This window comes from Aethina tumida, chromosome 1 (assembly GCF_024364675.1).
Source record: "Aethina tumida isolate Nest 87 chromosome 1, icAetTumi1.1, whole genome shotgun sequence".
Lineage (NCBI taxonomy): Eukaryota > Metazoa > Arthropoda > Insecta > Coleoptera > Nitidulidae > Aethina > Aethina tumida.
The window spans coordinates 27697799-27769887 of NC_065435.1; the positions used below are offsets into that span (position 1 = coordinate 27697799).

At 32.8% G+C, this 72089-nt stretch overlaps 2 protein-coding genes across 2 annotated transcripts; both read right to left on the reverse strand.

The window, feature by feature from the left end:
* Window positions 1–13568: 13568 nt before the first annotated feature.
* On the reverse strand, window positions 13569–20040 carry LOC126264364 (uncharacterized). The gene is made up of 5 exons (XM_049962033.1): window positions 20026–20040; window positions 14160–14336; window positions 13820–14101; window positions 13652–13755; window positions 13569–13584 (listed from the first exon to the last, which is right to left on the reverse strand). Exons 1-5 carry the CDS (start codon window positions 20038–20040, stop codon window positions 13569–13571), a joined length of 594 nt encoding a protein of 197 aa, XP_049817990.1.
* A 21561-nt stretch (window positions 20041–41601) lies between these two features.
* LOC126264365 (uncharacterized) lies at window positions 41602–42440 on the reverse strand. Its single transcript, XM_049962034.1, has 5 exons — window positions 42417–42440; window positions 42193–42369; window positions 41853–42134; window positions 41685–41788; window positions 41602–41617 (listed from the first exon to the last, which is right to left on the reverse strand). Exons 1-5 carry the CDS (start codon window positions 42438–42440, stop codon window positions 41602–41604), a joined length of 603 nt encoding a protein of 200 aa, XP_049817991.1.
* Window positions 42441–72089: the final 29649 nt, after the last annotated feature.

Genomic DNA, 72089 nt, shown 5'->3' on the forward strand with positions numbered 1-72089 from the left:
TATTTGATAATTTTATGTCGCAAATTATTTAGATTTTTCATGTCTGGATGACAAGTTCAAATAATGTTATCACAATTTATAAACCAAATCATGAAATAGTAATTCACACTATTTCACAATTTTCTGGGAGCCTTGTATCCTATTAAGCAGTATTCTTCTAAAATATCTGTAATAAGGTATATCATAATTGAAATGAAAGTTTATGCTCTTATAGACATTCAAGAAGTGAGACACAATTTACTTGCTTTATCTGTATGCTCCATACTTGCTTCAAAAATATGTTAATATCGTGGTGGTAACTCTACATATGCGTTGGGATGTAGATGGAGTTCTTAAGATACTTTATTTAAATTTGCAATCTGTAAAAAGAAATAATTTTTGAGGGTATTGCAAAAATTATCTTCAAAAATTGATTGAATAAATCATATTGTAGAAGAGAATGAAAAACACAGTGACCAAAGATTTTTTTGAAAGAAGTAAAATAACGGAGCGATTTTTAATTAGGGATGTCTCAATTTGATTATACGGCGTTGTAGTGCGTTGATTCAGTCAACCAAAGGGGCGGTATATATAACACGATATTTTACACTAAATACTCTCTGTACTCTGTAATATTGTATAACTTTGGTTAACTTTTGATATATATACAAATCGGGATTCTTTTTTACAGTTTCTAAGACATTTTGGTGTTTTGTTAATATATCTTATCTCCTAACTTTATTTAAGTGAACTTTAAATATAATTTTTAATATTTTGATACATCAAAATTAAAGCCCACGGGAAATTTTCATGTGGCTTGATTTCCGAGAGTTTCATGATTAATTAACTCTATTTGAAATCAGGGCTCTAAAATAGATATATTTCGTTATTAATGTAATTGTTACAATATTCCGCCTTGATTAACTGCAATAAATATGTATCTAAGGGAATCCAAATTTAAAAAACAATAGAACACCTGTTGTAACCTAGCAACTGTTATTTACAACTGTTCCCAAAACTTAATTTAAAATATTAACAATTTCAACATTCAAGAGATGCTGTGAAACTTTAGAACAGTAGGTGTCTCACCATTCAAAAAATCAACAACTACATACACGCCATTAATTTATTTCAGATGTAATTCATAAGGAATAACACATAATGTCTAAGGAAAGTCAAATTTGATGATTAACATCAGTGAATCAAATTTAAATGGAAAATGTGTGTGGTTTAAATTAATGGTTAAGACTTGAATAATACTATATGGAATAAATAATGAAATTATTTATTAACAATTTCTTAAAACGAGAGAATAAGTTTTTGAGAACTCTGGTTCTGTACGTGTGTTTTGACAACTAACTGTCAACTGATGTTGGATTTATTTCATTTTGCTTGTTGGCCGATTTTATAAAGGCCTTACCAAGTATACAAAGTTGTTATTATAAATTGTCGAGATGATTCTAAATAAATGATTCTGAACACAGGATCCTATAATAATAATCGAGGAGCTATTTTCCTGTCACAGTTCTGCTGATATAATTTAATTTACAATGCGAAAAAATATCTTATTCTTGAAAATAAAGCTTACGCTATAACAGAGTCAAGAATTGAGACGCAATTTACTTGGAAAATCATTTATTTAGAATACCGATCAGACATGTAGTAGATGTTAAGATTCTGCATAAAGCATATAGGTAAACCAAGTAAATTGTGTGTCACATCTTGAATGTTTATCTTTCTTTTCAGTTATGTTATACCTTATTGCACGGTAAAGTAGTTTTTTTAGAAAAATACTACTTAAAATGATCCCAGGTTCCTATAATCGCGATTATAAGATTAGCAACTAAGCAGAATGAAAATACCCCAACATGCCCAAGTTGTCTAATTTATCAGCAAGTTGTCAAAACGTGCGTGGTGGTTACTAGCTCTCAAGAAAACGTTGAGACACTTAAAATATATATGCACTAAAGTAGATGAAAATTTCATCAAAATTACAAATGATACAGCTAGATTGCAAGTTTTTACACAGAAAATTGTCACTTGAATTTGTTTATAAATTGTGTTGTCATTATTTGAACTTGTCATCTAGACATGAGGAATCAGAATAAATTTTGACATAAAATTAGCAAAATTAGAACGATTGGTATCTTAGTGTTGTTTGAGGGTGATAATCCAACCAAACGTGAAAGAGAGAAATTCAGTACCTAGTTGAAATTTGCCGCTCACTAATTCTTGCTTAAAAAATCAACAACGTGAATTATTTTTTGATTTAAAAAGGTGACATGTTTAAACAGTTACAATAATAGCAACCTACTGTACGAAAGTTCCGATTACGAGTCACTGAAATCAAATCAGTTGTAGATGTCTCGACGACATTTATTTTCCGTCAAAGGAATACTGCCTGTGAATCTGACAGATAATTAACATGTGAATAGAAATTGTTTTCATTAACTTTATACTTAAATGCAGAAATATATTTTGCTACTAAGAGAGGTGGGGGATGAAATTGAAAACAAGTAACTTGCCTGATGTATATACACATAAATAAAATTTTAATTAATTAGTACAAAATTAAACGAACATTTTGGAGTGAGTGTTGTATTGAGTGACATTTTGCAATCTTTCCTGTTTCAGTTGCAACGAAGGGAGATATGTTAGTCAAATAAGAGAAAATAACATTTATGTTGCTAAGATTACGTCACCTTATGATGTATGTCAGCCTGTCCAATTATAGGCAAGAGTTATGGTTAATTCAATTAAACCTAATTCAAAATATGTGGTTTGGAAACACGTTGTCTTCTTTCAAGTAAATTTGATTTGATCTTATATTGTATTAATATTACATCAAATTGTGGTTCAGTTATATTTTTTGTTATAATTCTATTTGTTTGAATCCACAGTGTCAACAAACTGACAGAGCAAAGAAATGTCGAGATGAGTTATAATAACTTTAATGATAGAACTGTACCAAATTAATTTCATCCTTATATTTCTACTTACACAAAATGACTATAAATGTGGTTCCCAAATATTTAAATATAATATAACTTTCCAAATAAAACTACTTTGTTTAAGTTTTGTGGTTAATTTAATTAATTTTAAACTCCAATTAGTTAGTGGAAAGAAGTACTTAAAAGATATATACGACATAATTTTTTAGAAAACACATTTACTGATTACAGTACAGATTAAATTTTAAGGAAGAATTACTTCGGCACTATTCTAAAATTATAATTAGAATAAAAAAGCTTAATTCTCAGATGTAGGATGAGTTTTAACGTAGGTCCATACTATCGAAACATGGGACTCGAGATGGCGATCTGTGGGACAAGAAGTGAACTTCTGTACAAAGAAAATTTCGACACGAGGCGGATTCAGGTAGAGGCGTTACTTACCAAAATCGATACCTGGGATTTCGTTAATGGTGAAGTATCAAAGCCAGTTATATGTCAGGGTGACACAAAAAGTGAATCAGCGCTTAAAACGTGGATGTAAATAAGATAAAAAGGTAAATGCGGACATGATCCTATGCATAAGCCCATCGGACCTCAAGAGTATCAAAGGATGCGAGATTTCCAAAGATGTATGGCTTAAATTGGACTAAATCCATGCTTCAAATGGACCGGCACTATTGAAACAATTATTTTATATATTTTATATATAATATTTATTTAAGTATAAATAAAATTGGATAACGATAAATTACCCACGTGGTGTGACATATATCAACGAGGTAAACAAGCAAGGACAAACTTTACTGCCAGAGAATTAAGAATTAAGCAGTTACTGAATATTGTTCATTCAGACATCTGCGGACCAATGCGAGTTAGAACCAATGGTGGATCAAGATATCTTCTAACATTTAGGTGTATTTTCTCATGTCAAAAGGAGAATTTCTTGAAATATTTATGGAGTACAAACGAACTGTCGTAAATCAAACTGGTAATGAAATTAAGAGAGAATTAGCTGAGAAATTGGAGATCAGAGAATGCTAAGTTTTTTTTGGAATAGAAATTAACCAAAGCAAGAAAGGAGTAACACTTATATATATATATATATATATATATATATATTAGAGAAATTCAGAATGGTAGATTGCAATCCAGTTAAAACACCGTATGACTACCACACAAAAGTTAACAGAGATTTAAAAATGTTCAAAGTCCCCACATGATACAGAGAATTAATTGGTACTCTAATGCAGCCGATCAAAACTGGGGCTTTACAATAATTAGCTGTGTCTTTCTGACAATCGAACCTGGATTTGAGCCGCTTTTTCAGTTTCTTATTTCACGGTTTTTGTCTCTTAATAGGAACTTCTTCTGAAATGGAACTGGCGATGTGCCGTGTGGTCCCAATAGGACTCTGAAGCACTCGAACTTCTTGCACGCTTGCTGTTTTCGCATTTCATGACCGCTAATTCAGTTATTAAATTGTTTATAGTACGGAAACCAAAACTTAATTCGGTTGTTTCTTGAATTGGAAACCAAGGTTACCAACCAAGTAAACAATTTTTTTTATTTGTCTGAATTTAGTAACTAACTAAATTCAGACAAAAGATGGACAGATTTCAGTAGTTGCTACCCAAACTTGGATAAATGACGATTGTTACCGCTGCCATTGGTAACGACAGAGAAGTCTTTTATTGTTAGCAACTTTTGTCAATTGTTCAAAGTGTGGTTAGCAACCAGGGAATATTGTTGATAGTAACAATTTTGGTGTGAGTTGATTGTCATTCTTCTGTTTGAATTTAGTTATAATAGTTACCATATTCGAAAGAGAAGAGTTGTTAATTTGGCTGGTAACATCGGTTACTAAACCAATAAACTATGTGTAGTGTCCGGAAAAGAGACAAGCTAAGTGAAAAACTCAATAAAACCCAAAAGTCTGCCGACCTTTCCAGAGGTACCCGATTTTCTTAGTGTTCAAATTTATGTATATTGAATAGTATTAAAGCATTGCATATTCTTCAGACAACAAAAGTATGTTTTGCTTTTGATTAATAAACATATCTCCTTCATTGCTGTTGGAACCTGAATATGTACAAAATGTAATTTGATTTCAAAACTGAACTTGAACAATTATTTGGTAACTTACAATTTCGTCGTTGAAAAGACGAAAACTACAAAAGAAATAAGTATTTACTTTTTACACGTGAGCCGTTTGTTTCATTTTTTAGCTTTCAATGCAAACACAAATTTAAGCAATATCGTTTTGTCATGAAAATATTTTTGTTTATATTCAAAAAATAATAATTTTTTCCAGATTGATGTTTTTAATGAACTCAGAAGTCAGATTTATCTAGTAATAGAGGTCCTTATGATATTCCTTCTACAGTATTGAATGAATTGTGGATTATCATTAACAAAGCCTCTAACCATGAAATTTAACTTGTTTTTAAAATGTGCTTTATTTCCTAATGCACAGAAAAATTCATTTATTATACGTACCTTAAAGAATGGAGATAGTTTACTTGTAACAAATTTAGGCCTGTATGAAAAATGTTCTGTATTCCATAATTGTCCAAAAAAATTCATTTCCAAAATTATTATGCCATAGTTCCAAAATATTATAAATGAGAGTCAACACGGATTTTGCAAATGTAAATCTTCTGCGACCAACCTTCTTATTTATAACAATTCGACAGTTATTATTTACAGGTTGATGTTGTTTATACAGACTTTTAAAAGGCATTTGATAGAATCTGCCATGATTTATTGTTTGCTTAACTAACTGGGCTGGAGTTGTCAAGTAAGTTTTCCACTGTAGATAATCATAACGATTGTAATGTAAAGTGATTAGTTTTTTAAAAAAAAATAAATCAACATTATTTTCGAAAGTTACACTTTACATAAAAGATTTTAATGTAATATGTTTGAAATTTAGAAATGTGTAATAGATTAGGCGGTAGTTTATCTAGAAAAGTTGGTTTGGCTCAAACTAAAATGAATTTGCGTAAATGTAAAAGAAAAGCTGGTGAATATTCTGGTGCTGAAAGAGTTCAAACACAGAGGTTCAAGAATACAGATATTATTAAAAAGCACTGATTGCAAAACAATTTTTAAATGGGATGGACAGTAATTTAGCATATAAATTCCAGCTTAAAGTATGCGTTATTGTTGAAGAAGAAATTATGAGTAGAAATATTTAATCTTTCCATTTCTCTGTTAACATCATCTATTACTGACTAGTAATTAATAAGTCAACTTAGTTGTCACGCCCTTCCAAATTCTGTCAATGTCAAAACTTTTCGGGTTATTCATCAAACTCTCTAATACCCTCAAAAAATATTTCTTTTTACAAATTGCAAATTTAAATAAAGCATCCTAAGAACTCCATTTACAATTCAACGCATATGGAGAGTTACTACCACGATTTTAACACATTTTTAAAGCAAGTATGGAACATATAAGTAAAACAAGTAATCGCGTCCCACTTCTTGAATGTCTATAATAGTGTAAGCGTTCCTTTTAATTATGTTGCCCTTGTTGCACTATAAAGTAGATATTTAGAAAAATACTAGTTAATAGGATCCCAGGCTTTGCGATGCTTTGTCGTATAAAATAACCTCTTTTTATAATCGGTATCGCGATTATAAGATCAGCAATTAACCAGAACGAAAATATTCCAACATTAGTTGACTAAGTTGTCAGAGAGTTGTCAAAACGTGCGTACTCGTTAGGAACACTCAAGAAAACGTGGAGACATTAAAAATATATATGTAACAAACCAACAAAAAATGCTATTACTTATAAATTTCTACTGTAAAAAGATTGCAAATCTTTACGCAGAAAATTGTAGAATAGATATCAATATTTCATGATTTGGTTTAAAAGTTGTGTTGACATTATTTGAACTTGTCATCCAAACATGAGGAATCTAAATAAATTTCGTCATAAAATTAGCAAATATGGAAACATTGGTATCTCAGTGTTGTGGGAGAGTGATAACCCAACCAAAAGTGAAAGAGAAAAATTCAGTGCACCGTTGAAAATTATCGCTCACTAATTAAAGAATCAACCACGTTAATGGCAAGTTTTTGTCTGAAAATTTCGATTACGAGTCCTGAAAAATCACGGAAATCACGAACTTTCAAGTTTCAGTAGCAACGAAGGAAATTTGTTTATCAAATAAAAGAAAATAACATTTATGTTGCTAAGATTACGTTTCCTTGTGACATGTGCCAGACGTTACAATATAAACAAAACGTCCAATGTCCAAATAAACCATATTCGAAATATGTAATTTAGAAAAAAGTTGTCTTCTTTCAAGTAAATTTGATTTCAGTAAGAAGAAATGCTAGTTGTGTCTATGTTGATGATAGCCTGTTATTCTCAACTGATGAATCAGAACTAAATTGATTTAAAAGAGAACTGAAAAACACATTTGAAATTAAAATAATGGAAACCCCAAGTAATTATTTGGGAATGCAAATAGAAAGTTTTAGTATTTATGTGGAACAAATTTTAAACAGATTTGAAAAGACTAATGCTAATCCTAATACTATTCCAGTCGACCCTCACATAACACAGCCTGTTCCGTCAAATTTTACTTGGCTACCACCGCAAATAATCTGCCTTAGAGACAATAAATCTGTTGCCAGTTTAGGAACATATAATACTTTCGTAAAAAGCACCTTTTTGTTTTGACCTTCATCGTCATGGTCTAACCTCACTTGTACTGAGCATTGCACAGATTATACTTTGTTGTCTGCGACTCTGATTTTATGTATGACAGGAGCCGTCATATTTTCAAGCATGTTCTTACTTACACTTGCCATGGGTCATTTTGGCTGGATGTTGCCTCAAACACAACAGCATATGATGAACTACTTGCTTTTTGTTGAACATTCTTGGTCCTGGATTTGCATTTGAGGACTTTTATGACCTTACTTATTACAAGTGTAGCACCCTTACTTACTTTGTTTCTTGTGGTTGTTCTTGTTGACTGGGAAACCTAACAACACACACAAAAATTGAAGTTACCTTCATGCCGGAGCTTTCAATAGTAATAATCATTGGTTGATAGGATTCTGGTAGACCGGAGAGTTGCACTGTAAATAGCCAATCATCGCCAACTTCGAAACCAATGTTTCTGAGCTTGTGAGCGGTACACATTATTTTGCTCACATATTTCTCTACGTTTTAACGTGCAGTAAGTGAAGTATTACAGAGATCATGCAGCAGCCCATCACAGCGTGTCAACCAAGAGTTATCAAATACTTATGAAAACGTATCCTATACTTCTTTTGCAGTACTACTCTCTTGTATGTGCACGTAATTTATTTAGTCAACTGGTAAATTTATCCTAGTTTTTGCCTTTGTGACTCATTTTGTGTCCACAATGACACATGTGGGGAGGTTTATGCAGTCCACAACTTCTCTTGCTGTAGATGTGTTTTTACAGCAAATCGCCAGGTTACGTAATTATCTCGGCCGGTTAACTTTTCAATTAATGCCAATTGATTGTTTGCTGACAATTTAAGAACCCTTATTCCAGATGTTACGAGAAATCACCTTTCAATTGTCGTATTGACGTTTTAGGTTAACTTTATTACTTTTCTCAGTAAATAAGCCTTTCTGCGCTTAAAAGAATTTATTATTTCTGAAGAAAAATTTATATTTAAGAATTTAGTGTTAAAATTACAACTTAACTGTCCACAGGCGCACAATTCAAATTACAATTTTAACAGTTTATGTGTAGTTTCAGTGCACTCCTAGCAGGTCATCGCATCAGTTATAATTGGCTTCCCAAGAGGAGATGAAACATTATTTGTTTTAAGTAGTGTCAAAATTTTTCATTCTTTATAATAGTGTAAGCTACATTGTGCTGTAAATTAGATTTTTTTAGAAGAATGCTTCAAGTAAACTAATTAGGGTTAACAAGACAGCATTAAGTTAACTAAGGAAAGCATATCATATTTTGTACGCTGGGTCAGCTCCTGGAGTAATATTTATACGATCCACATTCCGCACATTTTGGCAGATTGAAATAACCTCTTTCCGTAATTCGCCAAAGAGCATTATAGGATCGGATACAGAACAAAATAAAATTACACAAAGATCAGTTGTCAAGATTGTCAATGAGTTGTCAAAGAATACGAACCGTATTCCATATCAGTCTTCACAATTTTGCCAAACTAATTTAAGTGTTTCTTTTCTATGAAAACTTTTTTCTAAATGTTAGTGGATTTATCTTTTTGCTTTAATTCAATTCAATATACATAAATTTGAACACTGAACAATTTCTAACATTATCTCAGTCATCTAAATCTTATCAATATTAAAATTTGCCCTAATATATATTATTTATTTCCTTGAAAATTATTACTTTTTACCAGTGTGCGTGTATATTCGAATTCAAACTCAGATAAATCAAATGTATATGAAAAATTACATTCAAAATTTATAGTCAAATTATTTTATTATCATTAACCATTAGTGACAATAAAGTATGTATCTAAGGACATTTATATAATATTTAAAAAACAAAAGAAAACTTACTGCATTGTCCCGGATGTGAATCGGTACGGTCTCAGTCGGGGATCGTCGTGTCGGTACGGATATTCGAACCGGCACGACTTTAGGCGCCGTGATTGAAGGATATAACTGTACATATTATATATATATATCAGTTACTAAATCAATAAACTATGTGTAATTTGAGGAGAAATGACAAACCAAGTGAAAAACTCAATAAAACCCAAAAGTCTGCCGGCGCTTCAAGAGGTACCCGAAAACTATGCCTTAGGAATAAAATATCTGCTGTCTGCTAAACTACAGACACCTTCGGTAAATCCTGGAAATACTTCTACTTCTAACATCAATCCTTTCTCCCAACTGGCCACCCCACACCTCCAAAACGCAAAAGTTTTCCACGAAGTGGGTCACGCCTATGAAGGTGATGTCGAAATCGTCTGATGATGACGCACCCCTGCGCTCACCGAAAGGACACGAAAGTACCGGAAGTCTTTATTTCCATTAAGGTCAAAAGCCAAAAGTGAATAATTGGAACAATTTACCAGCATCTGGTTCAGTTTTTGATTCCAATCATTGTGCATCAGTGGATATATTTTTAGTAACTGGAGATTGAAATCTGCCCCGAGTGAATTGGACTAATGATGAGTATAGTGTTTTCATGAGTACTGAGGTTTACTCATTAAACTATCACTTATCATTAGTTGATTGGGATTTACTTTTTAGCAATATGGATGTTAATGATTGTGAGCACAAATCTTATGAAATTTTATACAATATGTTCCATCTTGATCTACCTGTAAAAAATAATTAAGAACTATGACATTAACAATTTGTTATTCATTTGCAAATATTTGAATTTCGTTGTCATAAACAAATTTAAATATTTTTCATAAAATCAAGTAGCCCAAAAAGATTTCTTTATTTGGTTACCACCAAACTGTAACCAGTTCATACGGAAACATACCTCTCTTATACATAATTTGTTTTCAGAATAAATTCAGATTGAAATCTGAAAGTACGATGTAAAAGGCAAATGCTGGAAAGATTCTAGTGTCCCAAGAATTGGATTTAAATGTACGTATAATTTTCATCTGTATTCAAGATTTTTATAATTAATGATATATTTTATGCTAAAACATACACAATTAAATTATTTAATTTAAATAAAAAACAAATAAACTATTTCGACGATTCGTTGGACACCAGGAGTTAGTTACACATTGACAGACTGATTACTATCATATAAATGAAGATGAAATGAGCTACGACAAAGCCACACGATATCGGGAAATATTTTCTCCGAGGCTATGAAATATGAAAAAAAAAAAAATCCAAGAAATCAGAAAAAGGTACAAGAAAAAATCCCAATAAAGAATAAATCAAGGCTGAGGACTGGAATGTTCCTGCTGGAGTTCCACATATCTGTGTGTGTATAAAGCAGGTACTTTCATTTTGTTGAAATGTTTCCACAGTATGGACCTATGTTTCAACTCATCTAACATTTGAGAATTAGGCATGTTTATAATAATTATAATTTGATAATTGTGGCGAAGAAATTTTTCCTATTGTAATCTGTACTTTATGACGGTAAATGCGTTTCCTAAATAATTATGTTGTATATATTATAAATAATTATGTTATATATAGCTGTAAATCTTGCTACTGATTAATTGGAGTTTGAAATAATCGACAATGTGTCGAAACCATTTTATAACACCAAACTAAATTATCGCCTTAAGGGCGGCGTCTCCCTGTGTTAAATTCCCTATACAAACGCCGCCGACGACTTGGAGCAAATCTCAAAAACTACGCAATCAATCTATTTGAAATTTTGGGTGTGGATTAACAAATGTTTGATCTTTGACATGACATAGTTTTAAAGCCGTAATTTTATTTAATAACAAAGTGATTGATGATCAAACTAAGGTCATTTTCTACCATTTTTGTACAGCAAATAACTCAAAAAATAAAGAATATTTTGGTAAATGAAATATGTCATGTCAAAGTTTAGATATTTAACAAGACTGTACAGTAAAAATTTTCCGAGAAAAATAATTCGTTTTTTAGATTTGCTCCAAATTAGCAAATTAATAAAATTTCATACGTAAACCGAATAATCATAGAAATCTGTAAGTATCAGTGATTGGGGAGAAGGAAGGGGGGTATGTCATGTGTTCCACTCATTATTCATAGATGGCCTATTGACTGGACGTATTCAGGGAAATTTGTACATTTTTATACGTTATTATAGTAATAAAATTTAGAAACTCTTTGATTCATAATACTACTAATTTCAGAATTACAAATTGGCCACATGTAAGAAAGCCATGTGAGCCTGTATCATACAAGAAATTCAAAAATAATATATATTTTTTTAAAAAATATTGATAATTGATTATTCATCATTAATTAAATTTATGTGATGTAAAAATATATTATAATCTCATTATTTAAATAGTTATCAAATTATTTAAATAGTAAATTTTTAACCTGGAAATCTAAAATGAAAATTCTGCTTATTGTTCAATATAATATAATACAATACAATTTTCATTATCTGATAAATTAAAATCAAAACACTTTTTATATACAATATTGTTTGGTTTATAATTACAGTAAAGTAATGCGTAAACTTTGTAATTTGAATGAAATTTATAGGAATGGAACGTAGCGAAAAAAATTATTTAAAAAATTAATGTTTTATTAAAATGTCATTTTTTTTCTTTTCTTGCGCTTCTCTGATGTAGGATGGATCTAAACATTTTAAATTTAGCCCTCTTCTATTTAAAATTATCTCTGGCCCCAGACAATTCAAAAAGAATCTTTCCAATTTTGGAAGCATTTTGTTAATCCAAAAGTCTTCATCTTTAGGAATTACTTCGACGTGAATTTTATTTTTTGGCCCTGAATATACAATAAAATAGCATCGTTTAGCTCCTATAATATTTAGTTGGCCTTGTATTTGATAGTAATATTCGTGATTTTTCCTAAGTGCTATTTTATTGTCTTTCATTGACAAATATGGTATTTGTTTTCTTATAATCCCCTCTTCTAACGAATATCCAGATTTGAAGGTCTTATAAGAACACTTGACCTCCACAATTTCGTCTTCAGATATAATTCCTGAAAATATAAAAATTTAATTATAAAAATACACAATATAATTTATAAAAATTTGATACCATCAGGTGAAGCTCTTAAATATCCATGAAGAACGTCAACAAATAAACCGGCAGGCTTTACAATTTTATTGTATTCTTCTTCAAATTTTTTTATTGCTACCGTTTCATTTATTTTCCCGTACTTTGTAGCTTCAGTAGAAAAATTATTTTTTCTTAAAATATTTTTAACTATACTATCACAAGATGTCGATTCTTTTAATTTTATAACATCTCCAAAATTGGAAGCAGTAAGCCGGTGCATTCTTTCCGTTAAATAATTTGGATTGTTAAATTGGCCAATTGTTTATTCGTTTATTTTAAACTGTTCTTCTTTAGTAATCTTTAAGAAAACTTGTTTAAAAATTATGTATATATACATAACGCATACACCACCTTCAAACGTTCGCACAAATTTTGTACTGATGAGTTGATATCACTATCTGAAACATATGTTTCCGCTATGTTAGGACCATAGTTAGAATCTCCTGAAAATTTGATCCTTTTTTTTACAGATAAGGATTTTTGCGCTTCCGCTCTTTTTCATTACCCTGAGCACTTATAAATTTTTTTAGATTTTTACCTGGACTTTCATTAAAATATGATTTCCAAGGTTTTGTATGCCAATCTGAACCATAATTGTAAGAGAGGACGCTTAAATGAGCTCGTATTTGAAATGAATTTCTTTGAATCAAGTTCAATCTTTTTCCCATATTGAAACGAGCCATTATATTCATAAAAATTTCTGCTTTATTGTTGGTTTCTTTATCAAGAAGTAAATCAGCCTTCATTAATAATTGCTCAATAGCACCAAAAAGATGGTGATGCAGGCCAGAAGATATAAGTTGAGTTGTTCGATCATTAGAAACGTCTCCAGTATTGGTGAACAAATACTGTTTGCAAGCACTGTGATTACCATAAACGTGATATATTGAATTTCTAATATCGGCTCTTAGATTTTCTGGATCCTGCGTATTTGCGTAAATTGCAGATTGAACTGATTTATTTAGTTCATTAATAGTATCGCTTTTTAACATCTTTCTGGCATCATCAGGGACCCCTTGAGTATCTTTTTTAATTTTGTAAAGGTTTTTACTGAAATTTTTTAATACATGGTTCATGCATTCAATTTTAACAACCTAAAAAGTATTGTGTAAATATTTGTAAAACTTATCTAACTATTATTTTATATTACAAGTTTACCTCGTGTCCATATGGTACCTTTTCTTTAATATTTTTAAAAACTGAGGAATCACCATCTGCAATAAATTTTAAGTATTTCAACCCATGCATTTCTATGCTGTTATTAAATCCCTCTACTATTATATCCTGTTCCATTGAAGATGATGAACCGGACCAATTTTTAAAACAAATATGTGTTTTAGCAGCTTCATTATTGTTTTCGGCTCTAGCGCAAATACAACAGTATTTATTCCTTACACCTACGAATAATACTTTTCCTGTTGTTTTCCCTATTATAACAGCCTACAAATTATAACATAAAATGTTATTTGTTACATATCCGAATATATTATAAACTTACAGCTCCAGAATTTGCATTATACGTATGTCCATAGCTTCGTTTAGACCATCCTCCATCTAAATATCCATCAGTTATATATGGAATGCCATGTGAATCTACATGTCCTTCCTTAATTGCAGCTTCACGTTCTAATTTTCCAGCTTCTTCCAAAGCAAGCCATAATGATTCTTTCCATACCTATAATATTTCATGTATAAAAACAATAAAAATTTCAGTAATGGTACTATAACACACCTGATCCAATTCATTTTGAATTTTATAATACAAATTTTTAGATAAACATGGAATATCCATTACTTTCAATAATTCCATTAAATGTGCGTAGGTGCTTCCTACTGAAAATGTTCCCCATACAGCTGCTCTATTAATTTTGGACCTTGTTTTCGGATTTTCTGTTGAAACTGATACTTCTTTGTCACAAATGTTGCATTTTAAAATAAATGTGCTTCTTAACCCACATCGCACTTCTTTTAGATAAACTAATTGTCCACCAGTGCACCTCTTGTTGTGTTGTACTTGAATTTTAGTTGTTATATTTAGGAAGTATCTGATATCTACAATTCGATAACCTGTCAATGAATTGATTTCAGGAACAACTTCTATATCCAAAGGAAAATTTTCAATTCTAAAATAATACTAATTAAGTCGTCGCCGTCAGATATGGTTTCCAAAAAAGATGAATTTTGCCAATTTGAATAAAAACGTACCGTTCATTTTCTTCATTTATTTCTGAAAACGTTTTTCTTTCACTTTTGCATGGGGTTAAATTAGACTTAGTTCTAACAGAACGTAACGGGGTTGTTGTACCACATGGACTAAGAGCTTCTTCGTTTGGACGTGAATTGAAAATATTATCTAGTATCTCATTTAAAATATATCGGGAACATTGGGTAGATTCTTTATAATTCTCAACTCGTTCTAAAAGTTTATCCACAATATATGATCCTATTTTCTCTACTTCCCTTTTTCTTTGTACATTTACTTGAACTTTTGATTTTTTTTCCACGTCTCTTAGTCCAAGAAGCAAATATACGCGTTTTCGGCACTTTCTAGAATTAATATTGCTTTTATTTTATTATTGTATACTATTATATATAAATACATTATAATATACAATGGTTCATGCTTCTTTGATTTTAAATTTCATAATTATGTGTCACTTGATATTCCAATTTTATAAAGTTAATTTAATTACATAAACTCGACCTTGGGGTGGTAATGCCATTCTGCAGCCGACTATATACTATATATGTAATAAAAATTTAAAACTATGATGTTTATATTAAATTCACTAAATTCGATTTGAAATAAACATAATACATTCTTCAAATAAATCATTCTTTATTCATAATTTCACTGGGAGAAAAACCAACAACAAACAATGAACATGGAATATAGATGCAACCAATGGAAAACCAAGGACACAAAAATATGAAATAATATCAAAATTGTGACATATACAAGTAAAAATCAATTAATTGATGACATGAATTAACAAATATATATATACTAAACAATAATACAGCAATATAAATCAAAAATTGAATAAAAAACTTACCTTTAAGAGTTTACAATAAATTACACTTTGGCTCACGACTAAAATAAGACTAATTTGTTTCTTTGTTTGAAACTGTGACTGTTTCTTCAACCACCAAAACTGAACTAAAATTTCTGGCTCGTTTTAAATGTATACTGAATCGCACCCCTCTCATTGACCACTTAACTCAAGTACTACCCGAACAGAAAAATTCCATCCGTTTTGTTGATGTTATCACATTTCACTTAAATTTCGACACAAAAATACACGCAGGTCACATGCACTGGTTTGTATCACTCCTCACTCTAAGGGTGCGAAAGTAATTTTCGTGGCGCCAAGAGTATGTACTAAATGCAAATTTAGAGATAAGGTCACTATCCTACACAATCAAAATCGAAACAATAAGAATCGATTAAAGATTAATTTTGAGATCATTTTTTTAAATTAATAATAGATTGTAAATCGACATCCGTATTTGTATATCGTATTTATTATATTTGTTTATATGATAAAATGTGATTGGTTTAGAACTAACTATACGACACAAACCCCATTAGTAACTGTATACATTATTATATTTTTCATATATATTGTATCATATACTAATTTTATATAATTTTAATTAATAAAAATATATTAAGAATTCATTACTATTATAAATTTCATAACCTATTTACAACCAATAAATTCGTTATAAATATGAGATCTCGAGTGCGGTCCTGTCCCATGCAAAAAATTGTGCCCACGAACGTTTTAAAACCGAATGTTTGTTTGATTTCGTGGCGGCACCACTTTACGGGCTATGTTTTGTTTTGCGTCCTTTTCTGACCGAAAGTGCGATTCCTTGTCTAGTAAACGCCGCTGTTAAGTTAAACTAAGCAATTTTATTTGTAAAGTTAAGTTATATTTATTTATTTGTGAATTTCATTTATAGTCTTCCAGTGTGGGTTGAAATATAAGGATGAGATTGATTCGAAACATTTCTACCATCAACAATATTATATCAAATCGAAAAATCATCACGATATTCCTTTGCTCTGTCAGTTTGCTGACACTGTGGATTAAAACGAATAGAATTATAAGAAAAAATATAACTGAACCACAATTTGGTGAAATATTTATACAATATAAGAATCAAATCAAGTTTTGCTTGGGAGAAGACAACTTTGTTCTAAATTACATAGAAACGTAATCTTAGCAACATAAATGTTATTTTATTTTTTTACAAACAATTGGTTGCTATTGAAACTTGAAATAAATGTCGACGAGAGATCTGCAACTGATTTGATTTAAGTGACTCTCAGGGCACGTAATATAAATATTCAGACAGGAAGTTGCTATTTTTGTAACTTTTTAAATATTTCACCTTTTTAAATCAACAGTAAATTCACGTAGGTGATTCTCTCAGCTTGAATAACTGAGCGACAGATTTCAACTATGCACTTTCTTTTTCACCATTGGTTATCACCCTCAAATGATATACTAATCTTTCCATATTTGATACTTTTATATCGCACATTATTTAGATTCTTCATGTCTGGATGACAAATTCAAATAATATCAACACAATTCATAAACCAAATCATAAAATAGTGATTACTATTTTACAATTTTCTGCGTAAATATTGATTTGCAATCTTAGTTCGGTTGAAACTTATAATTAATGGCTTTCAGTTCTGCTAAAATTTTCATCTACTTTGGTGCATATATATTTTTGGTGTCTCCATATTTTCTTGAGAGTATGCGTGATTTGACAACACACTGACAACATCGAGAACTAAAGATGGAATATTTTTGTTCTGCTTATTCGCTGATTATTTAATCGCGATACTGATCATAGAAGATCATTTTATACTACCACATATCGCGGAGCCTTGTATCCTATTAAGCAGTATTCTTCTAAAATATCTGTAATAATGATAATAATATCATAAATGAAAAAAAAGTTTATGCTCCTATAGACATTCAAGATAAAGTAAATTGTGTTTCACCTCTTGAAAGTTTATAAAGATTTTTTAGAAAAGTACTACTTAATAGGATCCCAGGTTCCTATAATCGCGATTATAAATCAGCAACTAAGGCCAAGTTGTCCAATTTGTCAGCTCTCAAGAAAACGTGGAGACACTTAAAATATATATGCACAAACGTAGATGAAAATTTCAGCAAAATTACATAGGATGGACCTATTAATTATAAATTTCATCTGAACAAAGATTGCAAATCAGAAAATTGTAAAGTAGAAATCACTTTTTCATGATTTTGTTAATAAAATGTGTTGACATTATTTGAAGTTGTCATCTAGAGATGAGGAATCTAATTAAATTTTGACATAAAATTAGCAAATTTGGAAAGATTGATATCTTAGTGTTGTTTGAGGGTAATAATCCAACCAAACGTGATAGAAAAAATTCAGTACCTATTTGAAATTTGCCGCTCACTAATTCTTGCTTAAAGAATCAACTACGTGAATTATATTTTGATTTAAATAGGTGAAATATTTAAACATTTACAATAATAGCAACCTACTGTCTGAAGGTTTCGATTACGAGTCACTGAAATCAAATTAGTTGCAAATCTCTCGTTGATATTTATTTTGAATCAAAAAAATACTGTCTGTAATTCTGCATATAATTAACATGTGAATAGAAATTGTTTTTGTTAACATTGTTAACTTTATACTTAAATGCCGATATATATATATTGTTGCTAAGAGAGGTGAGGGATGAAATTGAATGGAAGATAACTAGCCTGATGTATACATAAATAAAATTTTAATTAATTAGTAATTACAAAAATAAACGGACATTTGGGAGTGAGTATTGGATTGAGTAACGTTTTGCAGACTTTCATGTTTCAATAGAAACGAAGGAAGTTTGTTTGTCAAATAAAAGAAAATAACAATTATGTTGCTAAGATTACGTCACCTTATAGCATGTCACCCTGTCCAATTATAGGCAAGAGTTATGGTTAATTCAATTAAACCTAATTCGAAATATGTGGTTTGGAATCACGTTGTCTTCTTTCAAGTAAATTTGATTTGATCTTATATTGTATTACAACTTAGGAAACTTAGTTTTTAATTTTTTTTACATGTAGATAAAGTAGGAACATAATGTATAAAATTTCAGAAGACACAATCAACCAATGATAATTGATAGTTTAAAGTGTAAACCGCAGTACTCATGCAAACACTATACTTACTCATCATTGGTCCAATTCACTCGAGGCAGGTTATGTTAGAATATCTAGACATCGTGCATAACGGTTGTGATGACAACGGAGAATAAAAACAACAGAAGAGCACAGGGGTGCGTTGTCAGGATTTCGAGACCACCTCCATAGGAGTATCCCACTTTGTGGAAGACTTCTGCGTTTTGGAGGTGTGGGGTGGCTGGTCGGGAGTACAGATTGGTGTTAGGGTTAGAAGTAGGAGTACTTCCAGGATTTACCGATGGTATCTGTAGTTTAGCAGACAGCTTACTGCATTACTTACTTTCATTCGTTTTAATTCACCCTCTAGTTCCGAGATTTTAATCTTAACATCAAGTTTTCGGGTACCTCTTGGCTTATCTTTTTCGCGGACACTACACATGGTTTATTGGTTTAGTAACCGAGGTTGCCAGCCAAATTAACAACTCTTCTCTTTTGTCTGAATATGGCAACTCTTATAACTAAATTCAAACAGAAGGACGAACGTTATGTCTAACTCCATTTGGGGGTTTGATATCGGTGTAGCTCTTTGCCGAATTTTGCTGTTGTTACTTACTTTTCAGAGAATATGCAAGAAATTGCAGTAATTTATTCAATCAATTAATTGAAATACAAAGGATGAATCAACAAAAAAGACAACTACTACTGTGCTCTTGAGCTGTTTCTCTCAAACTGACTCTCACTGTTTCTTGATCACCAAGGTTACCTCGGTCGCCTTCATTTGTCAATTGTTATTGTTTTTTAACTTACTTTATTCTATTTTATTGTTTATATTAACACCGCCTCTCAATAGAATAGAATGAAGGCAATCCGAATCATAAAGACATTTCATTTATCTGTGATTGCTTTTCTTCCTCTAGGTAAGTCGCAAATAGACCTAGTATTGTTCTTTGCAAACGACTGCATCTCACAATTGATTACTTATTCCCACTCAGACCAGTCACTACGCCGTTTTGCTTCCGATATTGTGGACGGATCGTCACCAACAAATCGTTCTGCTGATAACACTAGTGATTCACCTTCGATAGATGATAGTGCCATATGCGCATCACATTCTGGTGCATAATTACCGTAACGTAGCGGTGCCTTTCTTACTCTCCCGCTCTTTCGTTGAGTTACCTCGCTGATACCCATGTTATCGAAATAAACGCTGTTACCAACACAATCCAAATTAGTACTGTGGATTTCTCCAGTTTTATCAGTACGCGACTGTTCATCATCATTTGGTTGAACTGCTTTACCGTCACACGTACTCCCACTATCTGTAACCGCCTCTGAACCGATTATCTTTACTAACTTTGATCGATTTAATACCGATGATTCATTGAATGTTACATTTCGACTAAAAATTAGCTTCTGTTGTTCAATATCCCAAAGTCAATACGTACCAAACGTCGCACCATAACCAAGCATAATACATTTTGTTGCTTTTGCTTGTAATTTCAACCGCATTTCATGTGGAATATGATTGTAATATTCAGAACCAAATATTCGAAGGTTTGACAGCTCTGGTTTCTTTCCAAACCAAATTTCTGCTGGTGTCTTGTCTTTAAACTGCTTTCCACCCGCGTTTGTTGGCGATCGATTTTTGATATAATTTGCCGACATAATTGCTTCATTCCAAAACTTATTTTCGATCCCACTGGCCAAAAGCATTATCGTAGCCTTGTGTTGCAGCGTTTCATTTAAAGGTTCAGATACTGAATTCATTTCCGGATTGTATGCAACGGTGACTAACATCTGAATACCCTTTTGTTTGCAGTATTCTTTAAATTCGTTTGACGTATATTCACCACCGCCATCATGTCTCAATTTTGACACCTTTGAGCCATGAAGTGCCTCAGCCATTGCAACAAATTCCTTGAATTTACCAAACGTTTCACTTTTTCTCTTGATGCAATAGACCATGGATGCTCTCGAATAATCATCCATGAATGTCACAAAATAACGTGACCCATCGTATGCATTCGTTGGATACGGTCCACAGACATCACTGTGAATCAATTCCAAAACTCGCAATGAACGTGTATTTGAATTTCTTGGAAACGGTGAACGAACATGTTTCCAAGTGCACACGATTCGCACAACTGTGTATCCTTTTTTTTTACATTACTCATACCAATAGCCATATAATTGGCTAACTTTTTCATGTCATTTCGGTTGAGATGACCAAGTCTAAAATGCCATAGATTCTGTGATATTGTTTTCAAATTATTCACTCCTGTAAATCCCGCAAACACATTGTTGTCAACGTACAAAGTCACTTCATACATTCTTCCATTTACGCGTCCGACAAACTTTTCGATACCATTCAGCGATACATAGGCATAATCACACTCAAACACAATTCGATATCCCTTTTGTGTTAGTCTTCGAATTGACATCAAGTTGCATTTCAAATCATTCACGAATAGAACGTCCTCCATTGTTTTTACCGATGTGTCACCATGGTGAAATGTTTTAACGAGAATGTCACCACGTTGCTTTGCAACAATGCTTTGATTTTTCTTGGCAACCGAAATGCTTATTTCGTCAATTGGTTCCAATTTATCGAAGAACATCTTCTGATTCACCATATGCTGAGTCGCTCCAGAATCTAAGACAAATTTTATTTCCGCGTAATTACCGCTATTCTGCTGCAATTGAGCGTTAAATGCCTTCGATTCTGCCAAATTCTCTTTGGTACCATCTTCAGCAATTGCATACATCGATGAACCGCTTGCTCTGTTTGCGCTTTCTCTATTTGACCTCTCTTTTTTGCTTTTATTGCGAAAATATTGAGCCTTATTGTGTCCAGATTTTTTACACATATGACATATAACTGTCTTTCTCCCAGCAAACATTGCTCCAGGCTCAATTGATTTACTCGAACCATTTTCACCAGTCCGCTTGTTGTACTCATCCATTAATCGCGTTTTAACAAATTCTACAGTTAACTTTGATTGATCCATTGTTTCCAATGCTGTCACTAGGTTATCATAACCTCATGGCATAGTAATCAACAAATGTACAATCACATCAAGCTCTTCCATTGTAGCTCCCGTTGACTTTAACACTCGAATTCTCTTATCAAATTGCAAAAGTAAACTTATCATATCATCCGACTCATTGTATTTCATTGTCAGCAATTGTTTTCGTAATAAAACTTGCGACGCCACACTTTTCCTTTCGAAAATCGTGCATAATGTGTCGAACATGTCCTTTGCCCGAGCTTTTTCGCGAATATACTCAAGTTGGATATCATGAACTGACTGTACTAATATCGAAACACATTTCTTTTCATTCAACTTAATCGTAGGATGTTTTGTCACATCTTTTTCCGCTGTAAGAATGACCACCAACGATTCCTCGATGATTCTTCTCAACTCCATTTCATCAAGCAAAATTCCCACACGATATTTCCATTTGCTAAAATTCGTGCCATCGAGTTGTTGAATTTTTAGAATGTTATTTACAGTAACGTTCGCCATCTTTGTCTGTTGCCTTCACCACAATTGACTTCCAACCTCAATTGTATAACTTTATCCTGCACGCAGTGGGCCCATAACCTCAGAGAATATGCAAGAAATTGCAGTAATTTATTCAATCAAATAATTGAAATACAAAGGATGAATCAACAAAAAAGACAGCCACTACTGAGCTCTTGAGCTGTTTCTCTTAAACTGACTCTCACTATTTCTTGATCACCAAGGTTACCTCGGTCGCCTTCATTTGTCAATTGTTATTGTTTTTTAACATACTTTATTCTATTTTATTGTTTATATTAACGTTATGTCTAACTCCATTTGGGGGTCTGATGTCGGTGTGGCACTTTGCCGAATTTTGCTGTTGTTACTTACTTTAGATAGTTAACTCTTTCGGAACTTGGAACGGAGTCGTGCTCAGGGTATACCGGGCGGTTGACCTTTCTTTCTGCCAATAGAACCTGGATTTGAACCGCCTTTTTCTTTTCTTCTTTCACGGTTTTTGCTGGCGATGTGCCGTCCGGTTCCAATATAATTCGGAACCACTCGACCTTTTGCAGGCACACTTGCTGTTTTCCCATTTCATTATCGCTAATTCGGTTATTAAACTGTTTATAGTACGAAAACAAAAATTTAATTCAGTTGTTTCTTGGATTGGTAACCAAGGTTACCAGACAAGTAAACAAATTTTTTCATTTGTCTGAATTTGGTAACTAACTAAATTCAGACAAAAGATGGACACTAAATAAACACAAAAATATCACTACAAACACTTTTGAAAACTGAGGTGTGAGTGTGATGAGAATAATAGTCGATGTTACAAGAACACTGATCGTTTATTATATTATTACAAAGTGTGCTAGAAACGTCAAAGACTAAAAACTAAGAACTAAAAACCCTTCGTAGCATGACGCTTGCGTTAGGGCATCTATGCAGAGGGATTCCAAGTATCAATGTGCAATTTCATTCCTTAACAAACACTTTTCCGTAGTTGCTACTCAAATTTGGATAAATGACGATTGTTACCGCTGCCATTGGTAACGACAGAAAGGTCTCTTATTGTTAGCGACTTTTGTCAATTGTTCAAAGTGCACCAGGAAATATTGTTGATAGTAACAATTTTTGTTTGAGTTGTTCGTCCTTCCTCTGCCTGCATTTAGTTATAATAGTTACCATAATCGAAAGAGAAGAGTTGTTAACGTTAATCCCAAATCTTTATCCCAACCAGCCACCCCCACTCCTGCAAAGTCTTCCAGCTCCAAAACGCAGGAACTCGGTCACCCGCAAGGAGGTGATGTCGAAATTGTCTAACTACGATGCACCCCACCAGTTATGATTCAGTGTTCAAATTTATGTATATCGAATTGCATTAAAGTATTTTAATCCAAGTAGACTAAGAATTAGAAGAGACTTCTCATAGAGAAGTAACTTTTATATTGGTTTGGGAAAAAACAGCGCTCATGATTAGCCGTCTCAGATCTCAGTTTCGGTTAATATTTTTTGACAGCTCATTGACAATCTTGGCAACTGATCTTTGTGTAATTTCGTTTTGTTTGGTGTCCATTCTTATAATGCTCTTTGGCGAATTACTGAGAGAGGTTATTTCAATTTGCCAAAATATGCGGAAAGTGGGAAGGTCCTAATTATGTGATGTGAATTTATAAGTTTAACAGAATTGAAAAAAAGCAGCTAAAAAAGATGTTTAAGTGTTATTATTATCTTATCAAAGAAAATATATAAAATTTTGATATTTGTTAGGAATAGCAATGTCTAATTAACAATTCACACACTTTTGTCGATGCATATTCTTCAGACAACAAAAGTATGTTTTACTTTTGATTAATAAACATATCGCCTTCATTGCTGTTGAAACCTGAATATGTACAAAATATCATTTGATTTCAAAACTGATCTTGAACAATTATTTTTTAACTTCTTACAATTTCGTCATTGAAAAGATAAAAACAACAAAAGAAATAAGTATTTACACTTCGTTAGCTGTTTGTTTCACTTTTTAGCCTTCAATGCAGACACAAATCTAATATTTTTGTTTATATTCAAAAAGTTATTATAATTTTGTCCAGATTGATGTTTTCAATGAACTCAGAAGTCTTGATTTATCCAGTAATAGAGGTCCTTATGATATTCCTTCTACAGTATTGAATGAATTGTGGATTCTCATTATCAAAGCCTCTAACAATGAAATTTAAAATGTTTTTAAAATCTACTTTATTTCCTAACGTACGTAAAAAATCGTTTGTTATACCTACCTTAAAGGATAGAGGTAGTTAACTTGTTGTTTTCCAAAATTGTCCAAAAAAATCATTTCCAAAATAATTATGCCATAGTTCCAAAATATTATAAATGAGAGTCTACATGAATTTTGCAAATATAAATCTTCTGCGACCAACCTTCTTATTTATAAACTCTCGACAGTTGGTGCTCTTTAAAATCATTTACAGGTTGATGCTGTTTATACAGACATTTAAAAGGCATTTGATAGAATCTGCCATGATTTATTGTTTGCTAAACTAAATGGGCTGGATTTGACAAGTAATTTTTCCACTGTAAATAATAATAACGATTGTAATGTAAAGTGATTAGTTTTTATAAAAAAATTAATCAACACCATATTCGCAAGTTATACTTTAGATAAAAGATATTAATGTAATGTGTTTGAAATTGAAAAATGAGTAATAGATTGGGCGGTAGTTTTTCTACAAAAGTTGGTTCGGCTCAAGCTAAAATGACTTTGGGTAAATGTAAAAGAAAAGCTGGAGCATATCTTGATGCGTTTGCCCACACATTAAAGTAGCTTTTTACACAAATACTGCTGTAGGATCCCAGGTTCTGCGATGTTTTGTCGTATAAAATAACCTCTTTCCATAATCGGTATCGCGATTATAAGTACAACAATTAAGCAGAACGAAATACTCTCACATTAGCTGTCAAAATTCCCAGAGTTGTCAAAACGTGCGGACTCCTTAGGAACTCGTTAGGAATATTTAAACAATTACAATAATGGCAACTTGATGCCATTATTGTGGAGATGTCGATTACTGTTCCTGAAAGTCACGGAAATCAAATTAGTTGCAGATCTATCGTCGACATACAAAAACTGTCTGTGATTCTGATAGATAATTAACATGTGAAAAGAAATTGTTTTTGTTAACTTTGTTAACTTTATATTTCCATTAGAATAGATTGCTGCTAAGAGAAGTTCCAACTATTATAATTTAGTTTGAATATGTGATACGGACGACGTGAGGGATGAAATTGAAAACAGGATAACTAGATGTATATACACATAAATAAAATTTTAATTAATTAGTAATTACAAAACTAAACGAACATTTGGGAGTGGGTGTTGGACTGAGTGACATTTTACGAACTTTCAAGTTTCAATAGCAACGAAGGAATTTTGTTTATCAAATAAAAGAAAATAACATTTATGTTGCTAAGATTACGATTCCTTGTGACATATGCCAGACCTTAAAATATAAATAAAACATCCAATGTCCAATTGATCCTTATTCGAAATATGTAATTTAGAAAAAAGTTGTCTTCTTTCAAGTAAGTTTGATTTGTTTCTTCCATTTCTTCTTTTATTGATGATCCTTGGTCCTGGATTTGCTTTTGAGGACTTTTATGACCTTACTTATTACAAGTGTAGCACCCTTACTTACTTTGTTTCTTGTGGTTGGTATTGTTGACTGAGAATACTGTTGAGTCACTTTCAGGTTGTTTAATATCTTGTGATAGTTTTGATTTCACAGAAATTGAAGGTATCTTCATGCCGGAGCTTTCAATAGCAATAATCATTGGTTGATAGGATTCTGGTAGACCGGAGAGCAGCACTGTAAATAGCCATTCATCGTCAACTTCGAAACCAATGTTTCTGAGCTTGGGAGCGGTACACATTATTTTACTCATATATTTCTCTACGTTTTAACATGCAGTATGTGAAGTATTACAGAGATCATGCAGCAGCCCATCACAGCGTGTCAACCAAGATTTATCCCATACTTATTTTGCAGTACTACTCTCTTGTATGTGCACGTAATTTATTGAGTCAACTAGTAAATTTATCTTAGTTTTTACTTCTTTTGCAGTACTACTCTCTTGCATGTGCACGTAATTTATTTAGACAACTAGTAAATTTATCTTAGTTTTTGCCTTTGTGTCTCGTTTTGTGTCCACAATGACACATGTGGTGGGGTCTATGGAGTTCCACAACTCCTCTTGCTGTAGGTATGTTTTTAGAGCAAATCGCCACGTTACGTAATTATCTCGGCCGGTTAACTTTTCAATTGATGCCAATTGATTGTTTGCTGACAATTTAAGAACCCTTATTCCAGATATTACGAGAAAACACTTTTCTATTGTCGTATTGACGTTTTAGGTTAACTTCATTACTTTTCTCAGTAAGTAAGCCATTCTGGGCTTCCCTGGGCTTTTCTGGCTCCATAACCTGTTAATTTTTCTTAGAAGAATTTATTATTTCAGGAGAAAAACTTATATTTAAGAATTTAGTGTTAAAATTACAACTTAACTGTCTACAGGCGCACAATTCAAATTACAATTTTAACAGTTTATGTGTAGTTTCAGTACATTCCTACAGGTCATCGCATCAGTCACAATTGGATTCCCAAGAGAAAATGAAACATTATTTGTTTTAAGTTGTGTTATAATTTTTCATTCTTTATAATAGCCCAAGCTACATTACGCTGTAAATTGAGAAGAATGTTTCAGGTAAACTACTTTGGGTTAACAAGACAGCATTAAATTAACTGAGGAATGCATATTATCGGAATTTGTAAGCTGGGTCAAATCCTTGATTAATATTTATATGATCCCATTTTTCGCACATTTTGGCAGACTTAAATATCCTCTTTCTGTAATTCGCCAAAGAGCATTATAGGATCAGACACCAAACAAAACAAAATTACACAAAGATCAGTTGTCAAGATTGTCAGTGAGTTGTCAAAAAATACGAGCCGAAACTGAGACTGAGACGACTAGCCATTAGTGCTACCAAATAATTCCATTCAATTAGAAACGTTAAATAATTACATTAATAACAAGGAGTTTATTTTCTATGAGAAGGCTCTTCTAATTCTTAGGGTACTTGGTCTAAAATACTTACGATTTCCAAGAAGTTTTCTGAGTTTTGGAGCTGGGAGACTTTGCAGGAGTAGGGGTGGCTAGTTGGGACAAAGATTTGGGATTAGCGTTAGAAGTAGGGGTACTATCAGAGTTTACCGATAGCATCCCTAGTTTAGACGACAAAGCTGTGTAAGCACTCTTTCACTCTCTGTATCTCACCTTCACTTAGCTTTTCTTTTTTCCGGACCCTACACATAGTTTATTGGTTTAGTAACCGAGGTTACAAGCCAAATTAACAACTCTTCTCTTTCGATTATGGTAACTTTTATAACTAAATTCAGACAGAAGAAGGACGAACAACTCAAACAAAAATTGTTACTATCAACAATATTCCCTGGTTGCTACCTTGCCCACACTTTGAATAATTGACAAAAGTCGCTAACAATAAGAGACTTTTCTGTAGTTATCAATGGCAGAGGTAACGATCGTCATTTAACCAAGTTTCGGTAGCAACTGCGGAAAAGTGTTGGTAGTGACATTTTCGTTTTTATTTAGTGACCCTATTAAAGTTCCTATTAAAAGACAAGAACAGTGAAATAAGAAAAGGAAAAGGAGGCTCAAATACAGGTTCTATTGGCAGAAAGGAAGGCGGTACCACATCCAATGACACAGCTAATTATTGTAAAGCCGGTTACATTAGAGTACATTAGAGTACCAATTAATTCTCTGTATCGTGTGAGGTCTTTGAATGGTTTTAAATCTCTGTTAAATTTTGAGTTGCAGTCATACAGTGTTTTAATTGGATTGCAATCCACCATTCTGAATTTCTTTAAAACATATTTTTTTTGTTTAAGTGTTACTCCTTTCTTTCTTTGGTTAATTTCTATTCTAAAGAAAAACCTAGCAATCTTTGATCTTCAATTTCTCAGCTAATTCTCTTTTAATTTCATTACCAGTTAGTTTTTTGAGAGCTCTTTTGTACTCCTTAAATTTTTCAAAAACTTCTCTCTTTGACTTAAGGAAAAAACCTGGAACCACCTATTATAATCATCTATTGATATAAGAAGATATCTTGATCCACCGCTGAATCTGACTCGCATTGGTCCGCAGATATCTGAATGAACAATATTCAGTAACTACTTACTTCTTCCTTCTCTGTCAGTAAAGGGTTTCCTTGCTTGCTTACCTCGTTGACATTGTCACACCACATGGGTAATTTATCATTATCCAATTTATTACCGTGTACCAGTCGCTTTCTGTTCAAATTCTGTACGCCTTTGCAATGTAATTACTGTAGTTGTCTATGCCACAGGAAATTAATAGTTAAATATTCTCTCTTTATTAATGAGGTTCTGTTAGAGCATTTGTCAACATTGGCAACGTCTAATGCGCAACCCCCTCCCCTTAGTTAGTTAGGGTGAATTAGCTTTAAGTTACTTACTTTTAAGTCAGCTCGAGAGCAACACACAACGTTCAGATGCTCTGAGCAATATAAACAGAAAAATCACAAACTTGGCAGTTTTACTGACTACAAAACATACAAAACATTGGTCCTTCGAGCAGAAACTATTACACATACAAAACATTGGTCCTTCGAGCCGGATTTACGTGTACAAGATTAGCAAGAAGCAAGGGCGAACGGAAAACACCTGTTCAACACACAGAAGAATACGTGGCGATAAGTTCCGTCGTACCGAAAACAGCAATTAGTTTTCAATTGGCAACGGTTCCAGTTGAAATAACCAGTGCAGGCAAGTCAAGTTTGGATTTGGCATCGATTCCAGAAGAATTCCAGCAAAAGGAAGTCTAATCAACAACCATAGCAACATCAAGGTCATTTCAAAAACATACCAGGGTTTCAAGTCAAAAGGGCCTGCATTGCACGTGTCCACAACCATTGGTTTCAAGTCGAAAGGCCTGCGTAACACGTGTCTACAACCACTTGAGTCTTTGTTTCCCATCTACTACCTGCATGCACATTTGCCAATTTAAAAAATTCTTTACATTTGAAAAACAAAACGATCACAATGTCTACTGAAAGCATTAAGAAATTACAATGTAAACGTCGTACAATCAAAGGCAAGCTGACCAGGTTGCAAAATTACGTAAACTCTATAGATACCGCAATCATTAATGACGAATTAATAGCACAATTAAGAATTCGTTTGGAAAAACATTCGTGTATATTAGATGAATTTTCTTCCATTTGTACAGAAATATACTACCTCGAAGATAATGAGGATAGTTCTGAATTGGCGGAGTTTGAAGATTCATTCTATGACGTTACAACAAAAATTACTAGATTAATCAACGATTATACCATAAATAATCAAACACAATCGAATACGTCATCATCAGATACAGTCGCGAGCAATCCAATTACAGGTATAAAATTGCCTTCAATAAATCTACCTTGTTTTAAGGGCCACTATGACGGTTGGCTAGAATTTCGCGATGCATTTAAGTCATTGATACATGCAAATCAATCTTTGCCCGACGTTCAAAAACTTTATTATTTGCGCTCGTGTCTTCAAGGGGATGCTGCTCGAGTCCATTGAAATTACTGCATATAATTATGATATTACTTGGCAATTGTTAGAAGATAGGTTCGAGAACAAGTCCCTAATAATTCACAATCATATTAAAGCCATTTTCGATCATCCAAATGTTACAAAGGAATCACATGTTCAATTGCGAGATCTCTGCGACTCTGTGACATAAACTTGCGTGCTCTAAAATCTTTGGGCGAGCCGACAGATACGTGGGATACTCTTATAATTGACATAATCGCAACCAAAATGGACGATATTACCCGACGCGAATGGGAGATCGTCAACAACAACTCACAAATTCCAAACATGGCGGATATGTATAAATTTCTAAAAGGGCGTTGTGAGCTTTTAAAGAAACTGGAACATGAAAGGTCTAAAAAGCCAAAGAACAAACCATTCAAATCAAGCGCATATGCCACTGTGTCTGTCAAGGTCAGTTGTTATTATTGTAAAAAGGATCATGCAATTTACAACTGTAATAAATTTAAAGGGCTCTCAATAAATGACCGTATCTCAGAAACTAAAAGGCTTAAGCTGTGTCTAAACTGTTTAAGGCAGGGACACAACACAAAAACATGCCATTCATTTAGTTGTCGAAAATGTGGCAAAAGGCATAATACCTTACTACATATTGAGACACATGTTGGCAGTGAAATTGTCACTGACACTGAAGTGCCAGTTACCATTGTCAATCACTCGGTGGCAAATGAACAAAGGCAAGTCTACTTGTCAACAGTCTTAATTCATGTAACAGATGCACAAGGCAACAATCAAGTTCTACGTGCACTACTTGACAACGGGTCCCAAAGTTCATTTGTGACTGAAAGGGCTGTTAAAATGTTAAATTTAAATAAACACAAAACCCAATTTAAAATTTCTGGTGTTGGTCAAACTATATCGGAGATTCAATATCAAACAATACTCGACATTTCTTCTGTTTAAGGTTCATTCAAAACATGCGTTTCATGTTTAATTATGAATAAGATCACAGAACCCATACCTTCCACTACAATGCCAAAATATAACTTTACACTTCCAAGTCGTATTACTTTGGCAGATCCTACTTTCAATATATGCAATGATATCGACATCCTATTGGGTGCCGACATATTTTGGAAGGTTGTACTGCCTGAGCGTGTTTCACTGGGAAAACATAATCCTATGCTGCAAAATACGTCCTTTGGGTGGATCGTTATAGGAGGTTGGAGTAAAGGGAATCAGAGGCATTCAGTCAATTGTTTAGTCGTAAACAAAACTGATGAAATCGTGAAGCGTTTTTGGGAAATAGAGGAAATAGGTGATTCGTATCAAATATTTAATGAAAGGGAACAGTTTTGCGAGAATCATTTTAAAGATCATTATGGGCGCGACTCGTCTGGCAGATTCATTGTACGAATCAATATTATTTACCTCATCATGCGGTTTTAAAAGAATCAAGTTTGACAACAAAAATACGTGTTGTATTTGATGCGTCGGCCAAGACAAGTAGCGGTCTTTCGCTAAATGATGTTCAATGCAGCGGCCCGACCATACAAAATGAGTTGTTTTCCATACTATTGAGATTCCGAATTAATCAATATGTTCTCACAGGAGATATATCAAAAATGTATCGTCAAGTTCTGGTTCATTTTGATGAACGATGCATGCAAAGAATATTTTGGAGATTCAACAAAAATGAAGCAGTACAAACCTATGAGCTGGCAACCGTAACTTACGGCACAGCATCAGCACCATTCTTAAGTGTTAGATGTTTGAAACAATTAGCTATGGATCACTCAACAGAGTTTCCCGAAATTAGCAGGATCATTGAGAATGATTTCTATGTAGACGATGTGATTACGGGTGCTAATTCAAAGGCAGAGTTACTGCGCATTCAGCGAGAACTGTCAAACACCTTACAACGGGGCAAGTTCGAACTGCGCAAATGGTTGTGTAATGATTCAGAATTGTTATCTAAATTTCAAGTAAATAACAATTTAAATGTTGGATTAATTCATTTGGGACCAAATGACAATAATAAGGCGCTTGGTATACTATGGAAAGCTTGTAACGACATTATTCAATTTGAAACAAGTCAGCTTAAATATTCTCAACAATTTCCAACCAAACGTTTCATTTTGTCAACAATAGGTCAAATATTTGATCCTTTGGGATTGATTGCACCTATCACAATTTTGGGAAAAATCCTTATTCAAAAATTGTGGTTACAAAAACTAGATTGGTATGATCCCATATCTGTTCATTTATCCAGTCTATGGTCAGAATTTGTAAGTAATATTCAAAATTTGAATAACTTGAAGATTGATCGGTTTGTGTTGAAGCCAGAGTACGAGGAATGTGAGCTCCACGGTTTTGCAGACGCGTCTGAAGCGGCTTACGGTGCCTGTATTTACCTACGATGTAAGGTTAAAAATCAGTACTTTGTTCAAATGCTTTGTTCCAAATCAAAGGTTGCGCCAATTAAACAGGTATCATTGTCAAGGCTTGAATTATGCGCTGCAACATTACTCGCAAAATTAACAGACAAGGTACGACGATCAATCAGACTCAACATTCAAGCACAATTATTTTGGTCAGATTCCACGATTGTTCTTTGTTGGATACGAGGTTGTCCATCGCGTTGGAAAACCTTTGTTGCAAATCGCGTGGGTGTGATTCAGTCACTTACAAAACAAGAACAATGGAATCATGTAAGGTCTCAGTCAAATCCTGCAGATTTATTATTACGAGGTACGAATGCAGATGTTTTAAAAACCTCCACGTTTTGGTCAAATGGCCCACAGTGGCTCATTAAAGATAAGTCAGAATGGCCAGAATTTACGGAATCTGAACCGAATATAATTCCAGAGCAAAAAACTGTTTGTTTGCAAACAACCATTACAGACGAATCCATCTTCATACGATATTCGTCGATAACAAAATTAAAGCGCGTTGTTGCATACATGTTAAGATTTATTTCAAATTGTAAAGAAAAAAAACTATCTGGCCCTCTGAGCTGTACCGAATTAAAAAATTCTATGGTAGTTTTGCTACGTGTAATGCAACAAACTACATTTGTTACTAAGTATAATGATTTGGTAAATAAAAGGCCAATTAATAAAAAAGCAGACTATTGTCTTTAAATCCGTTTATTGATAACGACAATTTAATACGTGTGGGTGGTCGATTAGTTAACGGTGATTATAATTTTAACAAAAAACATCCTGTCATCTTACCAAAGAGTCATGTTTTAACAGAATTGGTCCTCAGAAATGAGCATGTCAGACTGTTACATTGCGGACCTCAACAATTATTATATTCCGTACGGGATAATTATTGGCCAATCTCAGGTCGCACCGTATGTCGAGGAATAATTCGGAAATGTATTCGATGTTTTAAGGCTAAGCCAACGAATACGGAATATTTGATGGGTAATCTGCCTGAATGCCGCGTTAATCAGTTCAATCCTTTCACAAACGTTGGTTTGGATTACGCAGGACCATTTTTGTTGAAAGATAGAATAACAAGAGGTGCAAATATCATAAAGGCTTATGTTTGTGTCTTCGTTTGCATGGCTTCAAAGGCTATCCATTTAGAATTATTAATTAATTTGAGCACAGAGGCATTTTTACAAATGTTAAAAAGGTTCATCGCTAGACGAGGTTTGCCCTCCAACATATATTCCGACAATGCCACCACCTTTGTTGGTGCAGACTCCGCATTGAAAGAAGAATTTCTGTTTGTTGACACTAACGTAGATAATATTAATCAATTCTTGAATAAAGAAGGTATTACGTGGCATTTCATTCCTGTGCGATCACCTAATTTTGGAGGTATATGGGAAGCTGGTGTTAAAAGCTTTAAACATCACTTGAGGCGAATATTAGGCAATGATAAGTTTACGTTTGAAGAGTTTTATACGGTAATGTCACAGATTGAAGCAGTTTTCAACTCGCGTCCAATAAGTCCATTATCAACAAATCCAGATGATTTATCTCCGTTAACGCCGGGTCATTTTCTAATTGGCAAATGTTTAACTTCAATTCCTGAACCTGTCCTTTCCCACATTCCTGTCAACCGACTCAATAATTACCAACGACTGGATCAACTGAAACACCACTTTTGGCAACGTTGGCAAAAAGAGTACGTGTCCGAACTCCAAGCCAGGTTGAAATGGAAACAAGCGGGTCAACACATCCTCAAACCAGGACATCTTGTAATCATTAAGGACGATCAACTGCCCCCTCTACAGTGGCGTATGGGACGCATTCTTGAGTTACATCCTGGTGAAGATGGAGAAGTGCGTGTAGTGAGTGTAAAAAGCACAACCGGTGTGCTAAAACGAGCAATTTCGAAAGTGTGTGCGCTACCTTGTGATTGACATTTCTATTATGACTCCTATTCTGATTTCCAATGTATTAATTATATTCTATTTGTCTATTGAAAATTGTATTTTCAAGGCGGGCGGCATGTTAGAGCATTTGTCAACATTGGCAACGTCTAATGCGCAACCCCCTCCCCTTAGTTAGTTAGGGTGAATTAGCTTTAAGTTACTTACTTTTAAGTCAGCTCGAGAGCAACACACAACGTTCAGATGCTCCGAGCAAAATAAACAGAAAAATCACAAACTTGGCAGTTTTACTAGTCCAGCACATACAAAACATTGGTCCTTCGAGCAGAAACTATTACACATACAAAACAGGTTCTTTCTCATTGAAAATGGTAATTAGAAGAAATACTTATGTACAGTAGTGCTAGAAATGAAACCGATCGTACCAAACTGTTATTTTTAGGGAATAATTTTGGCTAAATTCATTACTTATACTTACAGGAATTCCCAACTAAACACAGAATAACGCTCCATAAAACAACACATTGATTTGTTTTCAGAATAAATTATGATTTTTGTTTATTGGAACAAGGAGGCCTCTCCGGGCACCGATGCGAAGATCATGGCCTAAGAGTAATTAACCACAAAGGTTTAGGAAAATAGAAGGGAAAACTAAAGAGGTCCGTAACAATCGCTACATGGTAAAGAAAAGATGTCCCAAAGAGACGCAGAGGTCTAGACAGCCAAGAGACAAGGTCTCTTGTATCTGTCGGATTCACAGGGTTGGATATCATGCAAGCATGCAATCTCCGGATTAGAGTGTTGAAAGATAGATCTCCGGAGATTGAGGGCATGCTATTTTCTCTGAGGCTATGAAATATGAAAAAATATGCAAGAAATCCGAAAAAAGTACAAGAAAAAATCACAATCTATCAAAAAGGCTGAGGACTAAAGCAGGTACTTTCATTTTATGGAAAGTTTTCCATAGTATGGGCATACGTTTCAACTCATCTAACATCTGAGAATTAAGCATGTTTATAGTAATTATAATATTAGAATTGTGCTGTAGTTGTTTTTGCTTATATTTTAATCTGTAATTTATGACGGAAAAGGTGTTTCCTAAATAACTATATATATATATATATATATATATATATATATATATATATATATATATATATATCTGTATATTTTTCCACTGAATAATTGGAGGTTGAAAAAATTGGCAATGTGTCGAAACCATTTTATAACACCAAACTAGTATTAAAATATCGACATAAGTTAAACAAAGTAGTCTTATTTGTAAAGTTATGTTATATTTAAATATTTGGGAATCTCATTTATGGTCATCCACTGTAGGTTGAAATACAAGGATGAGATTGATTCGAAACAGTTCTACCATCAAAAATATTATAACAAATTGAAAAATCATCACGATATTCCTTTGCTCTGTCAATTTGCTGAGACCATGGATTAAAAAGAATTATAAGAAAAGATATAACTGAACCACAATTTGGTGTTATATTAATACAATGTAAGAATCAAATCAAATTTGCTTGAGAGAAGACAACTTATTTCTAAATTACATACTTCTGACATATGCCATAAAGAAACATAATTTGACATGTTATTTTATTTTTTGACAAACAATTCGTTGCTATTGAAACTTGAAAGTTTGTAAAATGTCACTCAGTCACACACCTACTCGTTTTATTTTGTAATTACAATTTAATTAAAATTTTAATAGTTGAAACTTCTCTTAGCAGCAATCTATTCAGCAGCAATAAATGTCAAAGAGGGATCTGCAACTGATTTGATTTCAGTGACTCTCAGGGCTAGTAATCTAAACCTTCAGACGGTAAGTTGCTATTTTTGTAACTGTTTAAATATTTCACCTTTTTAAATAAACAGTAAATTCACGTAGTTGATTCTTTCAGCTTGAATAAGTGAGCGACAGATTTCAACTATGCACTGAATTTTTCTCCTTCACCTTTAGTTATCACCCTCAAACAACACTAATATACCAATCTTTCCATATTTGATAATTTTATGTCGCAAATTATTTAGATTTTTCATGTCTGGATGACAAGTTCAAATAATGTTATCACAATTTATAAACCAAATCATGAAATAGTAATTCACACTATTTCACAATTTTCTGGGAGCCTTGTATCCTATTAAGCAGTATTCTTCTAAAATATCTGTAATAAGGTATATCATAATTGAAATGAAAATTTATGCTCTTATAGACATTCAAGAAGTGAGACACAATTTACTTGCTTTACCTGTATGCTCCATACTTGCTTCAAAAATATGTTAATATCGTGGTGGTAACTCGCCATATGCGTTGGGATGTAGATGGAGTTCTTAAGATACTTTATTTAAATTTGCAATCTGTAAAAAGAAATAATTTTTGAGAGTATTGCAAAAATTATCTTCAAAAATTGATTGAATAAATCATATTGTAGAAGAGAATGAAAAACACAGTGACCAAAGATTTTTTTGAAAGAAGGAAAATAAAGGAACCATTTTTAATTAGGGATGTCTCAATTTGATTATACGGCATTGTAGTGCGTTGATTCAGTCAACAAAAGGGGCGGTACATATAATACGATATTTTACACTAAATACTCTCTGTACTCTGTAATATTGTATAACTTTGGTTAACTTTTGATATATATACAAATCGGGATACTTTTTTACTGTTTCTAAGACATTTTGGTGTTTTGTTAATATATCTTATCTCCTAACTTTATTTAAGAGAACTTTAAATATAATTGGTAATATTTTGATACAGCAAAATTAAAGCCCACGGGAAATTTTCATGTGGCTTGATTTCCGAGAGTTTCATGATTAATTAACACTATTTGAAATCAGGGCTCTAAAATAGATATATTTCATTATTAGTGTAATTGTTACAATTTTCCGCCTTGAATAACTGCAATAAATTATGTATCTAAGGGAATCCAAATTTAAAAAACAATAGAACACTTGTTGTAACCTAGCAACTGTTATTTACAACTGTTCCCAAAACTTAATTTAAAATATTAACAATTTCAACATTCAAGAGATGCTGTGAAACTTTAGAACAGTAGGTGTCTCACCATTCAAAAAATCAACAACTACATACACGCCATTAATTTATTTCAGATGTAATTCATAAGGAATAACACATAATGTCTAAGGAAAGTCAAATTTGATGATTAACATCAGTGAATCAAATTTAAATGGAAAATGTGTGTGGTTTAAATTAATGGTTAAGACTTGAATAATACTATATGGAATAAATAATGAAATTATTTATTAACAATTTCTTAAAACGAGAGAATAAGTTTTTGAGAACTCTGGTTCTGTACGTGTGTTTTGACAACTAACTGTCAACTGATGTTGGAGTTATTTCATTTTGCTTGTTGGCCGATTTTATAAAGACCTTACCAAGTATACAAAGTTGTTATTATAAATTGTCGAGATATTCTGAACACAGGATCCTATAATAATAATCGAGGAGCTATTTTCCTGTCACAGTTAACTGTGTAGCATTCTGCTGATATAATTTAATTTACAATGCGAAAAAATATCTTATTCTTGAAAATAAAGCTTACGCTATAACAGAGTCAAGAATTGAGACGCAATTTACTTGGAAAATCATTTATTTAGAATACCGATCAGACATGTAGTAGATGTTAAGATTTTGCATATAGCATATAGGTAAACCAAGTAAATTGTGTGTCACCTCTTGAATGTTTATCTTTCTTTTCAGTTATGTTATACCTTATTGCACGGTAAAGTAGTTTTTCTAGAAAAATACTACTTAATATGATCCCAGGTTCCTATAATCGCGATTATAAGATTGGCAACTAAGCAGAATGAAAATATCCCAACATGCCCAAGTTGTCAAAACGTGCGTGGTGGTTACTAGCCCTCAAGAAAACGTTGAGACACTTAAGATATATATGCACTAAAGTAGATGAAAATTTCATCAAAATTACAAATGATAGAGCTAGATTGCAAATTTTTACACAGAAAATTGTCATTTGAATTTGTTTATAAATTGTGTTGTCATTATTTGAACTTGTCATCTAGACATAAGGAATCTGAATAAATTTTGACATAAAATTAGCAAAATTAGAAAGATTGGTATCTTAGTGTTGTTTGAGGGTGATAATCCAACCAAACGTGAAAGAGAGAAATTCAGTACCTAGTTGAAATTTGCCGCTCACTAATTCTTGCTTAAAAAATCAACTACGTGAATTATTTTTTGATTTAAAAAGGTGACATGTTTAAACAGTTACAATAATAGCAACCTACTGTCCGAAGGTTCCGATTACGAGTCACTGAAATCAAATCAGTTGCAGATCTCTCGTCGACATTTATTTTGAATCAAAGAAATACTGTCTGTGATTCTGCAGATAATTAACATGTGAATAGAAATTGCTTTTTTAACATTGTTAACTTTATACTTAAATGCCGATATATATTTTGTTGCTAAGAGAGGTGAGGAATGTCGTCTTTCAAGTAAATTTTATTTGATCTTGCATTGTATTAATATTACATCAAGTTGTGGTTCAGTTATATTTTTTGGTATAATTCTATTCGTTTGAATCCACAGTGTCAACAAATTGACAGAGCAAAGAAATATCGAGATGAGATGAGTTATACTAAATGGTAGAACTGTTCCGAATCAAATTCATCCTTATATTTCAACCCACACTAAATGACTATAAATGTGATTCCCAAATATTTATATATAATATAATTTTCCAAATAAAACTACTTTGTGTACCTTTAAGTTATGTGGTTAATTTAATATAAGTTTGGTTGTTAATAAATGGTTTCGACCTATTGTCGATTTTTTTAACCTTCAACTATTCAGTGGAGGTACTTAAAAGTTATATGCAACATATTTTTTTAGGAAACACATTTAGTGATTACAGTACAGATTAAAATTTAAGGAAAAATTACTTCGGCACTAATCTAAAATTATAATTGCTATAAACAAGCTTCATTCTCAGATGATAGATGAGTTGAAACCTAGATCCACACTATGGAAACATTTCCATAAATTGGAAGTACTTGCTATATACAGAGATAGATATGTGGAACTCCAATGGAAACATTCCAGTCCTCAGCCTTTTTGGTAGAACTTTTGAATACGGTTTCTTGGTAATGATGTTTTCTTCTTTATTGTGATTTTTTCTTGTACTATTTTCGGATTTCTTAGATTTTTATTCATATTTCATAGCCTCAGAGAAAATATTTGCCGATGTCGTCAGGTTTTGTCGTGGCTCATTTCATCTTCATTTATATGATGGTAATCAGCCTTTCCATGTGAACGTAACTCCTCGTGCCCCTTTAAAAAAGATATATAAAATTAATATTAAAGATTAATTTTATTATATATACCAATTTTATTTGTTTTTCATTTAATTTAAATAATTTAATTGTGTGTTTTAACATAAAATATGTCATTAATTATAAAAGTCTTGAATGCAGATGAAAATTATACTTACATTCAAATCCAATTCTTGGGCCACTAGAATCTTTACACCATTTGCCTTTTGCATCATACTTTAAGATTTCAATCTTAATTTATTCTGAAAACAAATTAATTAAAGTACTTATTCTTTGTTTAGTTGGGATTCCTGTAAGTAAATTAATGAATTTAGACAAAAATATTCCCTAAAAATAACAGTTTGATACGATCTGTTTCATTTCTAGTATTACTATACACAAGTATTTCTTCCGATTATCATTTCCAATGAGGTAGGGACTCATTAATAAAAGCGAGAATATTTAACTAATAATTTTGAATTGAAGCGTAGAAGCAACTTCAGAGAGATGTGGTTCGTATGAAATAAAAGTTTGAACTGATTAAAGTTTGTTGGTAAACAAGTAAAGAAAACTTTTTGGTCTACCTGATTTAATGAACAAAATTGAAATTAGTTTATGACAACGAAATTCAAATATCTACAAATGAATAACGAATTAATAAAAAAAAATTGAAATTTGTTTATGGGAATGGAATTCAAATGTCTACAAATGAATAACGAATAGTTAATTTTATAAGCTCTTTAGAGAACAACTTAGGAAACTTAGTTTTTAATTTTTTTACATGTAGATAAAGTAGGAACATATTGTATAAAATTTTATAAGACACAATCAACCAATGATAATTGATAGTTTAAAGTGTAAACCTCAGTACTCATGCAAACACTATACTTACTCATCATTGGTCCAATTCACTCGAGGCAAGTTATGTTAGAATATCTAGACATCGTGTATAACGGTTGTGATGACAACGGAGAATAAAAACAACAGAAGAGCGTAGTTATAGAAACAGAGTTAAGTTGTAAGAGCAGAGTTAGTTGTATACAGCCCACCAATGTTGTAAGATAGTCAATAAGCGTTTTACTGAGTATCTTGCATTATCATTCCACGTCGCCTTGTAAGCAGGCATGTTCTAACTATTAACTTTTGTATTTTGACCTTAATGGAAACAAATACTTCCAGTGCTTCCGTGTCCTTTCGGTGAGCACAGGGGTGCGTCGTCAGGATTTCGAGAACACCTCCATAGGCGTATCCCACTTTGTGGAAGACTTCTGCGTTTTGGACGTGTGGGGTGGCTGGTCGGGAGGAAGGCTTGGTGTTAGGGTTAGAAGTAGGAGTATATATGTATATAAACATAAAGCATACACCACCTTCAAACGTTCGCACAAATTTTGTACTGCTGAGTTGATATCACTATCTGAAACATATGTTTCCGCTATGTTAGGACCATAGTTAGAATCTCCTGAAAATTTGATCCTTTTTTTTACAGATTCCCTATCATAAGGATTTTTGCGCTTCCGCTCTTTTTCATTACCCTGAGCACTTATAAATTTTTTTAGATTTTTACCTGGACTTTCATTAAAATATGATTTCCAAGGTTTTGTATGCCAATCTGAACCATAATTGTAAGAGAGGACGCTTAAATGAGCTCGTATTTGAAATGAATTTCTTTGAATCAAGTTCAATCTTTTTCCCATATTGAAACGAGCCATTATATTCATAAAAATTTCTGCTTTATTGTTGGTTTCTTTATCAAGAAGTAAATCAGCCTTCATTAATAATTGCTCAATAGCACCAAAAAGATGGTGATGCAGGCCAGAAGATATAAGTTGAGTTGTTCGATCATTAGAAACGTCTCCAGTATTGGTGCACAAATACTGTTTGCAAGCACTGTGATTACCATAAACGTGATATATTGAATTTCTAATATCGGCTCTTAGATTTTCTGGATCCTGCGTATTTGCGTAAATTGCAGATTGAACTGATTTATTTAGTTCATTAATAGTATCGCTTTTTAACATCTTTCTGGCATCAACAGGGACCCCTTGAGTATCTTTTTTAATTTTGTAAAGGTTTTTACTGAAATTTTTTAATACATGGTTCATGCATTCAATTTTAACAACCTAAAAAGTATTGTGTAAATATTTGTAAAACTTATCTAACTATTATTTTATATTACAAGTTTACCTCGTGTCCATATGGTACCTTTTCTTTAATATTTTTAAAAACTGAGGAATCACCATCTGCAATAAATTTTAAGTATTTCAACCCATGCATTTCTATGCTGTTATTAAATCCCTCTACTGTTATATCCTGTTCCATTGAAGATGATGAACCGGACCAATTTTTAAAACAAATATGTGTTTTAGCAGCTTCATTATTGTTTTCGGCTCTAGCGCAAATACAACAGTATTTATTCCTTACACCTACGAATAATACTTTTCCTGTTGTTTTCCCTATTATAACAGCCTACAAATTATAATATAAAATGTTATTTGTTACATATCCGAATATATTATAAACTTACAGCTCCAGAATTTGCATTATACGTATGTCCATAGCTTCGTTTAGACCATCCTCCATCTAAATATCCATCAGTTATATATGGAATGCCATGTGAATCTACATGTCCTTCCTTAATTGCAGCTTCACGTTCTAACTTTCCAGCTACTTCCAAAGCAAGCCATAATGATTCTTTCCATACCTATAATATTTCATGTATAAAAACAATAAAAATTTCAGTAATGGTACTATAACACACCTGATCCAATTCATTTTGAATTTTATAATACAAATTTTTAGATAAACATGGAATATCCATTACTTTCAATAATTCCATTAAATGTGCGTAGGTGCTTCCTACTGAAAATGTTCCCCATACAGCTGCTCTATTAATTTTGGACCTTGTTTTCGGATTTTCTGTTGAAACTGACACTTCTTTGTCACAAATGTTGCATTTTAAAATAAATGTGCTTCTTAACCCACATCGCACTTCTTTTAGATAAACTAATTGTCCACCAGTGCACCTCTTGTTGTGTTGTACTTGAATTTTAGTTGTTATATTTAGGAAGTATCTGATATCTACAATTCGATAACCTGTCAATGAATTGATTTCAGGAACAACTTCTATATCCAAAGGAAAATTTTCAATTCTAAAATAATACTAATTAAGTCGTCGCCGTCAGATATGGTTTCCAAAAAAGATGAATTTTGCCAATTTGAATAAAAACGTACCGTTCATTTTCTTCATTTATTTCTGAAAACGTTTTTCTTTCACTTTTGCATGGGGTTAAATTAGACTTAGTTCTAACAGAACGTAACGGGGTTGTTGTACCACATGGACTAAGAGCTTCTTCGTTTGGACGTGAATTGAAAATATTATCTAGTATCTCATTTAAAATATATCGGGAACATTGGGTAGATTCTTTATAATTCTCAACTCGTTCTAAAAGTTTATCCACAATATATGATCCTATTTTCTCTACTTCCCTTTTTCTTTGTACATTTACTTGAACTTTTGATTTTTTTCCACGTCTCTTAGTCCAAGAAGCAAATCTACGCGTTTTCGGCATTTTCTAGAATTAATATTGCTTTTATTTTATTATTGTATACTATTATATATAAATACATTATAATATACAATGGTTCATGTTTCTTTGATTTTAAATTTCATAATTATGTGTCACTTGATATTCCAATTAAGTTAATTTAATTACATAAACTCGACCTTGGGGTGGTAATGCCATTCTGCAGCCGACTATATACTATATATGTAATAAAAATTTAAAACTATGATGTTTATATTAAATTCACTAAATTCGATTTGAAATAAACATAATACATTCTTCAAATAAATCATTCTTTATTCATAATTTCACTGGGAGAAAAACCAACAACAAACAATGAACATGGAATATAGATGCAACCAATGGAAAACCAAGGACACAAAAATATGAAATAATATCAAAATTGTGACATATACAAGTAAAAATCAATTAATTGATGACATGAATTAACAAATATATATATATACTAAACAATAATACAGCAATATAAATCAAAAATTGAATAAAAAACTTACCTTTAAGAGTTTACAATAAATTACACTTTGGCTCACGACTAAAATAAGACTAATTTGTTTCTTTGTTTGAAACTGTGACTGTTTCTTCAACCACCAAAACTGAACTAAAATTTCTGGCTCGTTTTAAATGTATACTAAATCGCACCCCTCTCATTGACCACTTAACTCAAGTACTACCCGAACAGAAAAATTCCATCCGTTTTGTTGATGTTATCACATTTCACTTAAATTTCGACACAAAAATACACGCAGGTCACATGCACTGGTTTGTATCACTCCTCACTCTAAGGGTGCGAAAGTAATTTTCGTGGCGCCAAGAGTATGTACTAAATGCAAATTTAGAGATAAGGTCACTATCCTACACAATCAAAATCGAAACAATAAGAATCGATTAAAGATTAACTTTGAGATCATTTTTTTAAATTAATAATAGATTGTAAATCGACATCCGTATTTGTATATCGTATTTATTATATTTGTTTATATGATAAAATGTGATTGGTTTAGAACTAACTATACGACACAAACCCCATTAGTAACTGTATACATTATTATATTTTTCATATATATTATTGTATCATATATTAATTTTATATAATTTTAATTAATAAAAATATATTAAGAATTCATTACTATTATAAATTTCATAATCTATTTACAACCAATAAATTCGTTATAAATATGAGATCTCGAGTGCGGTCCTGTCCCATGCAAAAAATTGTGCCCACGAACGTTTTAAAACCGAATGTTTGTTTGATTTCGTGGCGGCACCACTTTACGGGCTATGTTTTGTTTTGCGTCCTTTTCTGACCGAAAGTGCGATTCCTTGTCTAGTAAACGCCGCTGTTAAGTTAAACTAAGCAATTTTATTTGTAAAGTTAAGTTATATTTATTTATTTGTGAATTTCATTTATAGTCTTCCAGTGTGGGTTGAAATATAAGGATGAGATTGATTCGAAACATTTCTACCATCAACAATATTATATCAAATCGAAAAATCATCACGATATTCCTTTGCTCTGTCAGTTTGCTGACACTGTGGATTAAAACGAATAGAATTATAAGAAAAAATATAACTGAACCACAATTTGGTGAAATATTTATACAATATAAGAATCAAATCAAGTTTTGCTTGGGAGAAGACAACTTTGTTCTAAATTACATAGAAACGTAATCTTAGCAACATAAATGTTATTTTATTTTTTTACAAACAATTGGTTGCTATTGAAACTTGAAATAAATGTCGACGAGAGATCTGCAACTGATTTGATTTCAGTGACTCTCAGGGCACGTAATATAAATATTCAGACAGGAAGTTGCTATTTTTGTAACTTTTTAAATATTTCACCTTTTTAAATCAACAGTAAATTCACGTAGGTGATTCTCTCAGCTTGAATAACTGAGCGACAGATTTCAACTATGCACTTTCTTTTTCACCATTGGTTATCACCCTCAAATGATATACTAATCTTTCCATATTTGATACTTTTATATCGCACATTATTTAGATTCTTCATGTCTGGATGACAAATTCAAATAATATCAACACAATTCATAAACCAAATCATAAAATAGTGATTACTATTTTACAATTTTCTGCGTAAATATTGATTTGCAATCTTAGTTCGGTTGAAACTTATAATTAATGGCTTTCAGTTCTGCTAAAATTTTCATCTACTTTGGTGCATATATATTTTTGGTGTCTCCATATTTTCTTGAGAGTATGCGTGATTTGACAACACACTGACAACATCGAGAACTAAAGATGGAATATTTTTGTTCTGCTTATTCGCTGATTATTTAATCGCGATACTGATCATAGAAGATCATTTTATACTACCACACATCGCGGAGCCTTGTATCCTATTAAGCAGTATTCTTCTAAAATATCTGTAATAATGATAATAATATCATAAATGAAAAAAAAGTTTATGCTCCTATAGACATTCAAGATAAAGTAAATTGTGTTTCACCTCTTGAAAGTTTATAAAGATTTTTTAGAAAAGTACTACTTAAAAGGATCCCAGGTTCTTATAATCGCGATTATAAATCAGCAACTAAGGCCAAGTTGTCCAATTTGTCAGCTCTCAAGAAAACGTGGAGACACTTAAAATATATACGCACAAACAAATTATAAATTTCATCTGAACAAAGATTGCAAATCAGAAAATTGTAAAGTAGAAATCACTTTTTCATGATTTTGTTAATAAAATGTGTTGACATTATTTGAAGTTGTCATCTAGAGATGAGGAATCTAATTAAATTTTGACATAAAATTAGCAAATTTGGAAAGATTGATATCTTAGTGTTGTTTGAGGGTAATAATCCAACCAAACGTGATAGAAAAAATTCAGTACCTAGTTGAAATTTGCCGCTCACTAATTCTTGCTTAAAGAATCAACTACGTGAATTATCTTTTGATTTAAATAGGTGAAATATTTAAACATTTACAATAATAGCAACCTACTGTCTGAAGGTTTCGATGACGAGTCACTGAAATCAAATCAGTTGCAGATCTCTCGTTGATATTTATTTTGAATCAAAGAAATACTGTCTGTGATTCTGCATATAATTAACATGTGAATAGAAATTGTTTTTGTTAACATTGTTAACTTTATACTTAAATGCCGATATATATTTTGTTGCTAAGAGAGGTGAGGGATGAAATTGAAAGGAAGATAACTAGCCTGATGTATACATAAATAAAATTTTAATTAATTAGTAATTACAAAAATAAACGGACATTTGGGAGTGAGTATTGGATTGAGTAACGTTTTGCAGACTTTCATGTTTCAATAGAAACGAAGGAAGTTTGTTTGTCAAATAAAAGAAAATAACAATTATGTTGCTAAGATTACGTCACCTTATAGCATGTCACCCTGTCCAATTATAGGCAAGAGTTATGGTTAATTCAATTAATCCTAATTCGAAATATGTAGTTTAGAAACACGTTGTCGTCTTTCAAGTAAATTTGAATTGATCTTGCATTGTATTAATATTACATCAAGTTGTGGTTCAGTTATATTTTTTGGTATAATTCTATTCGTTTGAATCCACAGTGTCAACAAATTGACAGAGCAAAGAAATATCGAGATGAGATGAGTTATACTAAATGGTAGAACTGTTTCGAATGAAATTCTTCCTTATATTTCAACCTACACTAAATGACTATAAATGTGATTCCCAAATATTCATATATAATATAACTTTTCAAATAAAACTACTTTGTTTACCTTTAAGTTATGTGGTTAATTTAATATAAGTTTGGTTGTTAATAAATGGATTCGACCCATTGTCGATTTTTTTAACCTTCAACTATTCAGTGGAGGTACTTAAAAGTTATATGCAACATATTTTTTTACGAAACACATTTAGTGATTACAGTACAGATTAAAATTTAAGGAAGAATTACTTCGGCACTAATCTAAAATTATAATTGCTATAAACAAGCTTCATTCTCAGATTATAGATGAGTTGAAACCTAGATCCACACTATGGAAACATTTCCATAAAATGAAAGTACCTGCTATATACAGAGATAGATATGTGGAACTCCAACGGGAACATTCTAGACCTCAACCTTTTTGGTAGAATTTTTGAAGACGGTTTCTTGGTAATGCTGTTTTCTTCTTTATTGTGATTTTTTCTTGTACTTTTTTCGGATTTTTTGGATTTTTTTTCATATTTCATAGCCTCAGAGAAAATATTTCCCGATGTCGTCAGGTTTTGTCATGGCTCATTTCATCTTCATTTATATGATGGTAATCAGCCTTTCCATGTGAATGTAACTCCTCGGGCCCAACGAATCGTCGAAATACTTTAAAAAAATATATAAAATTAATATTAAAGATTAATTTTGTTACATATACCAATTTTATTTGTTTTTCGTTTAAATTAAATAATTTAATTGTGTGTGTTTTAACATAAAATATGTCATTAATTATAAAAATCTTGAATACAGATGAAAATTATACTTACATTTAAATCCAATTCTTGGGCCACTTGAATCTTTACACCATTTGCCTTTTGCATCGTACTTTAAGATTTCAATCTTAATTTATTCTGAAAACAAATTAATTAGGTATTAATGTGTTGTTTTAAGGAGCGTCATATACATGAAAGTACTTATTCTTTGTTTAGTTGGGAATTCCTGTAAGTAAATTAATGAATTTAGACAAAAATATTCACTAAAAATAACAGTTTGATACGATCTGTTTCATTTCTAGCATTACTATAAACAAGTATTTCTTCTGATTATCATTTCCAATGAGGCAGGGACTCATTAATAAAAGCGAGAATTTTTATCTAATAATTTTGAATTGAAGCGTAGGAGCAACTTCAGAGAGATGTGGTTCGTATGAAATAAAAGTTTGAAATGATTAAAGTTTGGTGGTAAACAAGTAAAGAAAACTTTTTGGTCTACCTGATTTTATGAACAAAATTGAAATTAGTTTATGACAACGAAATTCAAATGTCTACAAATAAATAACGAATTAATAAATAAAACATTGAAATGTCTACAAATGAATAACGAATAGTTAATGTTATAAGCTCTTTAGAGAACAACTTAGGAAACTTAGCTTTTAATTTTTTTACATGTAGATAAAGTAGGAACATATTGTATAAAATTTCATAAGACACAATCAATCAATGATAATTGATAGTTTAAAGTGTAAACCTCAGTACTCATGCAAACACAATACTTACTCATCATTGGTCCAATTCACTCGAGGCAGGTTATGTTAGAATATCTAGACATCGTGTATAATGGTTGTGATGACAACGGAGAATAAAAACAACAGAAGAGCGTAGTTATAGAAACAGAGTTAAGTTGTAAAAGCAGAGTTAGTTGTATACAGCCCACCAATGTTGTAAGATAGTCAATAAGCGTTTTACTGAGTACCTTACATTATCATTCCACGTCGCCTTGTAAGCAGGCATGTCCTACCTATTAACTTTTGTATTTTGACCTTAATGGAAACAAATACTTCCAGTGCTTCCGTGTCCTTTCGGTGAGCACAGGGGTGCGTCGTCAGGATTTCGAGAACACCTCCATAGGCGTATCCCACTTTGTGGAAGACTTCTGCGTTTTGGAGGTGTGGGGTGGCTGGTCGGGAGGAAGGATTGGTGTTAGGGTTAGAAGTAGGAGTACTTCCAGGATTTACCGATGGTATCTGTAGCTTAGCAGACAGCTTAATGCATTACTTACTTACATTCTTTGTAATTCACCCTCTAGTTCCGAGATTTTAATCTTAACGTCTAGTTTTCGAGTACCTCTTAGCACTATGCCGTTTTGCTTCCGATATTGTGGACGGATCATCACCAACAAATCGTTCTGCTGATAACACTAGTGATTCACCTTCGATAGATGATAGTGCCATATGCGCATCACATTCAGGTGCACAATTACCGTAACGTTGCGGTGCCTTTCCTACTCCCCCGCTCTTTCGTTGAGTTACCTCGCTGATACCCATGTTATCCAAATAAACGCCGTTACCAACACAAGCCAAATTAGTACTGTGGATTTCTCCAGTTTTATCAGTACGCGACTGTTCATCATCATTTGGTTGAACTGCTTTACCGTCACACGTACTCCCACTATCTGTAACCGCCTCTGAACCGATTATCTCTACTAACTTTGATCGATTTAATACCGATGATTCATTGAATGTTACATTTCGACTAAAAATCAGCTCTGTTGTTCAATATCCCAAAGTTGATACGTACCAAACGCCGCACCATAACCAAGCATAATACATTTTGTTGCTTTTGCTTGTAATTTCAACCGCTTTTCATGTGGAATATGATTGTAACATTCAGAACCAAATATTCGAAGGTTTGACAGCTCCGGTTTCTTTCCAAACCAAATTTCTGCTGGTGTCTTGTCTTTAAACTGCTTTCCAACCGCGTTCGTTGGCGATCGATTTTTGATATAATTTGCCGACATAATTGCTTCATTCCAAAACTTATTTTCCATCCCACTGGCCAAAAGCATTGTCGTAGCCTTGTTTTGCAGCGTTTCATTTAAACGTTCAGATACTGAACCAACGGTGACTAACATCTGAATACCCTTTTGTTTGCAGTATTCTTTAAATTCGTTTGACGTATATTCACCACCGCCATCATGTCTCAATTTTGACACCTTTGAGCCATGAAGTGCCTCAGCCATTGCAACAAATTCCTTGAATTTACCAAACGTTTCACTTTTCTTTCTTTTTCTCTTGATGCAATAGACCATGGATGCTCTCGAATAATCATCCACGAATGTCACAAAATAACGTGACCCATCGTATGCATTCGTTGGATACGGTCCACAAACATCACTGTGAATCAATTCCAAAACTCGCAATGAACGTGTATTTGAATTTCTTGGAAACGGTGAACGAACATGTTTTCCAAGTACACACGATTCGCACAACTGTGTATCCTTTTTTTTACATTACTCATACCAATAGCCATATAATTGGCTATCTTTTTCATGTCATTTCGGTTGAGATGACCAAGTCTAAAATGCCATAAATTCTGTGATATTGTATTCAATTTATTCACTCTTCTAAATCCCGCAAACACATTGTTGTCAACGTACAAAGTCACTTCATACATTCTTCCATTTACGCGTCCGACAAACTTTTCGATACCATTCAGTGATACATAGGTATAATCACCCTCAAACACAATTCGATATCCCTTTTGTGTTAGTCTTCGAATTGACATCAAGTTGCATTTCAAATCATTCACGAATAGAACGTCCTCCATTGTTTTTACCGATGTGTCACCATGGTGAAATGTTTTAACGAGAATGTCACCACGTTGCTTTGCAACAATGCTTTGATTTTTCTTGGCAACCGAAATGCTTATTTTGTCAATTGGTTCCAAATTTATCGAAGAACATCTTCTGATTCACCATATGCTGAGTCGCTCCAGAATCTAAAACAAATTTTATTTCCGCGTAATTACCGCTATTCTGCTGCAATTGAGCGTTAAATGCCTTCGATTCTGCCAAATTCTCTTTGGTACCATCTTCAGCAATTGCATACATCGATGAACCGCTTGCTCTGTTTGCGCTTTCTCTATTTGACCTCTCTTTTTTGTTTTTATTGCGAAAACATTGAGCCTATTTGTGTCCAGGTTTTTTACACAAATGACATATAATTGTCTTATTCCCAGCAAACATTGCTCCAGGCTCAATTGATTTACTTGAACCATTTCCACCAGTCCGCTTATTGTACTCATCCATTAACCGAGTTTTAACAAATTCTACAGTTAACTTTGATTGATCCATCGTTTCCGATGGTGTCACTAGGTTATCATAACCTCTTGGCATAGTAATCAACAAATGTACTACCATATCAAGCTCTTCCATTTTAGCTCCCGTTGACTTTAACTCTAGAATTCTCTTATCAAATTGCAAAAGGTAACTTATCATATCATCCGACTCATTGAATTTCATTGTCAGCAATTGTTTTCGTAATAAAACTTGCGACGCCACACCTTTCCTTTCGAAAATCGTGCATAATGTGTCGAACATGTCCTTTGCCCGAGCTTTTTCGCGAACATACTCAAGTTGGCTATCATGAACTAACTGTACTAATATCGAAACACATTTCTTTTCATTCAACTTAATCGTAGGATGTTTTGTCACATCTTTTTCCGCTGTAAGAATGACCTCCAACGATTCCTCGATGAATCTTCTCAACTCCTCTTCATCAAGCAAAATTCCCACACGAAATTTCCATTTGCTAAAATTCGTGCCATCGAGTTGTTGAATTTTTAGAATGTTATTTACAGTAACGTTCGCCATCTTTGTCTGTTGCCTTCACCACAATTGACTTCCAACCTCAATTGTATAACTTTATCCTGCACGCAGTGGGCCCATAACCTCAGAGAATATGCAAGAAATTGCAGTAATTTATTCAATCAAATAATTGAAATACAAAGGATGAATCAACAAAAAAGACGGCTATTACTGAGCTCTTGAGCTGTTTCTCTCAAACTGACTCTCACTGTTTCTTGATCACCAAGGTTACCTCGGTCGCCTTCATTTGTCAATTGTTATTGTTTTTTAACATACTTTATTCTATTTTATTGTTTATATTAACGTTATGTCTAACTCCATTTGGGGGTCTGATGTCGGTGAGGCGCTTTGCCGAATTTTGCTGTTGTTACTTACTTTAGATAGTTAACTCTTTCGGAACTTGGAACGGAGTCGTGCTCAGGGTTTACCGGGCGGTTGACCTTTCTTTCTGCCAATAGAACCTGGATTTGAACCGCCTTTTTCTTTTCTTCTTTCACGGTTTTTGCTGGCGATGTGCCGTCCGGTTCCAATATAATTCGGAACCACTCGACCTTTTGCAGGCACACTTGCTGTTTTCCCATTTCATTATCGCAAATTCGGTTATTAAACTGTTTATAGTACGAAAACAAAAATTTAATTCAGTTGTTTCTTGGATTGGTAACCAAGGTTACCAGACAAGTAAACAAATTTTTTCATTTGTCTGAATTTGGTAACTAACTAAATTCAGACAAAAGATGGACACTAAATAAACACAAAAATATCACTACAAACACTTTTGAAAACTGAGGTGTGAGTGTGATGAGAATAATAGTCGATGTTACAAGAACACTGATCGTTTATTATATTATTACAAAGTGTGCTAGAAACGTCAAAGACTAAAAACTAAGAACTAAAAACCCTGCGTAGCATGAAGCTTGTGTTAGGGCATCTATACAGAGGGGTTCCAAGTATCAATGTGCAATTTCATTCCTTAACAAACACTTTTCCGTAGTTGCTACTCAAATTTGGATAAATGACGATTGTTACCGCTGCCATTGGTAACGACAGAAAGGTCTCTTATTGTTAGCGACCTTTGTCAATTTTTCAAAGTGCAACCGGGGAATATTGTTAATAGTATCAATTTTTCTTTGAGTTGTTCGTCCTTCTTCTGTCTGAATTTAGTTATAATAGTTACCATAATCGAAAGAGAAGAGTTGATAACGCTAATCCCAAATCTTTATCCCAACCAGCCACCCCCACTCCTGCAAAGTCTTCCAGCTCCAAAACTCAGGAACTCGGACACCCCCAAGGAGGTGATGTCGAAATTGTCTAACTACGATGCACCCCACCAGTTATGATTCAGTGTTCAAATTTATGTATATCGAATTGCATTAAAGTATTTTAATCCAAGTAGACTAAGAATTAGAAGAGACTTCTCATAGAGAAGTAACTTTTAAATTGGTTTGGGAAAAAACAGCGCTCATGATTAGCCGTCTCAGATCTCAGTTTCGGATAATATTTTTTGACAGCTCATTGACAATCTTGGCAACTGATCTTTGTGTAATTTCGTTTTGTTTGGTGTCCAATCCTATAATGCTCTTTGGCGAATTACTGAGAGAGGTTATTTCAATTTGCCAAAATATGCGGAAAGTGGGAAGGTCCTAATTATGTGATGTGAATTTATAAGTTTAACAGAATTGAAAAAAAGCAGCTAAAAAAGATGTTTAAGTTTTATTATTATCTTATCAAAGAAAATATATCAAATTTTGATATTTGTTAGGAATAGCAATGTCTAATTAACAATTCACACACTTTTGTCGATGCATATTCTTCAGACAACAAAAGTATGTTTTATTTTTGATTAATAGACATATCGCCTTCATTGCTGTTGAAACCTGAATATGTACAAAATATCATTTGATTTCAAAACTGATCTTGAACAATTATTTGATAACTTCTTACAATTTCGTCATTGGAAAGACAAAAACAACAAAAGAAATAAGTATTTACACTTCGTTAGCTGTTTGTTTCACTTTTTAGCCTTCAATGCAGACACAAATCTAATATTTTTGTTTATATTCAAATAGTTATTATAATTTTGTCCAGATTGAAGTTTTCAATGAACTCAGAAGTCTTGATTTATCTAGTAATAGAGGCCTTATGATATTCCTTCTACAGTATTGAATGTATTGTGGATTCTCATTAACAAAGCCTCTAACAATGAAATTTAAAATGTTTTTAAAATCTACTTTATTTCCTAACGTACATAAAAAATCGTTTGTTATACCTACCTTAAAGGATGGAGGTAGTTTACTTGTTGTTTTCCAAAATTGTCCAAAAAAATCATTTCCAAAATAATTATGCCTTAGTTCCAAAATATTATAAATGAGAGTCAACATGAATTTTGCAAATGTAAACCTTCTGCGACCAACCTTCTTATTTATAACCTCTCGACAGTTGGTGCTCTTGAAAATCATTTACAGGTTGATGTTGTTTATACAGACAATTAAAAGGCATTTGATAGAATCTGCCATGATTTATTGTTTGCTACACTAAATGGGCTGGATTTGTCAAGTAATTTTTCCACTGTAAATAATCATAACGATTGCAATGTAAAGTGATTAGTTTTTATAAAAAACTAATCAACACCATATTCGCAAGTTATACTTTAGATAAAAGATGTTATAATGGCCTTACCAAGTATACAAAGTTGTTATTCTAAATTGTCGAGATATTCTGAACACAGGATCCTATAATAATAATCGAGGAGCTATTTTCCTGTCACAGTTAACTGTGTGGCATTCTGCTGATATAATTTAATTTACAATGCGAAAAAATATCTTATTCTTGAAAATAAAGCTTACGCTATAACAGAGTCAAGAATTGAGACGCAATTTACTTAGAAAATCATTTATTTAGAATACCGATCAGACATGTAGTAGATGTTAAGATTCTGCATATAGCATATAGATAAACCAAGTAAATTGTGTGTCATCTCTTGAATGTTTATCTTTCTTTTCAGTTATGTTTTACCTTATTGCACGGTAAAGTAGATTTTTTAGAAAAATACTACTTAATATGATCCCAGGTTCCTATAATCGCGATTATAAGATTAGCAACTAAGCAGAATGAAAATACCCCAACATGCCCAAGTTGTCTAATTTGTCAGCAAATTGTCAAAACGTGTGTAGTGGTTACGAGCTCTCAAGAAAACGTGGAGACACTTAAAATATATATGCACTAAAGTAGATGAAAATTTCATCAAAATTACAAATGATAGAGTTCTTAATTATAAATTTCATTTCAACAAAGATTGCAAATTTTTACACAGAAAATTGTGATTTGATTTTGTTTATAAATTGTGTTGTCATTATTTGAACTTGTCATCTAGACATGAGGAATCTAAATAAATTTTGACATAAAATTAGAAAAATTAGAAAGATTGGTATCTTAGTGTTGTTTGAGGGTGATAATCCAACCAAACGTGAAAGAGAGAAATTCAGTACCTAGTTGAAATTTGCCGCTCACTAATTCTTGCTTAAAGAATCAACTACGTGAATTATTTTTTGATTTAAAAAGGTGACATATTTAAACAGTTACAATAATAGCAACCTACTGTCCGAAGGTTCCGATTACGAGTCACTGAAATCAAATCAGTTGTAGATGTCTCGACGACATTTATTTTCCATCAAAGGAATACTGTCTGTGAATCTGTCAGATCATTAACATGTGAATAGAAATTGTTTTCATTAACTTTATACTTAAATGCAGAAATATATTTTGCTGCTAAGAGAGGTGGGGGATGAAATTGAAAACAAGTAACTTGCCTGATGTATATACACATAAAAAAATTTTAATTAATTAGTTATTACAAAATTAACGAACATTTTGGAGTGAGCGTTGTATTGAGTGACATTTTGCAATCTTTCATATTTCAGTAGCAACGAAGGAAGATTACGTCACCTTATGATGTATGTCAGCATGTCCAATTATAGGCAAGAGTTATGGTTAATTCAATTAAACCTAATTCGAAATATGTTGTTTGGAAACACGTTGTCCTCTTTCAAATAAATTTGATTTGATCTTATATTGTATTAATATTACATCAAATTGTGGTTCAGTTATATTTTTTGTTATAATTCTATTTGTTTGAATCCACAGTGTCAACAAATTGACAGAGCAAAGAAATGTCGAGATGAGTTATAATAACTTTAATGGTAGAACTGTTCCGAATCAATTTCATCCTTATTTTTCAACTTACACTAAATGACTATAAATGTGGCTCCCAAATATTTAAATATAATATAACTTTCCAAATAAAACTACTTTGTTTACGTTTTGTGGTTAATTTAATTAATTTTAACCTCCAATTAGTTAGTGGAAAGAAGTACTTAAATGATATATGCGACATAATTTTAGGAAACACATTTACTGATTACAGTACAGATTAAATTTTAAGGAAGAATAACTTCGTCACTATTCTAAAATTATAATTAGAATAAACAAGCTTAATTCTCATATGTACTATAGGTCCGTACTATCGAAAAATGGAACTCGAGATGGCGATGTGTGGGACAAGAATTGAACTTCTATCCAAAGAAAATTTCGACACGAGGTGGATTCAGGTAGAGGCGTTACTTACCAAAATCGATACCTGGGATTTCGTTAATGGTGAAGTATCAAAGCCAGTTATATGTCAGGGTGACACAAAAAGTGTATCAGCGCTTAAAACGTGGATGTAAATAAGATAAAAAGGTAAATGCGGACATAATCCTATGCATAAGCCCATCGGACCTCAAGAGTATCAAAGGATGCGAGATTCCCAAAGATTGAAATTGGAGTCAATCCATGCTTCAAATGGACCGGCACTATTGGAACAATTATTTTATATATTTTATATATAATATTTATTTAAGTATAAATAAAATTGGATAACGATAAATTACCCACGTGGTGTGACATATGTGAACGAGGTAAACAAGCAAGGATACCCTTTACTGACAGAGAAGTAAGAAGTAAGCAGTTACTGAATATTGTTCATTCAGACATCTGCGGACCAATGCGAGTCAGAACCAGTGGTGGATCAAGATATCTTCTAACATTTAGGTGTATTTTCTCATGTCAAAAGGAGAATTTCTTGAAATATTTAAGGAGTACTAAAGAACTGTCGAAAAACAAACTGGTAATGAAATTAAGAGAAAATTAGCTGAGAAATCAAGATCAAAGAATGCTAAGTGTTTTTTGGAATAGAAATTAACCAAAGCAAGAAAGGAGTAACACTTAAACAAAAACAATATATTTTAGAGAAATTCAGAATGATAGATTACAATCCAGTTAAAACACCCTATGACTGCCACTCAAAAGTTAACAGAGATTTAAAAATGTTTAAAGTCCCCACACGATACTGAGAATTAATTGGTAGTCTAATGTAGTCTAATGCAGCCGATCAAAACTGGGGCTTTACAATAATTAGCTGTGTCTTTCTGACAATCGAACCTGGATTTGAGGCGCTTTTTCAGTTTCTTATTTCACCGTTTTTGTCTCTTAATAGGAACTTATTCTGAAATGGAACTGCCGAAGTGCCGCGTGGTCCCAATAGGACTCTGAAGCACTCGAACTTCTTGCAGGCACGCTTGCTGTTTTCGCATTTCATGACCGCTAATTCAGTTATTAAATTGTTTATAGTACGAAAACCAAAACTTAATTCAGTTGTTTCTTGAATTGGTAACCAAAGTTACCAACCAAGTAAACAATTTTTTTTATTTGTCTGAATTTAGTTACTAACTAATTTCAGACAAAAGATGGACAGATTTCAGTAGTTGCTACCCAAACTTGGATAAATGACGATCGTTACCGCTGCCATTGGTAACGACAGAAAAGTCTTTTATTATTAGCAACTTTTGTCAATTGTTCAAAGTGTGGTTAGCAACCAGGGAATATTGTTGATAGTAACAATTTTGGTGTGAGTTGTTTGTCATCCTTCTGTTTGAATTTAGTTATAATAGTTACCAAATTCGAAAGAGAAGGGTTGTTAATTTGGCTGGTAACATCGGTTACTAAATCAATAAACTATGTGTAGTGTCCGGAAAAGAGACAAGCTAAGTGAAAAACTCAATAAAACCCAAAAGTCTGCCGACGTTTCCAGAGGTACCCAATTTCCTTAGTGTTCAAATTTATGTATATTGAATTGTATTAAAGCATTGCATATTCTTCAGACAACAAAAGTATGTTTTACTTTTGATTAATATACATATCGCCTTCATTGCTGTTGGACCCTGAATATGTACAAAATGTAATTTGATTTCAAAACTGAACTTGAACAATCATTTGGTAACTTACAATTTCGTCGTTGAAAAGACGAAAACTACAAAAGAAATAAGTATTTACTCTTTACACGTGAGCTGTTTGTTTCATTTTTTAGCTTTCAATGCAAACACAAATTTAAACAATATCGTTTTGTCATGAAAATATTTTTGTTTATATTCAAAAAATAATAATAATTTTTTCCAGATTGATTTTTTTAATGAACTCAGAAGTCAGATTTATCTAGTAATAGAGGTCCTTATGATATTCCTTCTACAGTATTGAATGAATTGTGGATTATAATTAACAAAGCCTCTAACCATGAAATTTAACTTGTTTTTAAAATGTGCTTTATTTCCTAATGCACAGAAAAATTCATTTATTATACCTACCTTAAAGAATGGAGATAGTTTACTTGTAACAAATTTAGGCCTGTATGAAAAATGTTTTGTATTCCATAATTGTCCAAAAAAATTCATTTCCAAAATAATTATGCCATAGTTCCAAAATATTATAAATGAGAGTCAACACGGATTTTGCAAATGTAAATCTTCTACGACCAACCTTCTTATTTATAACAATTCGACAGTTATCATTTACAGGTTGATGTTGTTTATACAGACTTTTAAAAGGCATTTGATAGAATCTGCCATGATTTATTGTTTGCTTAACTAACTGGGCTGGAGTTGTCAAGTAAGTTTTCCACTGTAGATAATCATAACGATTGTAATATAAAGTGATTAGTTTTTTAAAAAAAATAAATCAACACTATTTTCGAAAGTTACACTTTAGGTAAAAGGTTTTAATGTAATATGTTTGAAATTTAGAAATGTGTAATAGATTAGGCGGTAGTTTATCTAGAAAAGTTGGTTTGGCTCAAACTAAAATGAATTTGCGTAAATGTAAAAGAAAAGCTGGTGAATATTCTGGTGCTGAAAGAGTTCAAACACAGAGGTTCAAGAATACAGATATTATTAAAAAGCACTGATTGCAGAACAATTTTTAAATGGGATGGACAGTAATTTAGCATATAAATTCCAGCTTAAAGTATGCGTTATTGTTGAAGAAGAAATTATGAGTAGAAATATTTAATCTTTCCATTTCTCTGTTAACATCATCTATTACTGACTAGTAATTAATAAGTTAACTTAGTTGTCACGCCCTTCCAAATTCTGTCAATGTCAAAACTTTTCGGGTTATTCATCAAACTCTCTAATACCCTCAAAAATTATTTCTTTTTACAAATTGCAAATTTAAATAAAGCATCCTAAGAACTCCATTTACAATTCAACGCATATGGAGAGTTACTACCACGATTTTAACACATTTTTAAAGCAAGTATGGAACATATAAGTAAAACAAGTAATCGTGTCTCACTTCTTGAATGTCTATAATAGTGTAAGCGTTCCTTTTAATTATGTTGCCCTTGTTGCACTATAAAGTAGATATTTAGAAAAATACTGGTTAATAGGATCCCAGGCTCTGCGATGCTTTGTCGTATAAAATAACCTCTTTTTATAATCGGTATCGCGATTATAAGATCAGCAATTAACCAGAACGAAAATATTCCAACATTAGTTGACTAAGTTGTCAGAGAGTTGTCAAAACGTGCGTACTCGTTAGGAACACTCAAGAAAACGTGGAGACACTAAAAATATATATGTAACAAACCAACAAAAAATGCTATTACTTATAAATTTCTACTGTAAAAAGATTGCAAATCTTTACGCGGAAAATTGTAGAATAGAAATCAATATTTCATGATTTGGTTTAAAAGTTGTGTTGACATTATTTGAACTTGTCATCCAAACATGAGGAATCTAAATAATTTTCTTCATAAAATTAGCAAATATGGAAACATTGGTATCTTAGTGTTGTGGGAGAGTGATAACCCAACCAAAAGTGAAAGAGAAAAATTGTCGCTCACTAATTCAAGCTGAAAGAATCAACCACGATAATTTACTGTTGATTTAAAAAAGTGAAATTTTTAAACAATTACAATAATGGCAACTTTTTGTTTGAAGGTTTCGATTACGAGTCCTGAAAAATCATGGAAATCACGAACTTTCAAGTTTCAGTAGCAACGAAAGAATTTTGTTTATCAAATAAAAGGAAATAACATTTATGTTGCTAAGATTACGTTTCCTTGTGACATATGCCAGACGTTACAATATAAACAAAACATCCAATGTCCAATTAAACCATATTCGAAATATGTAATTTAAAAAAAGTTGCCTTCTTTCAAGTAAATTTGATTTCAGTAAGAAGAAATGCTAGTTGTGCCTATGTTGATGATGGCCTGTTATTCTCAATTGATGAATCAGAACTAAATTAATTTAAAAAAAAACTGAAAAACACATATTGGAATTTAAATAAAGGAAACCCCAAGTAATTTTTTGGGAATGCAAATAGAAAGTTTTAGTATTTATGTGGAACAAATTTTAAACAGATTTGAAAAGACTAATGCTAGTCCTAATACTATTCCTGTCGACCCTCACATAACACAGCCTGTTCCGTCAAGTTTTACTTGGCGACCACCGCAAATAATCTGACTTAGAGACAATAAATCTGTTGCCAGTTTAGGAACACATAATACTTTTGGAAAAAGCACCTTTTTGTTTTGACCTTCATCGTCATAATGGTCCAACCTATACTTTGTTGTCTGCGACTCTGATTTTATGTATGACAGAGTCATATTTTCAAGCATGTTCTTACGTCTTGTCATGTGTGACGTTGCACCGGAAGCCACTTGCCATGGGTCATTTTGGCTGGATGTTGCCTCAAACACAACAGCATATGATGAACTACTTGCTTTTTGTTGAACATTCTTGGTCCTGGATTTGCATTTGAGGACTTTTATGACCTTACTTGTTACAAGTGTAGCACCTTGAATCCTTACTTGGTTGTTGGTTGTTTTCTTGATGACTGACAATACTGTTGAGTCACTTTCAGGTTGTTTAACATCTTGTGATAGTTTTGATTTCACAGAAACTGAAGTTATCTTCATGCCGGAGCTTTCAATAGCAATAATCATTGGTTGATAGGATTCTAGTAGACTGGAGAGTAGCACTGTAAATAGCCATTCATCGTCAACTTCGAAACCAATGTTTCTGAGCTTGTGAGCAGTACACATTATTATGCTCACATATTTCTCTACGTTTTAACATGCAGTAAGTGAAGTATTACAGAGATCATGCAGCAGCCCATCACAGCGTGTCAACCAAGAGTTATCCCATACTTATTTTGCAGTACTACTCTCTTGTATGTGCACGTAATTTATTGAGTCAACTAGTAAATTTATCTTAGTTTTTGCCTTTGAATCTCGTTTTGTGTCCACAATGACACATGTGGGGGGTTTATGCAGTCCACAACTTCTCTTACTGTAAATGTGTATTTACAGCAAATCGCTAGGTTACGTAATTATCTCGGCCGGTTAACTTTTCAATTAATGCCAATTGATTGTTTGCTGACAATTTAAGAACCCTTATTCCAGATGTTACGAGAAATCACCTTTCAAATGTCGTATTGACGTTTTAGGTTAACTTTATTACTTTTCTCAGTAAATAAGCCTTTCTGGGCTTAAAAGAATTTATTATTTCTCAAGAAAAATTTATATTTAAGAATTTAGTGTTAAAATTACAACTTAACTGTCCATAGGCGCACAATTCAAATTACAATTTTAACAGTTTATGTGTAGTTTTAGTGCACTCCTACCAGCTCATCGCATCAGTTACAATTGGCTTCCCAAGAGGAGATGAAACATTATTTGTTTTAAGTAGTGTCAAAATTTTTCATTCTTTATAATAGTGTAAGCTACATTGCGCTGTAAATTAGATTTTTTTAGAAGAATGCTTCAAGTAAACTAATTAGGGTTAGCAAGACAGCATTAAGTTAACTAAGGAAAGCATATTATTATATTTAGTTCGCTGGGTCAGCATCAGTAATATTTATACGATCCACATTCCGCACATTTTGGCAGATTGAAATAACCTCTTTCCGTAATTCGCCAAAGAGCATTATGGGATCGGATACCGAACAAAACAAAATTACACAAAGATCAGTTGTTAAGATTGTCAATGAGTTGTCAAAGAATACGAACCGTATTCCATATCAGTCTTCAGAATTTTTGCCAAACTAATTTAAGTGTTTCTTTTCTATGAAGCCTTTTTTCTAAATGTTAGTGTATTTACCTTTTTGCTTTAATTCAATTCAATATACATAAATTTGAACACTGAAAAATTTCTAACATTATCTCAATCATCTAAATCTTATCAATATTAAAATTTGCCCTAATGTGTATTATTTATTTCCTTGAAAAATATTACTTTTTACCAGTGTGCGTTTAAATTCGGATTCAAACTCAGATAAATTTTTATTTATTTATAGATTTTATTATGATTAACCATGAGTGACAATAAAGTATGTATCTAAGGACATTTATATAAAATTTAAAAAACAAAAGAAAACTTACTGCATTGTCCCGGATGTGAATCGAGACGGTCTCAGTCGGGGATCGTCGTATCGGTACGGATATTCGAACCGGCACGACTTGGGCGCCGTGTCTGAAGGACAAAACTGGTGGGGTGCATATATACATATATATATATATATATATATATATATATATATATATATATATATATATCATCAGTTATCAGTTACTAAATCAATAAACTATGTGTAGTTTGAGGAGAAAAGACAAGCCAAGTGAAAATCTCAATAAAACCCAAAAGTCTGCCGGCGCTTCAAGAGGCCTTAAGATTAAAATATCGGAACTAGAGGGTGCACTACAACGAATGAAAGTATGTAATGCAGTAAGCTGTCTGCTAAACTGCAGACACCTTCGGTAAATCCTGGAAATACTCCTACTTCTAACACCAATCCTTTCTCCCAACTAGCCACCCCACACCTCCAAAACGCAAGTTTTCCACGAAGTGGGTCACGCCTATAAAGGTGATGTCGAAATCGTCTGATGATGACGCACCCCTGTGCTCACCGAAAGGACATGAAAGTACTGGAAGTCTTTATATCCATTAAGGTCAAACGCCAAAAGTGAATAATTGGAACAGTTTACCAGCATCTGATTCTGATTTTTATTCCAATCATTGTGCATCAGTGGATATATTTTTAGTAACTGGAGATTGAAACCTGCCCCGAGTGAATTGGACTAATGATGAGTATAGTGTTTTCATGAGTTCTGAGGTTTACTCATTAAACTATCACTTATCATTAGTTGATTGGGATTTACTTTTTAGCAATATGGATGTTAATGATTGTGAGCACAAATCTTATGAAATTTTATAAAATATGTTCCAACTTGATCTACCTGTAAAAATATTTAAGAACTATGTTTCTTAAGTTGTTCTATAAAGGGCTTATGACATTAACAATTCGTTATTCCTTTGCAGATATTTGAATTTCGTTGTCATAAACAAATTTAAATATTTTTCATAAAATCAAGTAGCCCAAAAAGATTTCTTTATTTGGTTACCACCAAACTTTTATCAGTTCATATCGAAACATACCTCTCTTATACATTATTTGTTTTCAGAATAAATTCAATAAATTAAGATTGAAATCTGAAAGTACTATGTAAAAGGCAAATGGTGGAAAGATTCTAGTGGTCCAAGAATTGGATTTAATTGTACGTATAATTTTCATCTGTATTCAAGATTTTTATAATTAATGATATATTTTATGCTAAAACACACACAATTAAATTATTTAATTTAAATAGAAAACAAATAAACTATTTCGACGATTCGTTGGACATCAGGAATTAGTTACACATTGACAGACTGATTACTATCATATAAATGAAGATGAAATGAGCTATGACAAAGCCACACGATATCGGGAAATATGAAAAAAAAATCCAAGAAATCAAAAAAAGTACAAGAAAAAATCCCAATAAAGAAGAAAACAGCATTACCAAAAGTTCTACCAAAAAGGCTGAGGACTGGAATGTTCCCTTTGGAGTTCCACATATCTGTCTGTGTATAAAGCAGGTACTTTCATTTTGAGAATTAAGCATGTTTATAATAATTATAATTTTATAATTGTGGCGAAGAAATTTTTCCTATTGTAATCTGTACTTTATGACGGTAAATGCATTTCCTAAATAATTATGTTTATATCATAAATAATTATGTCGTATATAGCTGTAAATCTTTCTACTGAATAATTGGAGGTTGAAAAAATCGACAATGTGTCGAAACCATTTTATAACACCAAACTAAATTGTCGACTTAAGTTAAACTAAGTAATTTTATTTGTAAAGTTAAGTTATATTTAATTATTTGTGAATCTCATTTATAGTCTTCCAGTGTAGGTTGAAATATAAGGATGAGATTGATTCGAAACTGTTCTACCATCAACAATATTATAACAAATCGAAAAATCATCACGATATTCCTTTGCTCTGTCAATTTGCTGACAATTAGAATGAGAATTATAAGAAAAGATATAACTGAACCACAATTTGGTGAAATACAATATAAGAATCAAATCAAGTTTTGCTTGGGAGAAGACAACTTTTTTTCTAAATTAAATACTTCTGACATATGTCATAAGGAAACGTAATCTTAGCAACATAAATGTTTTTTTTTTGACAAACAATTGGTTGCTATTGAAACTTGAAATAAATGTAGACGAGAGATCTGCAACTGATTTGATCTCAGTGACTTTCAGGACACGTAATCTAAACCTTCAGACAGTAAGTTGCTATTTTTGTAACTGTTTAAATATTTCACCTTTTTAAATCAACAGTAAATTCACGTAGGTGATTCTCTCAGCTTGAATAACTGAGCGACATATTTCAACACTGAAATTTTCTTTTTCAACATTGGTTATCACCCTCAAATGATATACTAATCTTTCCATATTTGATAATTTTATATCGCAAATTATTTAGATTCCTCATGTCTGGATGACAAATTCAAATAATATCAACACAACTTATAAACCAAATCGTAAAATAGTAATTTCTATTTTACAATTTTCTGCGTAAAAATTGATTTGCAATCTTTGTTCGGTTGAAACTTATAATTAATGGCTTTATCATTTGCAGTTCTGCTAAAATTTTCATCTACTTTGGTGCATATATATTTTTGGTGTCTCCATATTTTCTTGACAGTATGCGTGTTTTGACAACACACTGACAACATCGAGAACTAAAGATGGAGTATTTTCGTTCTGCTTATTCGCGATACTGATCATAGAATGAAGGTATTTTATACTACCAAACATCGCGGACCCTTGTATCCTATTAAGCAGTATTCTTCTAAAATATCTGTAATAATAATAATAATAATATCATAATTGAAAAGAAAGTTTATGCTCCTATAGACATTCAAGAAGTGAGACACAATTTACTTGCTTTACCTATATGCTCCATACTTGCTTTAAAAATATGTTAAAATCGTGGTAGTAACTCTCCATATGCGTTGGGATGTAGATGGAGTTCTTAGGATGCTTTATTTAAATTTGCCATCTGTAAAAAGAAATAATTTTTGAGGGTATTCCAAAAATTATCTTCAAAAATTGATTGAATAAATCATATTGTGGAAGAGACTGAAAAACACAGTGACCAAAGGTTTTTTTGAAAGAAGGAAAATAACGGAGCGATTTTTAATTAAGGATGACTCAATTTGATTATACGGCGTTGTAGTGCATTGATTCAGTCAACCAAAGGGGCGGTATATATAACACGATATTGTACACTAAATACTCTCTGTACTATGTAATATTGTATAACTTTGATTAACCTTTGATATATATACAAATCGGAATTCTTTTTTACAGTTTCTAAGACATCTTGGTGTTTTGATAATATATCATATGCCTAACTTTACTTAAATGAATTTTAATATGATTGGTAATATTTTGATTCAGCAAAATTAAAGCCCGCGGGAATTTTTCATGTGACTTGATTTTCGAGAATTTCATGAATAATTAACACTATTTGAAATCAGAGCTCTAAAATAGATATATTTTGTTATTAGTGTAACTGTTCCAATATGATTGATTAACTGCAATAAATTATGTACCTAAGGGAATTCAAATTTAAAAAACAATACAACACTTATTGTAAATTAGTAACTGTTATTTACAATTATTCCTACAACTTAATTTGAAATATTAACAATTTCAACATTCAAGAGATGCAGTAAAACTTGAGAACACTAGGTATCTCATCATTCAAAAACTCAACAACTACATACACGCCATCAATTTATTTCAGATGTAATTCATAACACATAATTTCTTAAAAGAGTCAAATTTGATGATTAACATCAATGGATTGATTTTAAATGGAAAATGTGTAGGGTTTAACATAATGGTTAAGGCTTGACTAATACCATATGGAATAAATAATGAAATTATTTACTAACAATTTCTTAAAACAGGAGAATAAGTTTTTGAGAGACTCTGAAGCCGATGTCGTTTGTCTGCAAGAAACATTCCTAAAACCGGACATGGGATTCTTTATCCCAGGATACTCTATCCTCCGGGCTGGTGGAGGGGTTGGCATTCTGATCCGGAACTCCATCAGGCACCAGAGGATCGATACGTCCCTCTTTCTGGGTGAGTCGATTGGAGTCGAACTCGCCCTAGAAAGTGGTCCGCTTAGGATTGTCTCGGCTTATGTTCGACCGACTGAGAGAGTTTCCTGACTCAATCTCCCGTCCATCCTGCATCCCAACTGTCGTACAGTCATTGCTGGGGACTTCAACAGTAAGCACACAGCGTGGGGTTGTGTAAAATCTAACACCAACGGCGGTTTCCTGCTGCGGGCGTCACTGGACTACCGGTTCTCGGTGGAAACCACCGAGACGCCAAAACACTTCCCTGATAGTCCCTCATGCCGATCTGATATCCTTTCCATTTTCCTCTGCAAAAACATCACAGAGGTGCCGGAGGTCATTAACTACCAGGTGTTGTCTTCGGACCACAACCCGATCTCCCTGGCACTTAACGAGAATTGTTGCCAGTGGGAGCCTCGTAAGAGGAAAACCAACTGGTTGCAATTCCGTTATTTAATGGAAACCACCGATTTGCGGTGCAGGATTTTGAACTCTGAAAGGGATATAGACGGTGAAGTGGATAGGCTGTCAAATGACATCCTGACAGCCTTAGAACGGTCGACGCATGCTTGCCCTAACATCTGCAAGCAGCATAGTCTTCCTGGCGAGGTTGTCACCCTCATCAGGAAGAAAAACCGTAGCAGGAAACTTTGGCAGCGTACTCGGGACCCCTTCATCAAGGCCCGGTACAACGCCCTGAGCCGTGAGGTCCGGGCCTGCCTGCTTGAACTCCGGAGCTCCTCGTTCCAGGAGTTCATAGCAGAGGCCGAACTCCATCCTCGTCGGACCTGGAAAGTCATAAGGTCTATCCGAGGGAGGCGTATGCGCTATCCGCACCTTGTTCATAATGGCATCAAAGTCGTCCTGGACAAGGATAAAGCGGAGGTGAGCGGCAATGCTCTCCAAACGCCAGTCTTCCTGGGTTTGTTGTAGAGCACAACTCCATCAGCCGTCAGGTGGACTCTATGACTTTCCCAAAACCTGATAGTGACATTCTTCCTACTTCTCCCAGCGAAGTCAGAGGTATCCTTAAAGCCCTCAATAACCGGAAAAGTCCCGGCCCAGACACCATCCCCAACGTGGCCCTTAAGAAGCTTGCTACCATTCAGGTGGTAATGCTTACTAACATTATAAATGCGATGCTCCGTCTCCACTACTTCCCGTCGGCATGGAAGGTGGCGACGGTAGTGTCCATTTTAAAACCCAACAAACCTGCCCACCTTGCTAGCAGTTATCGTCCCATTAGCCTCCTTTCTTCGCTAAGCAAGGTGGCGGAGCAGGTTATTCGGACTCGGCTTGAGGAATTTATGGCTGACCAGCACATCCTGCCAAACGCTCAGTTTGGGTTTCGTCGAGGCCATGGTACCGGTCATCAGATTTTGCGAGTGACCGAGGACATGGCTGGAAGGCGTAACAAGGGGCAGCACGGTACCATGTTGCTACTTGATGTCAAGCAGGCATTTGACAGGGTTTGGCACGCTGATCTAATACACAAACTGGCTTCGTTAAATTTTCCTTCTTATCTGATCGGCACTATCCGCTCTTTCCTTTCCAACCGCTCCTTTCGTTCCAGGGTTGGAAGCGAGTTCTCTTCTTCGAGAACTATTACCGCTGGTGTCCCGCAAGGCTCCAAACTATCTCCTACTCTCTTCAATCTCTATTGTAGCGACATACCATCTTGTCCCAGAGTTACAATAGCAATGTATGCCGATGACGTTGCTTTAATTAGCTCCCACAGATGTACAGTTTATGCGGAGATCCATATTAGGAACTTCCTGCCTAAACTGCTCTGTTGGTACTCTCGATGGAGATTGGAGATCAATCGTTCTAAATCCGAAGCTATCTTCTTCTCAAATCGACGAAGGTTGCCACCTAAATTCCTTATCAATGATCACCAAGTTGAGTGGAGTCCCAGCGCCAAGTACCTGGGTGTCATACTTGACAAGAAACACAGTTTCTCTCGCCAGGTCGCTTTGGTAAAGTGGAAAGCTCTAGTAGCCTTTGTTGCTTTGAAATCTTTCTTCCTTTCTAAACGTCTTTCCTCTTTAGTTAAGCTGCGTGTTTTTAACGCGACAGTCCACTCTCTTTTCACTTATGCTTTTCCTATATGGGGCTCCGCCGCCCCTTGGCTCATTAGGTCCCTGCAAGGGACCTACATGTGGCTAGTGAGGTCGGCCCTTGGTGTCCCATACTATATTCGTGACAGACAAGTCTGTTTCGAATACAACATTTCCTCTCTTTTGGAGCTGCGGCGCAAACATGCCCTCAATCTCCGGAGATCTATCTTTCAACACTCTAATCCGGAGATGGCATGCTTGCATGACATCCAACCCTGTGAATCTGACAGATGCAAGAGACCTTGTCTCTTGGCTGTCTAGACCTCTGCGTCTCTTTGGGACATCTTTTCTTTAGTATGTGGCGGTTAGCTGCAAACCTCTTTAATTTTTTCCTTCTCCCTATTTTCCTAAACCTATATGGTTATACTCTTAGGCCATGATCTTCGGATCGATGCCCGGAGAGGGGTTTTTAGTCGGTTAGTCCGACACTGCCTTCGACATCCAACAGAATGCGTCTTGTATATTTTCCCCTATTTGACCCAATAAAAAAAAGAGAACTCTGGACCTGTACGTTTGTTTTGACAACTGACTGACAACTGATATTTCAGTTATTTCATTTTGCTTGTTGGTCGATTTTATATTGGCGATACCAAATATAGAAAGATGATATTCTAAATTGTCGAGATATTCTGAACACAGGATTCTATAATAATAATGGAGGAGCTATCCTCCTGAGACAGTTAACAGAGAAACATTCTTCTGATACAATTTAATTTACAATGCGAAAAAACATCTTATAATTGAAAATAAAGCTTACGCTATAACAGAGTCAAGAATTGAGACACAATTTTCTTAGAAAAGCATTTATTTGGAATACCGATCAGACATGTGGTAGATGATGATATTCTTCCAGGTAAATAGAAAGGAAGAATGTATGAATATTGAATGTGTTTCTTTTGTTTGATAAACAAACTGCCTTCGTTGCTAACGAACCCAGATTATGTACAGAACTATTCTTTGGTAAATTTACCTTCTAAACTTGTTCATTTAGTTATTGCGAAGAGCACAAAAAACTTGAGCAACTTTTATTTATCTTCTAAAGGGTTCTTATCCCATCAAATAACATTCGCAAAGTTCAATTTATATTGTGCATCACAATCTTCAAGTTTTGATTCACCACCACGATTTGAACTTTATATTAAAGCAAGTATGGAGCATGTAGGTAAAGTAAATTGTGTTTCACCTCTTGAATGTTTATAAAGATTTTTTAGAAAAATACTACTTAATAGGATCCCAGGTTCCTATAATCGCGATTATAAATCAGCAACTAAGGCCAAGTTGTCCAATTTGTCAGCTCTCAAGAAAACGTGGAGACACTTAAAATATATATGCACAAACGTAGATGAAAATTTCAACAAAATTACAAATGATACAGCTATTAATTATAAATTTCATCTGAACAAAGATTGCAAATCAGAAAATTGTAAAGTGGAAATCACTTTTTCATGATTTTGTAAATAAAATGTGTTGACATTATTTGAAGTTGTCATCTAGAGATGAGGAATCTAATTAAATTTTGACATAAAATTGGCAAATTTGGAAAGATTGGTATCTTAGTGTTATTTGAGGGTAATAATCCAACCAAACGTGATAGAAAAAATTCAGTACCTAGCTGAAATTTGCCGCTCACTAATTCTTGCTTAAAGAATCAACTACGTGAATTAACTTTTGATTTAAAAAGGTGAAATAATTAAACATTTACAATAATAGCCACCTACTCTCTGAAGGTTTCGATTACGAGTCACTGAAATCAAATCAGTTGCAGATCTCTCGTCGACATTTATTTTGAATCAAAGAAATACTGTCTGTGATTCTGCAGATAATTAACATGTGAATAGAAATTGCTTTTGTTAACATTGTTAACTTTATACTTAAATGCCGATATATACTTTGTTGCTAAGAGAGGTGAGGGATGTCGTCTTTCAAGTAAATTTGATTTGATCTTGCATTTTATTAATATTACATCAAGTTGTGGTTCAGTTATATTTTTTGGTATAATTCTATTCGTTTGAATCCACAGTGTCAACAAATTGACAGAGCAAAGAAATATCGAGATGAGATGAGTTATACTAAATGGTAGAACTGTTCCGAATCAAATTCATCCTTATATTTCAACCTACATTAAATGACCATAAATGTGATTCCCAAATATTTATATATAATATAACTTTCCAAATAAAACTACTTTGTGTACCTTTAAGTTATGTGATTAATTTAATATAAGTTTGGTTGTTAACAAATGGTTTCGACCCATTGTAGATTTTTTTAACCTTCAACTATTCAGTGGAGGTACTTAAAAGTTATATGCAACATATTTTTTTAGGAAACACATTTAGTGATTATAGTACAGATTAAAATTTAAGGAAAAATTACTTCGGCACTAATCTAAAATTATAATTGCTATAAACAAGCTTCATTCTCAGATGATAGATGAGTTGAAACCTAGATCCACACTATGGAAACATTTCCATAAAATGAAAGTACTTGCTATATACAGAGATAGAAATGTGGAACTCAAACGGGAACATTCCAGTCCTCAGCCTTTTTGGTACAACTTTTGAATACGGTTTCTTGGTAATGATGTTTTCTTCTTTATTGTGATTTTTTCTTGTACTTTTTTCGGATTTCTTGGATTTTTTTTCATATTTCATAGCCTCAGAGAAAATATTTGCCGATGTCGTCAGGTTGTGTCGTGGCTCATTTCATCTTCATTTATATGATGGTAATCAGCCTTTCCATGTGAACGTAACTCCTCGTGCCCAACGAATCGTCGAAATACTTTAAAAAGGATATATAAAATAAATATTAAATATTAATTTTATTATATATACCAATTTTATTTGTTTTTCATCTAATTTAAATAATTTAATTGTGTGTTTTAACATAAAATATATCATTAATTATAAAAATCTTGAATACAGATGAAAATTATACTTACATTTAAATCCAATTCTTGGGCCACTAGAATCTTTCCAGCATTTGCCTTTTACATCGTACTTTCAGATTTCAATCTTAATTTATTGAATTTATTCTGAAAACAAATTATGTATAAGAGAGGTAGGTTTCGATATGAACTGATTAAAGTTTTGTGGAAACCAAATAAAGAAATCTTTTTGGGCTACTTGATTTTATGAAAAATATTTAATTTTGCTTATGACAACGAAATTCAAATATCTGCAAATGAATAATGAATTGTTAATGTCATAAGCTCTTTATAGAACAACTTAAGAAACATAGTTCTTAATTATTTTTACAGGTAGATCAAGTTGGAACATATTGTATAAAATTTCATAAGATTTGTGCTCTCAATCATTAACATCCATATTGCTTAAAAGTAAATCCCAATCAACTAATGACAAGTGATAGTTTAATGAGTAAACCTCGGAACTCATGAAAACACTAAACTCATCATTAGTCCAATTCACTCGGGGCAGGTTTCAATCTCCAGTTACTAAAAATATATCCACTGATGCACAATGATTGGAATAAAAATCAGAACCAGATGCTGGTAAACTGTTCCAATTATTCACTTTTGGCTTTTGACCATAATGGATATAAAGACTT

Bases quoted from the DNA above. Each gene is read 5' to 3' on its own strand.
- LOC126264364 (XM_049962033.1), bottom strand. The intron at 14,102-14,159 runs GTAAGTTTATAA...TATAATTTGTAG, and splicing joins ATAATGCAAATTCTGGAGCT to GCTGTTATAATAGGGAAAAC. The intron at 13,756-13,819 runs GTAAACTTGTAA...AATACTTTTTAG, and splicing joins AGGTACCATATGGACACGAG to GTTGTTAAAATTGAATGCAT.
- LOC126264365 (XM_049962034.1), bottom strand. From the start codon at position 42,440: ATGAATTGGATCAGGTGTGTTATA. The intron at 42,135-42,192 runs GTAAGTTTATAA...TATAATTTGTAG, and splicing joins ATAATGCAAATTCTGGAGCT to GCTGTTATAATAGGGAAAAC. The intron at 41,789-41,852 runs GTAAACTTGTAA...AATACTTTTTAG, and splicing joins AGGTACCATATGGACACGAG to GTTGTTAAAATTGAATGCAT.